Source organism: Microchirus variegatus, assembly GCF_963457635.1.
Source record: "Microchirus variegatus genome assembly, chromosome: 11".
In the NCBI taxonomy this organism is placed as follows: domain Eukaryota; kingdom Metazoa; phylum Chordata; class Actinopteri; order Pleuronectiformes; family Soleidae; genus Microchirus; species Microchirus variegatus.
The window spans coordinates 21,082,409-21,141,318 of NC_139812.1; the positions used below are offsets into that span (position 1 = coordinate 21,082,409).

At 41.3% G+C, this 58,910-nt stretch overlaps 2 protein-coding genes across 2 annotated transcripts; both read left to right on the forward strand.

Moving 5' to 3' along the window:
• Positions 1–4,474: 4,474 nt before the first annotated feature.
• Positions 4,475–54,857, forward strand: LOC310933666 (C-terminal-binding protein 2-like; the record flags this gene model as incomplete). Its single annotated transcript, XM_083897206.1, has 9 exons — positions 4,475–4,532; positions 44,334–44,488; positions 48,256–48,400; positions 49,545–49,751; positions 50,234–50,448; positions 51,679–51,809; positions 51,910–52,037; positions 52,139–52,262; positions 54,674–54,857. 9 exons carry the CDS (start codon positions 4,475–4,477, stop codon positions 54,855–54,857), a joined length of 1,347 nt encoding a protein of 448 aa, XP_083753332.1.
• On the forward strand, positions 15,479–18,654 carry LOC310934270 (uncharacterized protein; the record flags this gene model as incomplete). Its single annotated transcript, XM_083897964.1, has 3 exons — positions 15,479–16,304; positions 16,629–17,726; positions 18,545–18,654. The coding sequence occupies 3 exons, from the start codon at positions 15,479–15,481 to the stop codon at positions 18,652–18,654; spliced, it is 2,034 nt and encodes a 677-aa protein (XP_083754090.1).
• Positions 54,858–58,910: the final 4,053 nt, after the last annotated feature.

Sequence of the window (58,910 nt, forward strand, 5' to 3'; positions counted from 1 at the left end):
GCTCCATTTAGACTGTAGGTGCGCAAAGTGTGCTAAAGGAGCTAACGGAGCTAACTGGTAAACGGTGCCTGGATTCTGGTGCCGCGTCAACATGCCCAGCACTAGTTTTAAACCAAGCAGGTTAGCGGTTCTCAGTCTTCACGCTAAGCTGTGCTAACTGGCTGCAGCTTTCTCCATCCACTTTAAATACTCAGCCATTTTGCACCACTTTTGCATACATTTCTTTGCCAGTTCTGATTTGCGTGCCAATTTTTGTCTGTTTTCACCAATGTTTAGTACCCGTACCTTGAAAATGTCACCCTTTGAAGAGAAGGAAAATAATACAGTAATTCCAATATGAATTCTAATCTGATCAAATATTGTATTATTCCCATTTACTGATGACAAGGAGAAGAAGCTCAGATGTTGATTTAACAAATAAAAACATTGCTTATTAAACATCAGCACCTGATATGTCAATGAAATGTGTTATGTGAAAGTCACAGCTGTAACTTCGCGTCACTGTGTGCCTTTTAGGGGCAGCTGTGGCTCAGCAGATTGATCGTTTTCTAACCAAAAGGTTGGCAGTTTTATCCCCGGCTCCTTTAGTTTGATGAGTCCAGTGTGTCCTTGAAGACACTTCACCCCAGATTGCTCCCGGTGTCTGTGCTTGGCAGTGTGTGATTGATATACAGTTGGAAATAGATGCGTGAATGTGCATGTGAATGGGTGATTGACAAAACCGAAGAAGGTGCTTTTAGTGGTCATGAAAACGTCACTCGGAGCCAAACCCACAGGTTTGTTAATCTGGTGAGAGGACTCATCGGACACATGACCTCAGTATAGGAAAAAGATTTTTCTCTTTAAGTGGCTTGTGCCTCTTTTTGTCTCTGGAAGAAGCTCTCCAGGGCTGCCCAGTGTTTTATGTACTTATCTCCACAAAAGGAATAGAAAGTAATGAGTGCAAGTGAAAGGAAAGCAATATATATAGCGCTACGATAGAGAGCCTCTTTCTGTTTGTGAAATGTCTGGATGTACAGGGTGTTGGATGGAGGAGCAGTGTGTGAATTCATAACTCTTGTGATGTGAGTGATGCAATGGTTGCAGCAATGCGGTTATTCCTTTCTTTGTTGCATTTTCATACTGTTTTTTTTTTTTACTTCCACATGTGTCTGTATGAGACACAATAAAGAAGCTTTGGTTGTACATCCAACACCATTTTTAGCTTGATATAAATGCTGCGACAATTGATTGTTCTGTGGATTATTATTTTTCAAACTGATATTGATTGCTGTTTCATAAACCTCGAAATGACAATGTTCTCAAATATCTTTTTTTGTCCACAAAACAAAACAATTCAATGTTAATGATTTGTGTGTGTGTGTGTGTGTGGGACTTTCTCCTTGTTTCTCGCCTCTAGCCTTGAGCACATGCTGTATATTTTTCTCTCAGGTCAGTCCCCTTATTGTCAAGTTATATAACAGCACAGCAGTTAAGTAACAGTCCAGCAGCGTTGGTGCTCAGAGCCGCAGGGCAAGCGCACTTCCTCTCCGACACTCCTTTGGCAGAGAGAGATCAAAGTTGTTGTTGTTGTTAAGCAGCCTTTTCTGACTTGACACTGAAGCTTTTGTCCTTATCTAAACTGCTCTGTCCTCACACTGAAGTCCATAGAGAATAATCTGCATTTTGACAGAACAGCACACAGGAGTGTGGATCCATTGCTGCCTCCAATAGTCAGTTTAAATGTGTTATTTTGTGACTTTGGTGTATGAAAATCTTTGTTTTGGATTTACCTTTGTTCCACATACTTACCAAACAAGGCACCAGTAGACTAGCAGCTATTGTGTCCCTGTGAGCTAAAAAAAATCCAGATTTTCTCTATGGAGTTTGGTGTTGCAGGATGAGAATTTCACAAGAATCGTTTAACGCCTCGTGCAATGCGCTAGAGCAAATACTAATATTTTAATGAAGGCACTCTAAAGTAAACACACCCTGCCAGTTTCACTTTTCAATTTGTCTGAGTTTACAGTGGGATAATGGTGGAGAAATGTACGTTAAGAGATGCCCCGTCCACTTTCAATACATAGACTTTATAGACTTGTTTTCTAGATTGTGATAAAATGGAGAAATCCTGCACTTTTAACTTTTCACGTTAACGTTTTGTTTTCTCCAGTTAGACAGATATCGTGATGTATCGCTATATACATTGAATATCACATAATCGTTGTATAGTGATATTATTGTTATTGTGGACCGTGTATCCTGTATTGTGAGGTAACTTGTGATTTTCATATGTTGTTCAAAGCACCTGTGCCTGCGCTGTTGTTTTTCCAGTGAGGCAGATGTCAATGAAGTGAGATCAATATCGCGCAACTTCATAATGACTAAACGGCCAGATGCACTCATGACCCATGCTGTTGCCGCTTGGCAGCACAGAGTCACAGCATGGCTCCTCCCGTCTATTCATAGCCAAGGTGGTGTGACTCTGTCTCCCCCGCCTCTGACCGACTTGTTTCCTGGACCCACTCTTGCTCAATTACTTCTCCTCTGACTCCCACATGTGGATCTTCAGCTCCTTGGCAAGAGAGCAAACCTTGTGGAGGAGGAATTCAGGCTGCAGTGAGGCAATCCACAAAAAAAAAACTCATAGTGTTCAAAGCAAAGTGTGTTAAATGCAGGAATGTAGCACCTGCAATGTTTCTTTGTAAATCCACTTAGCCGCGCTGCCCCTCCCACACCCACAGCTGGGAACAGCTGTCAAATTACAGATGCAATGCATCAATTCATCATTAAGCCACACTGCTGCTCAGCCTGCTCTCCATCCCCAGCAGAACATAATGGTTATAATTGCAGTTGCAGGGCAAATATCAATATATCATCATATAAATAGTCAAGCGAGAGCCATTCTCAAAGTGCAGCACTCCAGGATTGAGCCCAGAGGGCGATATATGGACAGAAAGAAACATCGGTCGGGTTATAAATGTGCGAGTGCAGCCGAGAAAGATGTAGGCAGAGGACGGCTGTCACACTGGACTCATCCTGTTATATGACATTCTGGTACTTTCCTCTCCCTCTCTCCCATTAACAAGCGCCTTCCCTCCCTCATGTCTTCATTCTGCTGATACAACACAGCCTCACCTCTGCTGACAAACTGACCCACATTCCTCTGAGTGACTCGCTGCCCTGAGACTGTGACCGTGCTCAGGTCCACATCGCTGCTTGTCATCATGTGTGTCGCTGTGTGTGTCAGTGTGTAAGTGTGTGTGTGTGTGTGTCTGTGTAACCTCCCGTTCCCCCCCAAAAAATGATCTGCCACATCCGTTCAGGCTTCAGCAGGAACCAGTTTGATGATCGTTCTTTAGAGGACGATCAGTGACTGAACATAAATGACAGCATTTACTCACTCTCTCATTACATGTCTCTCTTTCAAACGAGGCTCCCTCTAGTGGAGAATGGCCTCTACATGTTTGACTTCAAACTGAATTTTCGTGTTATCATTATTGCTTTTTGTCCTGATGCTGTCTGATTGTGTCACTGGTTTAAATTTCATAATTTGTACTTTCACATTGACATATTTTATGCCAGATTTGTCTAAACACTTCAAGTTTCTGTGAAGTAATCTGGCTCAAATAAATAAACAAACCTATCTTTTTAATCAGAGGTTGACCTGAACATATTTAATAATTATAAATAATAGAAAAATAAATATGCTTACCTTCAACTAGCAGTTATTTAACAGTGCTAATGGTCTTTCAAGTCAAATGTACATTTTATATTTGCACTGCAATGCTCAAAAAGTAAAGATAATATAATGCGTAGCAACATTTATTAAGTTTCTAAGTTTCTCTTTTTTAAGCGTAATTTGTAATAGTTAATTACAATTAATGACTGGCCAATAATAATTGAATATACAGCTACTTTATACCATTACACAGAAATGAATAGTGATCTATTTGTGTATTGCACAAACATACTTTCTGCCTTCTAATGTTTAATTTCGCATAGTTTTTGTCATTGTGTGGAAGTTTTAACCACAATTATCTGGCGTCTCTTTGTTCTCTTTATTTGTTTCAGTATATCAAACAAACCACACGCTTTAAACAAGTTACCCAATTGAATGTGTGTATAATACACATCTGTATATGTACTATATCCATGTCACTAATTACAAATGAAGTAGTGAGTGTGAACTTTGTTTTGCAGTGTTTGCTGTTATGTCTAATTTTTCTGCCTGACTCCTCATCAATTATTGAAAACTTAATATTTAAATAAATAGTTATAATTGGTAACATTAATCCAAGAAATGGTGATGTAAAGTGTGGTATAGTTGTGGAATTTTCACTGAAAATGCATGAAAAACCAGCCTGACTTTATCCCTACTTTCTTGAATTTTAGGTATAAAACATCTGCTACCAACCGTCCACAGGACTGGACACTGAGAAGCAGAGGTGGATAGAAAACCAAGAGAGGAGAGAGCATTTCAGGCTGTGACAGGATGGCTCTGGTCGACAAACATAAAGTCAAACGCCAGCGGCTGGACAAGATCTGTGAGGGTGAGACACTCTCTTTATTTCTTCTCTCTTTTTTTTTTTTAGCTTTTTATGTCCATTTGGAAGTGATGGTGTAGTCATAAAAAGAAAAGAGTCTCTCCAAGTGTGTTTGAGTTTGTCAGGAGGGACCAACTGAGGCTCCAAACTTCTGCTGCGAAGGTTTGTCGAGGAGAGAAAAAGTGTGTGTTTAGCTGAAATGTCTGGAACAATCAGGTGAGGGAGAGCACCTGGTCGAGCACTTAGAAGGCAGGATGCCCGTCCACTCTATTGTTTGAATTTTTCCAGAGATCTTCCTGCTGGATTCTCATTATTCTCTCGCGGATGCTTTCAGAAACTGTGGAGCTGCAGGGTTTGGTCGGAAAAGTTCTTGAAAATGTCAGTTGTGGCATTTCATGCAAGACCTGTTAGGATCATTTTTCCGTACAATTTTACAGATTTGTCAGGACCTAAACTTGGGCCTAATGAGGCAGAACCTCATTTCTGAGGAAGTTTGGTGCTGTGATATCACTTGATGATTAGGTTAAGTTTAGGGTTAGACATCAACTGGTTATGGTTATAGTTAGGATACTGCTTTATTCAGGTCGTCCAAATGAATAGGTGTTAATGCAGAGTCCTTTCAATGAGTCCATTGAAATCCCAGTAGATCAGCAGTTTCTGACCAGCCTGTCTGGAATCAACCTCCATGGTTTGGTTCGGTACATTAAGGCGTGTATTTTTTGTGTGTGTTTCCATTAGGAATAGTACCAAAATAACTGGCCCCAAACGTTCCATTTTTACCCACCCTTCCCTTCAGGTACCAGAGTAAAATGGTACGGTACAGTTAGACCCATGGCGGACAGCTGATTGGGTGACAGAAAAACAGCCATAAACCGAACAGAAAACAAAGAGCTGCTGGATGTTCTCCTTTGTTGTCTGTTGTGTTGCATTCAATTACACCAACAGGGACTGTAAAGACGTATTCAAATACATATACAGTACTTTAATATGGAGTTAGTTTTGCTGCTACAATAGTTTCCACTCTTCTTTTGAGATTTTGAAGTGTTTCTATGGGAATTTGTGTCCATTCATTCTATAGAGCATTTATGAGATCAGGCACTGATGTTGAACGAGAACGCCTGGCTCACAATGTTCCAGTCCTTCCCCAAATGTGCTCGATGGGGGCGAGGTCAGGGCTCTGTGCGGGGGCCAGTCAAGTTCTTCCACACTAAACTCAAAGTCAAACCATGTCTTTGTAGTCCAGTGGGACACAGTAATGTTGGAATAGAAAAGGTCCTTCCACAAAGATGGAAGCATAGCATTGTCCAAAATGTCTTGGTAGATTGTCCTTCATTGGAGGTAAGGTTTTCTAGCCCAAAGCCTGATTGTAACCTGATTGTCATCAGTTGTCAGCATAAAGTGTACAAGTGTTTAAGCAGGAGATGCTGCTGCACCAACGTCCCGATAGAATAATGTCTGAAATGGCTGGTAATGTGTTCGTACCTCTGCCCCTGAGAAAGCAAACATAATAGATTCCTCAGTGAAGCAGCGATTTGTCCAATTCTACCCTCAGAATGAGAGCCACATGTGGCATCTCAAGCCCCTCCAAACCGCCAACCCCGCTCACATGGAAACTCTCTCTTCTTTGGTATTCTCTAAGGAGGCAACATCATAAAACAATATTTTCTGATTAGCACCATTTTGTTCCACAGGCATTCGAAAAGCCATGTGTCCATGTCTCCTCTGCTTATTAACAATAAAGTCATTCGAGCAAAGAGATTTTTCCCCCACCCCTCTTGTTCAGTTAGTCACCACGGCTGTTCTTAAAACATGTGTCGAGGAGGGTGATTCACATTGAAGTTAAAAGATCAGAGGTCGGTGAATCACGCCGTTTTCACGGCAGTGTTAAATCTGTTCAACCATAAAAAAAAAAAAGGGTATTTCAAAAACAGAGGCAATAGTGTGTTCGGCACCATTGTGACAAAGCCACGCACTATTATCTATAAACGGAGAGCAGGGACCGAGGCGTGAAATAGAAATCAAAGTTGGAATTATTTGTATTGACAAAAACAAGAGCGTTATGGAGTGATTGTGATTTGTGTTGCCAGCGCTGGGGTTGCACTCTGCGAGACAGCGAGTCAAGTCTCTCTAATCTCCATTTATCCTCCGAGGATAACTGTATCAATCCAATAATTGTTTCGCAGCGGCGTGCATTGATTACGTCTTTACTCGTTGTGATGAATGGCAAACAGAGCCACCGCCTGTGGCCAAAACCCACTTCAGGACGGGTCAGTTAAGCTCCTGATAGGAACAGTCACAGTGCTGGAATGCAGATTTTTACCGGAACGGTGGGTGTGTTTCACTGCTCAGGATATCTGATGTGATTCAGTGTCCTCTGCTTTCATTTCGGTGATTTTTTTTTTTTTTTTCCTAATTAGACACACAAGGTCAAAACTGGGGCTTTGAATCTTGTCCATTTGTTGTTTCACAACCATGTTTCACAACAATTTGTCGGAAACATGCTGATCCCAGTTAGAGCTGAAGGTGACACCCTGTTTTCATTTGAGGAGGTGGAAGAACGGATTTATTTTCACTTTAACTTGACATTACTTTTACTTGACATTTTACTTTTGACTTTTAAAAGATAATCTATTAAGGATTTTTCTTTGAGGTGAGGTGACGATGTTAGCGGAGAACACAAAATCTGCTCTTATGGAATATATTTCTTGTGTGAAATTTCACTGATGTAAAATGAATATCCAATAGTTTGATAGCCATTTAATGATTGAAAACTAGTGATTGTTTATCAATGAATGTATTGTTTTCTTAATTGATTGATTTATTGATTATTTTATTAATTGATTAGTTGTTTGGTTCATAAAATGTAAAAAAATCTGTCCCAAACCTTGAAATAAATTATGTTCTCAAATTTCTTTTTTGTCCACGAACCAAAATGATTCAGTTTTGTTGGTTTCTTTGTTTTTTGGAGCTAATAAACCAGAAAATGTTCATGTTTTAAGAAGCTGAAAAATCTGAGGAAAATAAAAACTCAAACTCAAATAACCAATCATCCAAAATAGTTAATACTAGTACCCTATTAGTTACATAGTGTTACTTGAGACTAGCAAGAAAAACCAAGCTTAATTGATCTAGTAGTCACTTTTTCCAAAAATCAAGTTAGTGCTGCAAGGATTAGTCAATTAATCGATTATTATTCGCTTAATTGATCCATTTTTTTTTTTCAGCTTCTTAAATGTGAAGATTTTTTGGTTTCTTTGCTCAATATTACAGAAAGAAAGAAAACATTACATCTGATTGATTTTGGTTTGTGGACAAGAACATCATCATTTCCAGCTTTAATAAATGATGAATTGAGAAAAGAATCGTTAGATGCAGCCTTAGATAAATGAATGCATTACATCCGAACTTTGGATGAAAAGTGATAGCCCAGGCATATTTTTTATTGTGTTATGTAAAAAAGTATTTCGTAAAAACAGAACCTTTCACAATCAGTAAATCCACTCATTCATCAAAAAAATTGTTCCCCCAAGGATTTCTATTTTTTGACATAATGATTATTAGAAACAACCCCTTTTTATTTCTCTATTAAGCCGAACAGAATAGTTTCATGTGCATATCATCTTTGAAATCTATATCTTGCAACTGTTATTTCTGTTGTGGTTTTTGATGAAGTGCCAAGTGGAGTGTAACTGCAATAAGGGAGCGGTGGAAAACATCTGCTGCGAGCATCAGTTGCCACACTCCTCCTTGCCGTTCACCCTCTTTCTCTCACCCTCTCACTCTCTCACTCTCTGTCTCCTTCTGTCCGCTCCATCTGTGTACCCAGCATGCATTGGCTCGGGCAGCAGCGCAAGTCGGTGCCATCGCCGTTTAGTCAGAGTGAGCTGACTGATCCGGGCAGAGATAGAAGATGCGAGCGGAGCTGCGGCGTGAACTAGGTCGCGGTGACGGCGTGTCCCTGACTGTTGATTCTTACAAGTTTTGATCTGTGCTTGGACGCAAACACCACAAGGTGGGGGTAGTGGAATTTCGTCACGGCGTCGGTTTCCAAAGTTGACGATTTAAACAAACATGTTTATAGTGCCTGGTAATGCATGTCGTGGCTAAAAACTGAGATTTAGGAATACCAGAATGCTTTAGATTCAATGGAGAGGAGAAGCAGCGGGAAGCTGAGGAGGGGAAAGGAAAGGGGGGATGTTCTGATGTCATCCTCCCCCTGAGGGGTGATGATGGGGGGTGGGGCACCCACCTCTCAGCTCTCAAACCACCACCACCACTGGCATCTAGCTCTGGTATTAGGTCATCAGATACAACATCCCCCCGCCCCCCCCCCAGGCTTGTTCCAGGCTCCTCACCAAAACCCACCACCCTTTTTATAGGCTTTGTGTAACAGCAGGGAGAGGCCACAGAGATCTGGAGAGAAGAGCGGGGGAAAGAGCAGATAGTTCTGTCTTCGAGGGAGATTACTAATCATCATCATGTGATCATCAGAATTACGGCGTGTGTGTTTACGGTATTATTAAACGGAGTGAGACTGTTGAATAAAATTCTCTGATAGAGTTTTTTCCCCTCTCCTCTTAAGTCCTAGTGTCTGCATTCGCTCAATTGTTTGAGCTGGCATGTGGCTTAGCGGTTGTTGAATGTCGGAAAATGAGTTCCTGGAAAATATCTCCTTTCAAAATGAACTCTGCAGCTACAACGCTAAGTATTTTAATGACCTGTGGCTTTTTCTCTGGATGGAGCCTGGAGACTGCAGAAAAAGATGGGTCTGGGAGGGAGGTGGGTTTGAAGAAGGGCATCCAGAGGAGATGGATTATAGGTAAAGGGATCTCATCATAACAGAGCTGACCTGAAGGAAATTGGGGAGAAATTTGGGGCTTTGTGGTACATGCGTATTAGCACAAAAAGGGAAGTATAGTTACGAGTGGCAGGCCTTGCACACATGTTGTGTCAATGGCTTATGGGATCTTCTCCTGATAATCGATAACAAAAATAACTGTTAAGAATTGACTGCCGCTGGATCTGCACAAATGGCACTTTTCCATTATACAGTTCTAGCACTTACTCGGCTCTACTTGACTCTACCATCTAGAGCAGTAGTCTCAGACACGCGGCCCGCGGGCTTTTGGTAGTGTTTACGCGAAAAATACACTTCTCTATTAAATATTGAGATTTTTGAAAATTCTAATCTATTTGAATGTTGAAGAATAACGCATGTTAATGCATTTGCTTTTTAACTGATTTACAGTTCGACAATGTTGAGTTTGATTCTTGTGTTGGACATTGTGCTCATGACTCTTCCAGTGTCCACTCTGTTGACCTCACATTTTAGTATCTGGGTTACTAGGTCAGATAAAGGAAAAATAACACATCATTTAATTAACAATCTATCGTACATCTAAAACTTTGGAATGCCTGCTAAAGATGCATTCAAGGAAACTGGTAAATTCCTTTACATGTAGGCAACACTAAACACACATTTGCTGCTTCTGCCATCTTGTGGTAATAGATGCAATGGAAATTTTAATGGAAATTCACTTTTTTTGTCTGCACTATCATTTGTAGAACTTCATTCAATGTTATATCATTTTAATGTTGTAATGAATATTGTTATTACACATTTTCTTAGATTTTATTTTGACTGGAGACTGTAGGTTTAGTGAAAACTTAAACACTTTCTTAACATTATTTGATCAGCCTTTACTGCTCCACCTGTAATGCGTTACAATTGTCTTAAAAGATGTGTCATTTCATTGTTCGCCGACCTCCATTTTACAGTATATTTAGTCGCTCTGTGGAGGAGGAAGTAGAGACAAATAATTCCTCATGAATCTCATACACGGCAGGCGTGTAAATAATGTCTTGTCAGTTTTGCATTGCAATTCATCCAGCAGCATTATCCGCTACAGCGGCACTGGCAGTGTAATCCCATTTTCAGTTACTGCCTCCTGCCCCACGCTCATGCATAAGTCAATGTGTGTTTAACATTCAAATCATGCAGTGGGTACGTGACATGTCACACTATAGACGACGGTTGTTTTTATTTCTGTTGCGGTGCAGTGTATTCACTTAGAGTTGGCGTGCGATTCTGTATTCATGTATGCATGCACGGCAGACCAAGGCCAAGGCTTTAGCGGTGGTTTGTACGCATCTGAATGAAAGGCGACATCAACAAAGCGCCATGGTTGCTGCTGTCTCTCCCGCACGTCAGAAGTCAGACGAGCAGAACGGGTTCGGGAGTCCGAGTGGAGATCCGGGATCTGGGATCCTTTAAGCCTAATGTGTGTGTGTGTGTGTGCGTGTGCATGTGTGTGTTTGTGTAATTACATGACTGGTTGGGTGGACAGATAGAGGGATGAGTGTTGAGTGACAACAAAATTCCAAATGGGTGTGTTCCATGAGAACCTTCTGATTCCAATACGCAAACATATTGTTTTTGGCACCTTGAACATGCACGCACGCAGACACACACAACTATTGTATCATTAACGTGGAACCAGGGAGTGTTTAGTAGACACTTGTGTGACATTTGAACTGTAAACTATTGCCACTTGCATCTTGATTCAGGTTATTTAACACTGCAAGGAGTTGTCTGTGCTGTAAAAACACATTAGAGGGATAGTTCAGTCTGTGTCAAGTGTCCTTGTATGAGGTGTTGACAACATGATTTAGTACTTGCACGATAAAGGATGATATATTTGAGTCTTGTTTTGTCCACAAACCACAATTATTCAGTATTAATGATTTCTTTTTTTATATGGAGCTAAGAAACACCAAAGTTCATTGAGAAAACTGTTGATTCAAATTTTAAGGCACACAGGAGTTGTTGATCAGCTGCTGCCTCCATTACTTAGTTCTAATATGTAAACTCGTGAGTTTGTGTGTTTGTAATCCTCTCGTCAAATGAGTCGACTGTAGACCAGCAGCGTGGTTTACAAACTTTTAATTTTTCAGTCAGAAAAGCAACATAAAGCAGTGAACTTCTTCTTGAGAAACTGTGGACTTACGCAGACTTTGATTTCATTGTTTACCCCTAAAGGCAGCCATGTTGTCAGTGAGTGTGAGTGTCTGGTTGCCAGGTTGGCAACAGTGGCACCTGGCAGTGCTCAGAAAAGTCAGTATTGATCAGTCAGTACCTGATAGTGTTGAAACACAGGCTTTAGTAAAGTGAAAACAGTTAGCAGCGAAAGAAATCTACATAATTGAATCCTCACGAATGGTCGAGGTTTCTGTTTGTTTGGAGTCGTTTGAAAATTCTACTCAGTCGCGTCTTATTCAAAGTCTTTTCTGCTGGTGGCGGTATTGTATTTGTTCATAAATCCTGCAGCGTAATTCCTAAATCCCTCCGTTAAAGTGAGTCTGGGGAGATGTGTGCACAAGTCTGGCAAGAATGACGAATTTAGAAACGTTAGAATTTCAGAAGTCAAACATTGTTTAGTTTGAGACAAACAGAACTCTACCATGTAGTTTCCTGTCAGGATTATATCCACAAAACCCTGAATACACACCTCTGCCCTCATCTTTCTGTTTGAGGTTTGACTCTGTGGGGATGCTCTGCTCTGCTCTGCTCTTCTCTGCTATACTAAGACACAGCGTCTCATGAGAGACAGGCGCGAGGAAGTAATGAGAGGGGTGGATAAGGTTGGTGAAAGAAGCCAGGAGATCACGTTGTATACTGTACTGGCTGACATGGATGGTGTTGACATTTTCTTCCAAATCTGAGCAGCTATTGTGAAGCCTTTTAAGCTGCAGTGTGTAACTTTGAGCGCCGAATATAGCACTTATCTCCACAGATGTACACAAACGCTGTTCCTTTATTTATTTCATCGTCTTTGTGAATAGATCAGTGTGAGGTAGCAGTCGTACAAATCTTTTTTTTTTTTCCAAGTAGATGTTGTGCCTCTAGGAGATTAAAGACACTTGAAAGTGTGACTGATATTATAAACAAAGAAGAAGAAGAAAAAAAGCTAAACCTTGACTGTTAAATAAAAACATAATAGCTTTAAATAATTCATCTTTATAATCTGTTCGGGATCTCCATGACAGCCCGCTCTTGCCTCTTCTCCTAACCATTTTAATTTCCTTTTTTAACATCGGGCTGAGTAATATTCCTCTAACCTTACCATCTACAGCAGTGGCTCTCGTTTTATACCAAGTACCACCTGAGAAAATATTGAGCTCTCAAAGTAACACCATTATCACTAACGTTAAAGTACAGTGGTGTAAAAAGGCCTCTCATCCCTCTGGTATAGTGGAATTAGATTAAGATAGAGCAAGAGATAATTATTATTATTTAATTCCTCAGCTCCACTCTGATTACACACCCTGGTATATAGAGTAGAAAGGTACATAAGTACACATACCACAGTTTGAGATCCATGGATCTAAAGTGTCAGACTGTGCTCCCTCCCTGACCTCTAATCACACAGCAGTAATTAAACAACACATTAGTGTTGACGACAGATGCGTTTTCCACATTCTCTCTTCAGGAGTTTTCTGCTCAACGCTGTTAACAGAGACTGTTGTCCCACACTCTAAATTCTGTACCACTGCCCCCCCCCCCCCCCCGTAGGATTAGATTTGAGATTAAATTTTGGACGGAAATGGACACTTCCTCACCTTGCCCTCTGTTTTTCATGCATTAATAAACAGATGCTCTGCAGAAGGGATCAATGTTCAGCCACAGTGAACACAAAAGTGCAGGAAGTTCACTCGGCGAGGTATTCCCTCTCTGCCTCACAGACACAAATGTATACCTTTCATTATGTTTTAATGTACTGTACATGCACATTGACCAAGGCTTAATATGCAATTTTAATCTCACAGTGATCGTAGTTGTTGTCTTTGACCCTCTTTAAAGGTCCAGTGTGTACAATTCAGGAGGATTTATTCTCTAGAAATGGAATGTACTTCCCTAAAGTATATTAGTGTATGATTGCTTTAAGATAAAAAAGAATATGTTTTTTGTAGACAAAGAATAAGTCATTTATATGTGCTTTCCATAGGCTTCCATCTTACACCACCATCTTTCAGAAGCGAAAGTGTACTTTTAAGTGGAGAGAGCTGTGAAAAGAGTGTTTTCATCCTTTCTGGAATGGAAAGGCCACCAGAGTTCCTTGAGCGAAAGAGTCCTTTGTTTGTCTCACAATTAAATGTCACTGTTTTTTTTACACACTGGGCCTTTAAAGGATTTTAAAGGTACAACAAAGAAAGTGGTTACTGTTTGCTGCAGTTCCTTTTAATTATTTGATAAACGTACACATAATTATTGCAGCCTTTGCTCTTTGTACCATTTGTGGCTGTTGTTTGCAAATTTAATTAGTTGTTTTTGCAGTCGTCCAATTGATTGTGGCTTTATAGTGGGGAGAAAAAGGTTAAATAAAGGCATATATGGATGCAGTGGAATGAGGCGTCCCGCTGTGCTGCAGTTCAAGCATAGTGTTTGTTGCGAGGCAAAGGTTGTAGGTGCATTGGATTAACTTTGGTTACAGAAAAGAACACCTTCCCCCCTCTCTCACACACACACACACACACACAAATGCACAGATGCACAAACCACACCCCCACAGTGTTTTACTTTTTTCCGCAAACTGGCAAATCCAGATTACAGAGTCTCTTAAGTGGAGGAGATCAGAGGAGCTTTAGGAAAAAGAGGGGGAAGGTGCTGTGTTTTGTTCACGGCAACATGCATATGGTTTGTGTTTTATGCTGTTCTATGGACGGCCAAACACAGCAATGTTGAAAATGTATCTTAATACTCAACCAGAGGCAGAAAAAAATTAGATTTATATCCAATATGAAGTCACTGGGAGATTGAATTTGACAAACACGGCAGGTTAATTTTGTTATAAATAAAAAGGAATCGACAGTAAACATACAGAATTCATGCTGTGTGTGTGTGTGTGTGTGTGTGTGATCTCAAATGGAGGCAGTAACAGTGAGCACCACAGAGACATCAAGGACATTTCAGAGTGTGTTGGGCAGCAGTTGTGTTGTGGCTCTGCTGCAAGCATGGGGGCCTGAAGGATTAGTGTCCAATCAGAATGGATTTGATGTTTACTGACAGGGCATGGGACTTAGCTGAGGGAACTGTATTTCATTTGTATTCACTGCCGCTGTGCATGTTGCCTGGCCTCCCCTCCCCTGCATCTGCTGTGAAACTTGCAGACTAAAAACTTGAGACCTGTTGAAGATTGCACACCGTCCACAACCTCAGGTATGTGACACTGCAGTCCCAGGGCGAAGTCGTTTTTTTTTTTAGGGTTGGAACCTTATTGATCGGCATCACTGTTACCATCTTTGTCGTCATGCCCATCTGCAGATATGCTTGTTTCTGGTTCATATGACGTCACAGTGGGAAGTGGAATTAAAACAGGCTTTATTTAGATGTAATCCCTCAGAGCAATCGGCAGAGCAAGTAAAATGTCCAAGAGAAGAGAGAGATAAACCCCATTGGATTAGTAGTAGTCCCTGCCCATCCCGATCTATAAACCAACCTATCCCCTCTTTTCATTTTTTTCTTTTTTACAATGAACATTTGGTCATCTCCGCCATGCTTCCTGTTACATACCCATGGAGTAGCCGTTCTAACTCAGCGTTGTCCTGTGTTTGTGTGACTTAGTGTGATGTGTTTGTGTGTGGTGTCCTTTTTTCGTCGTGCACAACAAGGCGACATGACCAGAGATTAATTATTCAAGGACTGCCTGCCAGTGACACCTGATAGCACGGACTTACAATATTACAACCTGATATCAGGTGAAGCGGTTGACACTGTTTCAGCTTCTTTTCTGCTTGTTCACCTCCTACGTCTGTGTGTTCTTTTTTCTCTGCTGCTACACTACTGAATGAGAACTTTAACAAACACTACTACAAGAAGATTTTTTTCCTGTTTTTATTTTGGGCTGTTTTTCCTTTGTTAACATTTTGCAGCTTTCCTCTTTTTTTTTTTGCCAATGCTCGTCACTAACAAACAGCTGAGTCTTGGTCGCTCCCACAGTTGGGACACATTAGGGGGGAATGAGGGTCAGTGGGACAAGGCTGAAAGTGTCTACGAGCAGCAGGGGAGAGTAACAGGCCGGCGGAGCTCTCTGTCATACGGAGAGGGAGTTGGTTGGTACGAGCCTCCACCAGGGGTGCGTCCTCCTGACCTGGATTTGAAACGTGATCTGTACTCCTACCACGACTCTCCCTACGGACAGGTTTACGCAGAGCGACAAGACCAACGGCTGAGGAAGGGCTCTGTGCCGGATCTAAACCACTACGAACGAGCACCGATGGCTCACAGAGGTTCTGTTCCACATCAGGATTACTACTCCCATGAGCCAGCCATGACTCCTCGAGCACCTGAGGGCTTTTACCGGCCGGAACACCAGCCTCCGCCGCCTCACCCACATCCACTTAGTAGGTCAGGCTCTCATTTTGGGATAGCACCTGGGGCTCGTGCTGCCTGGGATCAAGGTCAGGGAGGGAGAGCAGGACCTCAGGCCCCTTTATCGCCTTTACCACCTCCTCCCCCTCCCCCAACAGCTCACGAGTTGAGTCGGGGTTATAGGGAAGCTGGTGCTGTGACTGCTGCCAAGATGATGCCAGATGGCCAACAGCATCTACCCTCCAGAGATCCATCTCCTGCTCGCTATGGTATGGAACACATGTCTCCTCGGTATGCCGCTGAACCTCCACCGATAACCGGTCAAACAGTTTATAGTGATGTTAATGGATGCACGCTGGATCCCCAGCAGCATTCTGCTACCTGTCTAGTTGTTGATCCTGCAACTCAGGGTATGATTATGAGGCAGGAGACAGCCTCACCCCACATCGTTCAACAGCAAATACAGCAGCAGCAACAGTTACAACAGCAACAGCAACAGTTGCAACAGCAGCAACTTCAACAACAACAAATACAACAAATACAACAGCAGCAGGTACAGCAACATCAACTCCAGCAACAGCAGATGCAGCAGCAGCAGCTTCAGCAACAGCAGTTACACCAGGAACAGTTGCAGCAGCATCTGCAACAACAGTCCCTGCCACCTCTGCCCACCATGCCCATGTCTGACCCTAACATGTCTATGACCACTCCACTCCCTGCTCCCCCTCTCCCAGTGCAAACTGCACCAGTTGCCTCAGCCGCACCTGTTCATGTGGAGACTGTTCTGGCTTCTGCTCCACATCCCACAGCTGCTCCACTACCTGCTCTTCTTCCTGCACCTCCCCCCACAGCCCCACAGACGCCGTTGCCCGTGGACCCCAAGAAAACAGTTGACCCAGAGTTCCTCGCCCTACTGCGAAATGAAGGCCTCTCTGAGAGCACCATATCCTCTGTTATTCAGCAGGGATTTGACTCCTCTAGCATGCTGGCTGTTATGGAAGAAAATGATGTCCGCATTGTTGCCCCCAACCTAGGGCAGGCTCGTGTACTGTCTCGCTTGGTCCAGAACTATAAGCGACCGCCTGAGGCTCCCACCCAACCTCAAACACCCATGCGAGGTCGCTCTAGTAGCTTCAGCCATCGCTCTGATCTCTACCACCACCAGCACCATCAACATCCATCACACCCACCACACTCTTTGACCATGGATCCTCAAATGCTGCCTCCACTAACCCCAGGGGCCATGCAAACCATCTCCCCCAGACTGGGTGAAGTAATGGGTAGGAGGCCCAGCAGTGCCCCCTCTCAGCACCTCTTGGAAGCATCTGGAGGCTACCCAGGCCAGCCTCCTCGCTCGCCAGGTCCATATTTGGGAGCCCTCATGCCTGCTCAGTCCAGACCCATGTCGGCATATTCTTCTGGGATGGCAATGCCAGGGATGCCTGTGCAGAGCATATCAATCATGCCACAGCATATGTCTGGGTCAATGCCTGCCATGTCAGGGTCTTTTCACTCCATGCCACAGCAGATGCCTGTGTCCATGCCAGCTTTACCACAACCTCCACAGCAGGCACCTAAAGCATATTCTACCAATTACACAGTTCCCATGGAGCTGATGAAGAGGGACAGGAACTTACTGCCACTATCACCAATGCACAGCCCTCACCACAGTCCTCAACTGATGCGTAAGGGTGGGGGACCTGTATCAGACAATGCCCTCATCCCGGTGGGAGTACAAGTTCAAGGCCAAGGTGTTCTGGTTGCTAACCAGAAGTTAAGTCGACGCACAGGTCCACCAGTCATCGTGTCTACTATGGCGTCTCCAGATATAAGTAAAAAATTCCTTCTTCCTCTCTTTACCACCCTCATCAACTGCTGTTTGTTTCCATTTCTGGATCATTTTAGTCTTGCTTTATTTTGGCTCTGTCATGTGTTTTTGATAGATAATGAAATCTATTTGTGTAAGAGCTCTATCTTTTTGGATGGCATTAGCCTTTCCTCATTGTTTTTAATAGCTCCACAAGGCAGAGTTGCTGCTTTGTTTAAGACCTTATCATGATGGATATTTCGAAGAGCCATTCAGTATATTGACAGCAGCAGCCTGTGAACTGGCACTTGCAGGCATTTCTCTGAAAAGAAAAACAGGGAAGTGATTCATCACAATGATTTCAACCTTCATCGAGGTGAATCATCAATAGTCATTCCAATATTGTAGTAAAACAGTAATGTGAGAGATACGGTGTTTAGCTGAGGGTGTTGAGTAATGTGCGATGGTGTTTGACCTCAAGAAAGTCCAAACACGATGATGTGTTTCTGGAGCATTTTATCTCTCTGGGCAGTTCTGTCATTTGTTTTCTCAGTCGTGTTTATTCAGATTACATCAAGATAAGATCATTAATGCACTTTCTTATCTAAATCAGCAGAGCAAAAATCTCAATGCTGTTGCCTTCCTTTTCCCTGAAACTGCTGTCAGCATTGTGTATAACGTTTACGATTCTGGCAACCCCTCCCTTGTCCTAAAAGTCCTAAAATGATACTTTCAACTCCTTTTCCTATCTGGTTATCTTTGTGAGACCCAGATTTGTCGGAATGTCAGAATTCCTTTTACTGTATATGAAGTCATTTTGTTATTTCCATTAATCTCGTGCAGTCCTTTTTGTCAGAATCACACATCACCCCATTAAATACAACACTACAAGTTCAGCGATGAGACACGATACAGAGGATTTGGGAGAAACAGCTGCCAGCACCCTCTTCTGATACCTTTTTTTTTTTTTTTAATCTGAACATCTGTGCACAGTCTTAATGTGACATGTCTTATCAGTCACTACATTTATGTGTGAACAGTTCATTTAGTAAGAATTCCATAATGGGTAAAGCCAGAAATCGCATGCAGTCATGTAAGCCATCTTGATAACACGGTGACCTGGAGTTTAACTCAATAAGCAAGTTGTGTAACGTTGATGGCAGCTCTTCATCTGTGATATCCATTCAACTGTAGTTGGTTATAAATAGATCTCATTTGCTGTGCCACAAACTGAATTCTGTACACTTCCCAAACGTGCTGGTCTTGTACATACGGGTTGTCTTCGGGCAGTTTGATAATGAGGGAACATTAGTAAAGCCACATGAACTACACAGAGTTCCTTCAGCCCTGCTGCTGCCAACGTTGACCACTGATCTCCATGGAATAGCAGTTTTCTGGAACAGGTTTCCTCACATATGTCGACTATCTATCCTACTACTGCACATTTTCATTAGGGATGGAAACAAAAATCATAATTTTTTTCTCTGCCGGAACCACAATATCACTTATTTTACTATGCATAGTGACAGTTTTTTGTGGTTTGTATCGGATTTTATGTTTGTATCTGTCAGATATCCGATCCAGTGATTCTGATCGGGCCGTTTTTCAACATTAATCCTGGACATCATTGATAGAAAGTATGGGTAAAGATTTTAGCTTTTTACTCACAGCTGAGTTAGGGCTCACAAGGGCTGAGTTGTGGCTACTAATAACGACCAATCAGGAGGCGAAAGCGGGTTTTCCATAGCCAGCAGCATTTTCACACTTATGTATTTTTAACAGAAAATGGAGTCATGTGGACGTAGCCTTAGTCTTTACATGTCAACTGGTGCATGGAAGCGTTTAGATGTGTGCCAAAGGTGTTGTTTATGGTTCGTTTTAAACGCTGAATAGATTGATTGTTTTGATTTGTTAATTAAAGATATTTGCCTTTTTGCTAATTAATTAACATTATTTACATTGATTGAATCATCTCCACTATCTTTCTCACCCATTTCTTGGCATGTATGAGCTGTTTTCCTCCCATTAGGACTTGTTAACCGGAGGCTGACTAGCAGCATCACTGCACAGATAAAAGTGAATTATTGTGCTGATGTGTGATTGTTGTCATTTTCTATCTAAAGATTGTAATGACATGATAGAGAGAGACAGGGGTGTTTAATCCTCCATCTCTACTCTCTCTGCACTAATCCACAGATAGTTGGAGGCTGCCTCCTGTTTCACTGTGAGACTAACTTACTTTAATAGAGCCAGCAGGTTGAAATGGACCTAAATGGAAACCGGTGCGTCCTGGGAACAAATATTATAACTGGTTTTTAAGCCCAAGGGAAGCCACATCAATCAATTCACATTGGTTAGCTGTCAGAAATGGCTGTTCGTAGCACAGTCGGGACACACACACATGCTTAGGATTTCTTCATGTCTGCCGTTTCTCACTGAGAAATGGGAATGCATCAGTCTTTTGGACCCCACCGTTCATCACATTGCTAGTATACACACAGACACAGTCAGCAGAGTGGACCTCATTTGCATGTAGCTGACATTTGTGGCTTTTGTAATTTCATCTGTTAATGGACACTGCCACAAAGCTGCTCTGAAAGCATATTCCTAAATTGTATGTTGCTAGGCAACATGAGTTTTTTTTTGTGTTAATCGTAGGCAGATTTGCCTCCGGTTAAGGGGTCCGTCCATTGTTGGAAAACACGGCAAATTTATACATTAGGTTTTTTTTAGTTTTTTTTACACTCTCTCCCCCCACTCTTTTACAAAATGGCTGAGCTCATGCATCAAGAAAAAAAACTATTAATAAATCATGTTAATACACTTCTTTTCATGGCGGATAAATTAGGAGGCTTTGCTTGGGAGGCTTTATTAGACCCAAGAAAATGTGATTCAGCCGCACAGTTAAAAATTAATTTTCATATTTGGTCAGGTCAGCAATTTATACTTCTAACACTGGCAGTGAAGCATTTTGCATTTCTTAAAAATCTCACTATAGTCATCAGTTTATAATACTCCTGTTACACTGACTACCTGGCTTAGACAATTGATTAATTGCAGCGGTGAGTTGCAGTTAAGTTATTTCCCCAAATATGCCCCAGCCTACCGTTTTTGTGTTTAACTAGTACCCACTCGCTCTCCATCTGCCTGCACTAATGCACTCACCGTGTATATGTGACACTGCGGGAGAGTGTACTGGCTCTCGTCCGTGGACTCTGACCCAAGACCGGATGTCTGCTCAGGTCATTTTTGTTCTGCGTGACACACAAGCTGTGATTTTCTTCCATGCTCGGGAACTTAGTGAGATGACGGGATGGATGGGGGGTGGGGCCGGGTTACAGGATATTAGTTGTGGAGATGGCAGATTATGTATTAACGTGGCTGCAGGACGGTCATAGTTGCAGGCTGTTGTTACACTGAGTGAGGGATTAAAAGAGGAGACTACTACAATTGCATGTTGCTGCAGGGTGGGGGGAAGATGGGGGGGGAGGGGGGGAGGTGAGTGGGCGTTGACATCTGTCAGTCAACTTCGGACCCGATGTTGCATCTCGACGTTATGAGGGTCAAACTTTGGCCTCAATCTGGGCTGACTGGAGAATATTGTGTTTCTATGCTGCTGGTCACTGTGTGTGTGTCCCACATAACCTGACCAGATATGACCAAACACTGGGTTTAATGCAGATTTCTTCATAGCGATTGGGGGCATATATATATGTTGACACATATTAGTATAAATATATGCTTAAGACATCGTTTCTACACTTACACTCTGCAAAATTCTGACTTGTGTTCACATTAGAACCAAACAATCATATGTACAAGCCTGTGTACACAAAATGCTAATGTTGAAGACGTATTTTTTGAGGAAACATCTACTCAAGCTGAAGTGTAACCTCAGAACTTTAAATCAACCAGTTTTCACATTCTGAAATTGGGTGAATTCAGCAGCTATGCAGCAGCAATTCTGTTCCTCAGAACATTGCTAGTTTTTCCTGTCACACTGATGTGGTAAGAAAATATATGGTTTATCAAAAAGAAAAGTTTCAATAGTTAAGGATAATTGCCATAACAGAACCCTATATTTTTGTAAAAATGTGTCATCTCGCCACTCTATAGGCTACTGTTATAAAATGATATTTCTATGGATGTGAGCATTTCTGCTCGGTGACAGTATAATGACTTCTGTGGAGGCAGAAAGCAGAGCTGCTCCTTACTCTTTTGTGAATTTTCTTTCCCACTTTTTGTCTTCCACTGTCTCTTTTTTCTTCTTCTTCTTCTCGCTCTATCCCTTTTCTTTACTCTCTGTGTATAGAAACGTCTTTGTAGGGGATGATCTGCCTGTGATGCTCTTGGATCACATCGGGCTGAGTTTGGGAGGAAAATAAATTAGCGGTAATGGGAGAAATATGCTTCTAAACAAACGTCATGTACCCAGCTCAGCAGATTCATTCACGACTGTGGTCGGGTATTACAGAGTCCATCAGCTGGGAAAATGAAGGGAATGAGAAAAGCAAGAGATGGGAGGTTTTGATCCCTGCCAGAGACGGTAGAACAGAGGAGATGAGGCAGGAAAAGCCCAGGAATTGGAGTTAAATAGAGAACTGCTTTAGATTAGATAGTGGAAGACTGAGGGAGCCAGTCTCAAAAAAATGGGTGGAGGAGTATAGAAAAGAGATTATCTAAATTGAAACCCTGTCATGCCATCTTGGAGCAAGTGTAGGAGGGAAGTAGAGCAGTGGGAGGATGACTCCAGTCCAAGAGCTTGTGGCTTTTTACTCACAAATGTAGCAACAATGGGGGATTAATACTGTACATATTTGGAAATTGCAAATGGAATTTTGTTTTTTTTAGGTTTTTTTTAATTTTTAAAACAAACTTCTATACCATGTCTAGTGCATCTGTTTGCATGTTAGCAGATGTAGTAGTGTGTATGGATGGGTGTCAAGAATTGGTATTGAATTAGGTGATTGTAGCTCGGTGGTAGAGCGAGTTGTCTCAACTTGAAGGTTGAATGTTCTATTCCCGCATCTGCTAATCTACCTACTGATGTGTCCTTGGGCAAGACACCTCCCCCCCCCACATAGCGCCTGAAGGCCGTGTGTATATAGGTATGAAACTGTAGTGTAAAGCAGCTTTGAGTAGTCATCAAGGCTATATAAATACAGACCATAGTGGACATTCACTCTCCAGTCGCCCCCCACTAATGATGACGAAACTGCCAATGTCAGGCAATTAATTGTGATGTTGCTCCGTGTTGTTTCCTCCATCCATCACGAACGATGGACCAGCGCTGGAAGGTTTGGCCTCTCCTGACTTTTGTCATGGGTAGAAATGTAGTTTCCAGTGAACAGGTAACACTTACCTTAGAATACTCTTTAATACTCTATAGAAGCATCAGAGAGTCCATTAGTTTAAACAGAAAAGTAGGTATGGGGGCAAAAAATTTAAATATTGAATATTTTGAGACACCAAGTATCACGTTTTTTTGTAGCATATCATTTTTTAACTGATGTTGTAAAATAAACACACTTTTTTTGTGCATTAGCATTAAAAAATATATAAATAAATTGACATTTCAGTCCACTAGATGGTGCTCTCACTATAACTGTTGTGAGAGTATATTGCAATATACAATTTAGTAAATAATCGTAGTATCGCAAGTAGTATCGCACCTGTCCCTGGTGGTGAATTAAGAACCCGGTGAATTTTCAAAATTTGAAACATACCATGTTGTATTAACTGGACATTTTCAAAAATGCCATGTTGTGATCTTAAAAATAGTTGGTACAATACGTTTTATTTTGGCAAAAACAATCACATTTGATGCAAATACAGTTAAATATCAATGATATTCCTCAATTACAGGCACATAGCACTCTAGGGAGCCCAAATATGACATAAAGTCAAGTACTTTTTCATGATATTATGAGGTAATTCTATCATTAATTCCCACTGAAAGTTTCTGGGAAGTTTCCGTCTTCCTTTGTTGTAAACAGTTAACAATACTGTGTATTGCACCAGTGCTGTTTAAAGAAGCTGGACCTTGAAAAGCAAACTTTACCCTGTGAGGCAAAAAAAAGGCTCTTTCTGGCCTGTTTGCTGCATCCTTTCTGGGAGACTTGAAGTGATTAACTGCTGGTTGTTGGAGCAGAGGCGAGGGAAGGACAGAGGAGGTCACACGCTCAAATATTTGCTGCTCAAAAGAGGAAAAAAAAAAGAAGAAAAGGAAGAAAGAAAAGCCTCCTATTTTCCTCATCAGAAAGTTCTCTCCTCTCCTTTCCTTTGTGCCAAAAGGGGAGTCACCCTGAATTATTCATTTAGAGAAAATGAAATCTTCACAGGTGTTAAAGAGGAGGCAGCGCTGACTACATTCTCTGTATATGTCGCGGATGTGTGCGTGTGTTTATGTGTATGTGTGGTCTAGGTGTTACTCCTATTGTGGGGACTTTAAACTGTTTACACAGTCAGATTATGGGAACTTGTAACTGCTAATGAAAAATCACTGCAGTTCAAGGTGAAGGTGTTTAGGGTGTGGTTAGGTTAAAGGTTCAGGGTGTGGGTTAGGATTAGGATTAGGGAGGTAGTTGTTTAATGTCGTTTCAGTTTGGGTGCCACGACTTTAAAGTGCTCTTTAGAGGTCAAAACCTGGTTTAAGTTTATGTTTAGGGCTTTGATTTGAATTGTGGTTAGGTTATGGTTAACGTTAGGTATTAACTGGTAATGGATAAAGTTAGGGATAATGCTTTGTTGAGGCTGCCTAGATGAACAAGTGAAGTAAAGTTGTGCTTAAAAGTGTGTGTGTGTTGTGTGTGCGTGTGCGTGTGTGTGTGAGGGAGTAGATATTTGTGGAGGTGCTGATGAATTTCATTTACACCCAGGGAACATATACATTTCTCTGTGGGCATGTCAGTCGTGTTCACAGACGCCTGTTCCCACTCGGGTCTATAACTGAGGTGTTTTACTGTATATGGAAGGTATGATTAGACGAGATAGTCCTTTATTAGTCGCGCAGCGGGTGAAATATACATTGTCACAGCAGCAGATAAAGATAGATAAAGATAATAATTAATAAACCACATATGTTATAGTACAATATAGAAAGATATTAACACTACGACGATAAAACGTCGCAATAAAATAATGGCTGTTGACTTTATTTTGACAGAGTTCTTTGAGCTTTCAATCCAGCTACAGTCTGTTAGAGACTGTGGAATGTTATCGAGTGTATTAAAATCAATTATTCAACCAACGCCGCCACCGTTTTCTTCCTCGTCTTCACCTCCCTTTTTTCTCTCTCTAACCAGGTTATTTGACACAGAGAGAAAGAAAAAGGTGGTGGTGGTGGTGGAGGAGGAGAGTGACGGTGCGATGCACAGACGGGATATGAATTGTAAAAAAAAAAAAAGAACTCAAGTGCTCATATCGCCCACGAAAAAAAAAAAATACCCTCAAACATCTGTTGTCCACCTGCAGCTGTGCCATGTCTCATTCTCTCTGGTTGTTTTTTTTTCACCTCCTCCTTTTCTCTCACCCTTTCCCCCCCCCCTCCAGAATCTCATTTGTGCTTTAATCATTTGGCATCAGCGCACCGTGTAGATCACAGGAGGCAGATGGGATGGTGAGGGATGGTGAATTTTAGAGGTCAAATTATACAGTAGGCACTTCTCCCTCCTGCGCCTTCTTTTCATGAATGAGGCTTTTTTTTTTTTTGGTTAGTGGACTCTGGTTACGCACTGTAACCAAACCTCATCAATGGAACGGTTTAAACTCACGACTCACTACATGTGTTGCATAAAACACGCAATTAAAACCTACTACAAAACACTGCATGTGTTTTTTTCTTCTTCTTATTGTTGCAGGGTTCAGATGTTTCCGAACTGTGCTCATTAGCTGGCACGTTAACAGATGCTCATACAGCGGAATATAATCAGCAAGTGTATGAATCTAATTTGTGTGTCTGCCCACAACCAAGATTCATTGTCTTCTTTAATATATTGTAGCCATAACTCTGAGTTATCAAAGAAGCAAAGAAAGCAAAATAAATAAATCACAACAACAACTGGTCTGGTAACCATTTAACATCAGTCGTGTGAAAGCGGTGTGAGCCTGCACAGTTGTATAATAACAAAAATATGTAATTTGACTTACAACACTGTTAAATTGTGCTGTACACTCTTTAAATGTTTGATTTTTACAATTTTATGTGTGTAGGTTAAAGTTAAGAAATACACTCAGAAGACCCAAAAAACCCCGGTTACTGGAGTTATTCTAAATATTTTTGGTACTCACAGATCCAGTAGGTATGAGTTAATGACCTGTAGTGGCGAAAATGGAAATTGTAACTAAACCCAGAACTACGGTGGCCCTCACATGCCAAAAAGGAAGCTGTTTCGCTTATTTCGTAAATCATCTGCTTAAAAATGCAAAACACAGGCTGGTTTGTTCAATCTTGCGGCAACATGGCGGCCTCCGGATGTGCGATTATTTTTACATGGAGAGGTGCGTTAAAAGGTCTGGAAACCAGCAGTAAATATTCCATCATATCCTGTTAGTTTTACGTGGATTTTCAGTCATGGAGGTGCACTCAGTTTCACAGGTCTGTGACAAACCTTGGGTGCTTTTTTTGTGCATAATTATGCTCTGACGTTCTCCCCCCCTAAACCGGGATTAAACACAGCGTTTCTTCCCTTGTTCCAGATTTCTTATCCCATGTAAAAGTGGCTATTAATATTACAGATGTGGTCAAATATAGGGAGGGCACGATACCACTTGGTTAATGTCCAACACCGATATCTGAAACTCAAGTATCTGCCGATACCAGTATCTGTCCGATACAGTAATTTGAAGGTGCATTATGTAATAAATCTAAAGCAACTGGCCGTAAATTCCTTCTAATATGTCACGGCGACTCAGGAATAATGTTCCTATAACAAACTGAACTCAACAACAACAACAGTACAGACAAAATATTTGCATTAAAACAAACATTTTCCAGACTGCAAATCATGTTTATGTTTTGAAATCATGTTTTGGCATGTGGCGCCACCTACCACCGTCTACCAATCATTGCAGTCAGTAGAGTCTCAGCTGCCGAGCAACCACAGGTTGCCAGTTACGTCAGAAAACGAAACCTAAAAGACCTCGGTATTTTTAATTTGAATGTAGTAACCGTTTTTGGCCACATTCTTACATATGGCACCTTTAAAGACCTTTCAAAAACATAATTCTTCATAAAGTTCTCATATAAAGCAAAAAACAGCCTACATTATGACTCGGCTAAAATGCGCTCGCCTATTTTTATTTACCATATTTATCGGTCCGATATCCGATTCACAGATTTTAAGTATCATATCGGCTCATCCCCGAGTAAAATTACCCATAAATCTAATCCCTAATCCTCTTTTTTAATAACAATTACACTCCTATACAAACACACTTGTGGGTAGTGTATTTAACTTCTGCCAATAAATCCTTCTAAATGTGACACAGTGGACCTTTTAGATGATTAAATATTTGTGCGTTTTGCAAAGGATGGGACTTTGTAGATGTAAGTCACACACACACACACACACACGAGAACAAAGCGGGACAGAAAGGGGTCAAATCTGTATTAACGATGTCACCTCTAACTTTAATATCTTTACTTTTACCGTCAGTGCACGTACCAATGAAAAAAGGAGCTGCTATTAGCTGATGTGTTGTCATTGTGATGAATCGTGTGTTCTGTGGAATCTGAAAACTTGTGAAAAATGCCCTTTGTGTGTCTGTGTGTGTGTGTGTGCTCTTAAAGGGCCGTGAAGGCCAGAACGCAAAATATAAAACTGAAAGACCATGGAGGGATGGAGGGAGTGAGTGGAGGAAGAGGAGGAGGGATGGAGGGAGAGGGAGGGAGAGGGAGGGGGGTAATAAAGCAAGCAAAGGAAAATATGTTGAGCGAAGGCGAGAATGGACGAGGGAGTCGTGCGTGTGCCAGGAGCGCTGCTGCACCTCTCGCTGTGACCGGTGCTCCTCCAGGAATTTTCTTTTCTTTTTTTTTCTTTATTATTCTCTCTCTTTCGTCTCTTTCATTCACCTCCCTCTTTTATTTCCTCCTGCATAGCTGTGGAACCGGCTTGTTTTCTCAGTCTTTTTTTTTTTTTTTTTTTTTTTTTTCATCTTTTCCATTTTATCCCCCCTCCCCTTCCACACTCTCTCTCTCTCTCTCCCTCTCCCTCTCTCTCAGTGTGTGTCTTTCTGTGACTTGCAACAAAAGGCTAACAGAGTGAGCCTGACGTCTAAATGAATAGCCCAAACCTGCCGTGAAGGGAGAGGAGGAGGAGGAGGAGGAGAAGAAGAGGGTGACGGAGCAGTGAAGAGGAGGCAGAGGAGAAAAAGAGACAAGTGAGCTGAAGAGACACAGACCAGAGCGTGGACAAGTCCTGATTGCCGGCTGAAGACGTAAAGAGATCCTGATTTCCTTTTTTTTCACTCTATTTTTTTGAGATTAAAGGAGTTACGGCTTGAATCACTCAGACGGGTGACCGTCTCAGTTCCCACTCCCACGTACTCTCCTCCTCAGCCTCGGCTCTCTCGTGCCGCCTTTTTTCCTTTTCTTTATTTTTTGTACTCTCCCTTCTTTAGCCTCCTCTCAAGAGTACCAGTCGTTTTTTTTTGTTGGGTTTTTTTTTTGGAGAAGGGAGAAATGGAGCTTCTGGGAGTGAGGTGACGAACGAGGAGGACGGACTTGGAAGCGAGCGGAGCGAAGACAGCGGAGGAAGATAAGAGAGGGAGGGTGGGCAGCTGGAGGAGGAGGAGGAGGTAGAGAGGAAACAAGAGGATAACCCCGGGGCACACTGTGTGAGAATCCCCCCACCACCCCACCCCTTTGCCCCCCCCCCCCCACCCCAACGACGCCCACTTCTCCTTTTTTTTTTCCTGCGTGTGTCCCTCGCTCTCTCTCTCTCTCTCTACATTTCCTCTGCCATGTGCAGCCCTTAAATTGAAGAATGTGGAGACAACATTTCCCAGGCAAGGAGCATGTTTCACATCGTTTACTACATACCGAGTGTGTGCGTGTGTGCTAGGGTGTGTGCTTGTATTCATTAGGGGTAATAATAAAAAGCTGCAGTGTGTGTGTGTGTGTGTGTGTGTGTGTGTGTGTGTGTGTGTGTGTGTGTGTGTGTGTGTGTGTGTGTGTGTGTGTTAAGGCGAGAGGTGATGAGGGGGTTGGGGGGTGGGAGGGGTTTAAATTTGGCTTTAAGGGTAATGAGCCTCTTATGTTTTTGCAATGAAGTGTGTCATGAAACTGTGTGCGCGCGCTTGTGTGTGTGTGTGTGTGTGCAGCAAGAGGAAGGTGAGATTAGATGGTTGTCAGTGGAAGGGTCAAATGTCACAGGAGAGTGGACGTACAACTTGTGTTAACGGTCAATCTCGCGAGTGAGTGCTGTTTGGTTTCACGGTGGCCATTTTTTAACCTTATGGTTAATTTATTTTATAGTGTTTTTTTTAGTAGCAGTAGTAGTAGTAGTTATAGTTATAGTTATAGTTATAGTTATAGTTATAGTTATAGTAGTTGCTGTTATTCAGTCACACAGAACGCAGACATCATCGAGGAAAAAAAAAAATCGCTCAAATTCCACACAGCAGCAGCGGTGACTGAACATAGGGCCCAGACAGAAGCAAAGTGCTCGTACGTGTCCGTCCTCGAGGGCTGAGCAATTAATAATTTTCACATCTCAATTTGAAACAACGCAATTAGTAAATCCCACAGGCTGCAAATTAAACAGAAAATACAATACACCGACGTTAGAGGCAGGTCATCTCATGCTTGAGAGCAGGGCTCGATGTGAATCCTCAGCATGTTTCACATGTTTTTTCCTGCTCCATAACACCTGATTTCAAATATTCAGCTCTGGTCATCATCAAGCTCTGGTTCATTAGAGTCAGCAGGTGTGAATCAGGTGTTGATTTCTGACACTGGGATTGAGAAACCCTGCGTTATTAGAGCACAGTAGTGGATAGTTTGATGTGGCAATGCTCCATTTTGTGGGCCTGACTTGCAAATCAAATATCAATGCATGCTATAATGAAATTGTTATATTAAATATTACCCAAATCATTCTATTCTACCTTTACGAAGATACTTTTAAGTTGCTTATATCCTGCAGAAATAGCACCATCAAGCATTATGTTTGAAAATGAATGTCCAACAGTGGATTACTTTCAATAATCAGGGATTACATTTTAATAAACAGCTTATTATATGATGTGTCAAAACAGCGACATTGTTCCTGAGTGTATGAGGCAAAATTCTCATGTAATTGACATGAAACTTTGCATTAATTGTGTTTTATAGACAGTGAATGTGTTAAAAACCCTGCAGCGGACTGTATTTTTTAACACATTTGATCACGTCATCGCTTGTGTTTTAACCTTTGAGGCTGTGACACGGTTGAGTTTTAACTCTTTTTTTTTTTATTGCAAGGCTTTTGCAGCTATGAGAGGGGGGAAAAAAAAACATGAGCCAGATGCTTTTTGTGCCCAAACCTAACCACAGTTTACTTCCCTGTGCCGAAACCCAACCATATCCATAACCAGAAAATGCCTCTCATCACCCCTCGTTTCCCTTCGAAGCACCACAAGGAACTAGAACCCCATCATGTTGATACGCTCACTTGTAGACATGTAAATAATGACGGGAATTTGTTTAAAAATGAGCGTTCCTCGCTAAAATGTTAATCCAGTCAAGTTGTGTGGGAACATAATTTCCTGTAGACAAATGTTGGAAGAGCGCAAAGATGCCTTGTTTACTGTAAACCAAGTGTGATGAGTGTTCATGCAGCGGTAAACACAACTTCTACGGCATGATCCTGACCTGCACAGTCTCACTTGTGTGTGTGTGTGTGTGTGTGTGTGTGTGCATGCCAAGAAAAGCTGGAGTGTTCATTTGCTCTGACAGCTGCTTTTGTCTCAGGACCCCGCTTGTTTTTAGGCCTCGCTAGTGAAGCACAAAGGACAACTTTTAAAGGGTGAGCTAGTGACGGGATGGACACCCGTCTTCTCTCTCTCCCACACGCTGCGTTTGTCACCGCGGTAATCTTCGCGGCGGCGGCGGCAGCGTCCTCTGCCCGCCTCCGCGCCGCTTGTCGTACATTTTCACATGTAGATTCCACTTCCTCTCATCCTGTCTATCTGCTCGCGCACTCGGCCCTCTTGGCCGGGTGTTTGGGTGGTGATAAGTTTGAAGGAGGGCAGGCAGAGGGAGGACAAACAAGGTCTTTGTGTGTCCACATAGTGGAACAAGAGACAGGCTGGGGTGGCGGCAGTGCAGCCGGGCGCTGATAGGGTCTGGTGCGGGAGACTGGAGGAGGCAAAAAAAAAAAAAAAAAAAGGATTACACCTCCCCTCTTTTCTAGCAATGCCAACGAATCGTAAACACACTCAAGAAAGCAGAAACTCTTCAGAATACAGATGCCCAATTCTTGTTGATGTGTACCCACACTTTGTGTAACCGCATTGCTGTTTTATTAAATAGCATGAGGGTGGACATACACGCCCTGCGTTAAAGTGCCATGTATATACGATATATTCCTGCTCAAGAATACAATTATACTGCCTTATCTGATTGGAAACTTAAGTGGCTCTCTCCCCAGCACCAAAGTCCATTAAGAAAGTCAGCGTTTTTAGCTCACAGAAACACAGGAGCTGCTGGTCTGCTGCTGCCGCCCTTGGTAAATGTGTGTCACTTAGGTTAATCTGAATGAAAGGTTCCAAACATACGTAAAAAAATAAGACATTTAAACTCACTGGTGGAGGCAGCTGTGGATCTACGACTCATGTGTGCCGTTATGTAAAAGTGATGATTTTCTGAATGTGCTTTGGTGTGGGGAGAACAGAAACAGTCAATTTCCAGGCAGAAAAGGCAGCTAATGACGAGATAACGAGGTAAAAGTATTGATATGTGGTTATCAAAAGCTTGTCTGAAGCACACAGTGCCGTAAACACTGAACTACCCCCTTTAAGAAAACGGCAGTGGAGTTTGTTGGCATCAAAAGCTGCGAACACGTTATGAAACAAAATCTGTGACTTGTCACTGATCATAAATACTGCTCTCTCAGTAATGAACCGTGTTGGATTCCAGAGGGTCTCCCCGTGAGATGCCACAGAGAATCACCAGCGCTGTGTGTGTGTGTGCGTGTGTGTTCATGCCACACACGCTACGGATGGGTTGCCAGGTTGGATGGGTGGCCTGCACATTTCCTGGTGGGGGCAAGATTTCATGAAATCAAGCTTTTCCTTTCCCATTGCTGCACTTGCCACAAAGAAAGCCTGCTGGGGTATCGTCTCAGCCCCCCCCCCTTTCCTCTTGGACTATCCCATCACTGAAGCCCCCCCAGCTAGGGAGTTGCTAGGTAACCAGAACCAGCTGTTGGTCTTAAGCCCGTTGAGCCCGTTTTTGGCTGAGCGTCAACTGTGGAGTAGTTTTCTGTGAACTCGCTGACCGCCGATGTGGCCCTGAAATCAGCGTGCCATGGAAAATCTTCCTCACTTCCTTTTGTTTTCCCAGTTTTATTGTTCCGCTGATGCGGTGGCCGGTGTGGGAGCGACCGTTGCATGTACCACACCAGTCTGAGTAATTTAGGAGCATTTCATCACCTTCCACACACACACAGCGCCAGGGGAAAAGGATGGGAAAGCAAAGGCCAGAGGAGAGCGAGAAGAATGAGCTAGTGCCTGGCAAGGGTTTACTAGAAACACCCACATGTAATTTAGCGAGTAGAAAATGACATCAGGATATAATGGAGTCTCTAAAAATGTGTCAGTCCTTTGTAGGTGAGGATACTTAACTGTCTCGGAATGCTATTGATAGAGATCTGAGATTGCAGAGTGCACAGGGAAATTATTCAGGAAACCACAATAGCACGGGTAAGTCAATATCGTGCTGCAGTCCCAAAGTGGACCATTTACCTCTCAAATACCCCATTGGCACTGGTAAAAAACAGACAGGTTCTTGACCAGTGGGAATGTGTTTAATCAGCATTCACTCTCGGGTCAAATGTCTCTCCAATGCACATGGGTTTTAAACGGCACCTTTTTTCCTCGTCTGCTTCATTTTTGGCAGCAGTTTCCAGTGCCGCACTAAGAACCAAATGGTTTGTAGTAAACCTTATTTTTGAATATTCGGACAGTGCTCAGTATCTTTAATTTCATCAAAATATGGTTTCGTCCTTTCTCAATGGATACCAGGCAAATATCAATATTTAATCGGCAAATTAAGGCGTTCTAAAGTAAATAGTCTCTGCCAATTGCACTCACCGGACATTGGTACATTAGTAGAATTTGTAGAGTTTACAGCAGGATAATGGTGGAGAAAGCTACGTAAAGAGATGCTCCATCCACGCTCAATACAAATGGCCCTTTTCCGCTATGGTCCCAGCTCGCCTCGCCACGCCACAGCATGGTTGGATGTGGGTGGAGTCACTGCACGGCTGCATACAACTGTGGAGACTTTGTTACTGATTAGGATCAGTTAATTATTTATTACTATTTGTTCAGTACTTCCTCCATGACCTCACGCAGTCACTGGACTGAAATTACAGCGGCAGGGTTTGTGATGCCGCTCGCTACTCGCGGTCAGCAGTGCTATCGCTAAATAAACCAGACTCCTCTGCTAAATATTGAGATTTTAGACTAATTAACCCATGCTTTTAGGATAGTTAAGTGCTTTTAACTGATCTACCGTTCGGCATTGTTCGGCTTGTTTTTGTGTCGGATGTCTCTTCAGTGGCTGGCAGTCTGATGACATCACACATAGTACCTACTTAGCGTGCTTGGAACCTCGCCAGAGCAGGTACTAAAAAAATTACCTGGTCCCAGATACTATGCTAGTGGAAACGCAACTTAACCGTGCCGAGGCGAGTCGAGCTGGTGGAAAAACGTCTTGCGATATACTGATTTTCACAGAATTGTGATATTATTGGTATCGTGTATTGTTTATCGCGTATTGTATGCTGTGATTTCCACCCTGATTCACTCGCCATTGACTTGAAGAAGGTTATGAAGAAAGAAAATGTGAAATGGTAACCACTGTAACGTTAGCTTGTATTGTTTTCATCTTTCTCTGACGTGTTTTGTTTCCAGTAGAACTGTGACGTCACATTTCAACCCCGCACATTAAAGTACGAATCAAATCATCTTTTGAAAAACCCATGCTGAGGCAAAATCGGAGCCCACGATCTGTCAGAAAACGAAGCCTGAGATTGAACGATAACTGACTTTGTGCAATTTTATTAAATACCAATTTGAACACTGGTTACCAACCCCCAAAGGAGGGGAGTAAAGGTTTAAGCAAGGGTTTATTTTCTTTCATTGATTGTTTGCACTCCACTTAGGAAATGATCCTTCTCCCTCTGAAAGTTCTGACTCACAGCATCTGGCAGCAGAGCTTTCAGAGCTGCTTTTCCAAAGATCAGCCCCCTTTCAAGAAAGAGAATTAGACACCACATTTTATTCACCAAGGAGAGACATATTTTTTACGAGCCCTCTGTATTTTTTTTTTTGGTATTAAAAAAAATACTTCTATTTCTGTTGTCAGAATCCAAAAAGGCTTTTTTAGCGTGGAACATCTGCAATCCATTTGTGGTCGAGCGTACGTTCTTGCCAGCTCTGCCAGAAGTTTTCATGCTGCCTGGAGAATCATGCAGTTTGTGATTAGCATTGGTGAAAGAGGATGATATCAACCTCGGTGCATTCAAGCTTCCCTTGAGGGATGTAACAATACACAACCTCCATTGAATTAGACCGCTGTCACATCGAACACGGTTTAGATTTAGTTAGTCAAAGCTGTAGGCTTTGTTTCTTTATTACCCGCTGGCCTTGAGACAATGTTGGCTGTTGTGCTATGATAAATACTTTGGGTACAATAACAGGAAATTGGCGCATGCGATTTGCATTTTTATCTAGCCAAGCTATCCTACCACTTAATGTAAACCATCTTTAGTCGTGTTGTTTCCACTGCTCACAGAAGTGTATGTGTAAGCGTAATTTTGTGTGTGTGTCCTGCTCAGTGAGTGAGTTTTGCTTTGGGTGGGGACTCAGTGTTGGTGTTTGGATATGGGAGGAGTTCTGGCTTTGATTGTGTTTCCTGGAGTCCAGGTTCCACGCCTGGCTGCCAGGGCGAGGTGGAGCTGCTGGTCAGCTGCTGTCAAACCCACCAGGCTGATGTCGACCCAAGAAAGAAAGAAAGAAAGAAAGAGAGAGGGGTGGGGAGAGAGAGAGAAAGAAGTAGGGAAAGTAGAAAAACACAAGTCGTGAAGAATAAGCTTAATGAGGTCTCTGGCCCACATGTAAAATCCATATGTGTCAGTTTTTATCTGAAATTCAGACATCCGTTGGAGCTTGGGGGAGAAATTTCTAACTTGGATTCATTTCAGTTTAAAACTTGCAGCGTAGAAGAGCATCAGACCATCTGAATTGATTATCGAAAAGTCCTTAATAGGTCGAATTGAGCACAGCTTGATCTTAGATCAGGGGCCTAAAACTCAAATGACATGGAGGCCACATGGGAGCTTCAACTCTGGTCAGGAAGCAGCTGATCAAGTGAAACACATCTAACTGTGTGGGGAAAACCAACTGTTTAGTAGGGGTGGGCTCAACATTAGATCAAAATATGCCATCGTAGTTTAGCAAAAACGACATTTGAGCTGATATTAACCCGATATAACCATCACCCTTTCAGGCAAAAGGGGGGAATTGTACGGCTTCCTAAGGGAGAAATTATTGTTTCTTCTTGTATTTATTTATGAATTCCAAGCTGCTTAAGCCGTCTGACTGTCTATTTACCGCAATTTTGGTATTTCTTGGAGTCATTGTGCATTTTCTAGCAAACGGTAATATTGTTTACTGGCATCAATTTCATATTTCTATGGGAAAACGATCGAACTAAATTGGCATTGTGGTAAGAGGACGCCCCTGTTAATCAGTTTAGAAAAAACCCTGAGCAAAACCAGACTAGCCTCGCTGATACGTGTCTCCCTTTTAAGCTGCTTTGCCTCTTTAAACATCTGAAGGCTGTCATATACACCCACTGGCTGCTTTATTAGACACAAGACACCTAATAAAATGTCAAAAACTAGCACCTGATGTGGTTTTCTGCTGCTATACTCCATCTACTCCATCATTATGTGCAGTCACAAGGTGGTTATTTGACTTACTGTTGCTTTCCTATCATCTCAAACCTGGGCATTGTCCTTTGAATGCTGGCATCAACAGGGCATTTTCTCCCAGAGAAGTGCTGCTCGCTGGATATTTTCTCTTTTTTGGCCCATTCTCTGTAAAACCCTAGAGATTGTTTTTGTGTGAAAATCCCAGTAGATCAGCAGTTTCTGAAATACCCACAGCAGCAAGTATTACACGGAGAACCTCACCATGTTCAAAGTCAATTTTCCTCTACATTCTAATGCTTAGTGTGATCTCCAGGAGGTCGCTTTAACCACTTCTGATGGTGGCGATTGCTCTCAGACAGCAAGGGAAGCTCATCTTCCTCTAAAATGTTGTCAAATATGTACGGTGTTGTTTGTGCTAAAACATGAATAGAACGTGTCCCGGTTCAGTCAGAATCAGCCGTTTGTCACAGATGACGGATCATCTTACGTTCTTTTCGTATTCCCGTAGTAGCCCCCGCTTTAAAACCACCTGAAGCTCAGCTTCAACTGTTCTCTATGGGATGGCACAGAATAGGTTCTTTTTCGCTGCAGCGCGGCGCAAATACAGCAGAAACGTCACTTCCACGGAAGCTCAGCTTCTCTGGGAGTCAATGGAGCGGTGGGCGGGGCACGGATGCCGGGCTTCTGCTTGATGATTGGAGGAACTGTCTGAAAAGGCGGAGCCGGTTTTTGATTGACAGCGTTGCAGAAACATGCACAACAGTCCTGTCTGTAAACAAATAGCCGTTTTCGTTTGCACATATACACAGTAAATAAAAACACTGTGATAGCATTTCAGTTTTACATAATTGTATTGCTTTCCTTGTTCTAGTTGTTTGCCTGCAGAGTTTATGTAAGAATTTATGTGTAAATAACTGGGGCCTGAAATTAGTTTCCTCGAACCCGCCACTGACGTCCGTCTGAATGTATAGATCCACTGATTTGATATTTACATTAACAAACAAACAGTGGAGCCATAAACTAGCCAGTGAGCGTATTTTCGTAATTAGCATATGATTATTTCAGGATCTCTGTTTAACCAGATTTGTTTTGACATCGTGTGAAATCTAACTCTCGTTTTCCCGTGTATTCATTACATAAACGTGTTTGATTCTCATACATAAATCATCCTCAAATCAACAGACGTATAACCGGTGACCGCCGCCGCCGCCGCGTTCGCTACGGCTCATGCTCGACATCCTTGGATGACTGTTATTATTACAGCCACTTGCAGCCGCAGCCTAATTCTGAGTCTCTGTAATATTCAGCAAGGATCAATCACTGCGCCCTATGGTAATGAACATTTAGTTTACAGGAGCCCGTAGTGACAAAAACAAGTCGTAGATTAAAGCTGGATATTATTCCTCTTATTTTACAATCACTACGTTTTTACGGCACACAGAAACTCCCAAGGCCTTAATAAGGTATTAAAGTTGTGTTGTAGCCTGTGACTGGTTATCTTGGGATTTTCCATGCAAGAAAAATGAATAAAACACTTTTTATAGACTTTCAATAGTTTGCTAACCCTAACACATTTATGTCAAACGTAGAAGAAAAACAATCTTTACTGCATTTTATTGTAAGTGCACTAAAAAAAACACATTTATTTTCAAATGTTACAAGCCTAGGATATATTAGATTTTCACTTTTTCTGAGCTGCACCTGCGTATGTATTTAATTATACACAAGACGAGTGTTTTTAATAAATACAGTATAACCTACAAAGAATTATACACAAACTAATTCCCTTATCAGTTTCAAATGCCTCACCTCATAACATTTCTTATTAGATCCGGTCACAGTGCAGTAAAATGTGTGTTTGTTTTAGCTGCAGCTCACATGTAGTTCATTTCTGTGCATTCACTCTTTAGTCTGAGCTCAAACTAAGTCGACCTCTTTTCCGCCTCAAATCTGCTGCATTACAGACGTTTAACTTCCTTTTAGTTTGACCTCAAAACGATAAAACTGTGGACGGATTCTGCTTGTCTTGTGTCGTCAGGAGGGAAAACGCAGTGTAGTTTACTTTTGACATTGAGAGACCAGAGACTAAACCCCCCCCCCAACTCATTATCTTTAATGTGACAGAGACGATCTCTGGAGGGATGTTTGACAAGAGTCCAATTCCACAGTCACTCAAGTCAACTGCAGCTTTTCATTTACTGGAGAGAGAGAGAGAGAGAGAGAGCACACACTGTGCTTGTTCAAGCAGCATTTTTTTTGCTTCATATAATCTCACTTCACAGTGTGCTGTGGGCCAAAAGTAAACACCTATTGTATTGTATTGTAATAAAATGGAATCTCAGATTCCTTAATTAAATACTCATTAGCTTTAACGTAGATAAACAACAGCCACAAAACTGTATTTTTTATAAGATTCCTTCATTGCATTACACATCAGAGCCTGAAGTACACAGTTTAACATACCAATAAGTAAACTCACTCCACTTCTATTCCACAGAAATTGAACCATTATTATTGACCTCCGCCAGGAGGTATATGTTTGTCTATCTGTTGTCAAGATAAATCGAAAAGTTGCAGACGGATTTGGCTGAAATTTTCATTGAAAGTCCGCAATGGGACCAGGAATAAGTGATTAAATTTTGGGCGTGACAGCGAGTCGCTGTCTGACCATAATGTTATCACTGGTTACAACTCCCGCTGTCTGACCCAGGTGCGCCGGTAGGGTGTATTTTTGTAGGTACTGAGCTGCCTTGGCGGAGGTCTGCGCTCTCCGAGTGCTTCTAGTCAGATTTATTATTGGTAGTACTAGTAGTATTAAGAGTATTATTGGGCTGCAACAAACTATTCCGTAAAACGTCAGAAAATGTTGGAAAAACTTGACAAAACCTAGAAAATGATGATATGTCTTGTTTTGTCCAAAAAACAAAAATTGCAATTTTTGAGAAACAAGAGAATATTTACATTTAAGAAGTCTGTAAAAACTTGTTTTAATTGTCGAAAAAAACACTCAAATTGTCAAAATAGTTGACCATTGTTACTTTTACATTTTTCTTTTTTAGATATAAGTTTGGCGGGTCAAAGAGAACCCATTGGTGGACCAATTTTGGCCCACAAGCCCATGTGACTGAGTGACAAAGAGAATATTTCTTTCTTTCTTCCTGTCAAACCCCGCCCCCCCCCCCCCCCTCCCTGCAGAGCGCTCCTCTAAATCACCGGTCAGGTATCCGAGTCATTAGGACTCTCATTAGACATTAATTATCCAGGGATTCATCATGAGCTGGATGCAGTGCCACGTTCTGCCTTATTAGGCTGAAGAAAAGCCATTAGCCACCAGGAAATAATTAATCAACAGCATTTTGACCCACTTCCTACAAGTGATGCTGCTTTTTTAGGGCTCTCTCTCTCTCTCTCTACTGCGACCAGCTGCTTTTCATTTCTGTAAGTGACCAATGCTGCGTTTGCTGTTTTTCTGTCCATTCATCCCTCTGTCTGTGTGTCTGTCTCTCTGTGTGTGTGTGTGTAGCTGCTGGATGATAGAGGTATTTTATTTCTCACTCCGTCTGAGCTGTGATAATGAACACTGCAGGAGTGTGATTGGGAGGTGCAGAGAGAGCCGCGGAGCCACAGGTGCGTTTGGTGAACGCTCTCTTCTCCCCAGAGCCGCCTCACTGACACTCGTCGTGACGCACGCACACACACACACACACACACAAAGACACACACACACAGAAACAATATGTTCCTCCGGTGAGATAATTCATGTTTTGTCACTGTTTACAGCAACAAAGAGCTTGTGAGGTCACGTCTTCTCAGCTTTCTGCTCCTTTTGATTTGCGTCCGAGGCTTTTACTGCATATAATTAATGGCTGTGATATCATTAACTACATATTTCCTCATCCTTTCTATAATTTTTGTGAGACAGCGTAGTTAAATGACTGGCGTAGCAGTTGTTAATATTCTTCAGCTCATAAAATAAATACACAAAACACTGGAAAATGATTGAGGGGACACGATAAAACAGCTCAACATTTGTTTTAATATCGATAAACCTGTCTATGTTCCATAAAAGTGTGTTAAAATGTTTCCTAAATCTTCAAATGTCTTGGTTTGCAGAAGAAATAGAAGCTAAAATCATGACAAAAAAACCCATATAATCAAAGTTATAAAATGCAGAACAAGGTTAGAAATAATCTGGAGGATATAGTTCAAGTTAAAGTGAGGAAAAAAAAGGGAAAAATATCTGCATCACGCATGAAGAAATAAATTAAACATCGGCATAAAAGTGTGATCAAAAGCTGAATCGGCAGAGGCGGAAATGTTCTGTCGAGAATCCGCTTTTGAACTTAACAAATGATTCATCGAGACCCAAAAATAAATAAATTAATCAGCGAATGAATCGCAGATGAAAAGATTATTAGATTAATTTGTCTCAGACTGTGTGGGATTAGTTATTATTGACAGCGGTCTGCAACCAAAGCAAATCTGAATTAGATTCAGTTGCTGCTAAAAATCAGATTTATATAGTTGGGAGTGCCATTGTTAATAATATTTTCTTTGAAAAAAACAGCACAAATTACTACAGAGGTCGGGTTGATTGAGAAAATAGTTTTTTGTTAAAAGAAAATATTGTCTTAAAAGGTGGATTAATAATCGCAGAAACACGTGTGAGGCGTTCATTGTATATAATGCAATATTTTAAATATTATTCGTTTTTTATTTTCTTTCACTATTTTTTATGTATTTTTTCTGCTTATTCTGTTTCTATTTTTGTATTTTTTATCGTTTATTTGCATCATTTCATTGCTTATTTTATATTCTGTTTACTTTTCGTGTATTTGTCACTTTCCTCCTATGTGGGATCAATAGAGTCAAATTAATCAATCACTAAATTAATCGCCCAACTATTTTGATAATTGATTAATGGGTTTGAGTGGGTTTTCCACTTCTTAAATGTGAATATTTTCTGCTTGCTTTGCTCCATAAAACAAATAAATAATTTCAATTGAATCATTGTGGATTCAGGACAAAACAAGACATTTCAGAACATCGTCATTTCCAGGCTTGGGACACACACATCAACATTTTCTATGATTTTTCTGACATTTTACAGACCAAACAAGTACTCGATTAATCAAGAAAATAATCAGTATTACACAGTACTGCGGTTGTGTCGTTCACAAACATCCATCCTTTATTCCCCCGCGAAAACTCAAGGAGTTCTAGAGAGACAGAGACAGAGAGTGAAGCAGGCTTGATGTCCTCTCCAGCAGCGCAGATGCCACTAAATAAAATATTTCATAATCCTGCCCAAATCCTCTAATCACCATGACAACAGGCAGCAGGGAGCCCGAGAGTGGTGGTGGTGGTGCATGGACCCCACCCCTCCTCTCCTTCTGCCTCTTTTTTTAGTGGAATTCTGAGTCCGCACTGTCAGATTTCTTCCTCTTCTTCCTCCTCCTCCTCCTCTTCCTTCAGCAGCAGCAGCAGCGTCCCACTGGTTTCTTATCACACGAGAACATGTCGCATTGATTGTTAATTGGTGCTCAGCGAGTCAGTCAGATAAGACGCTCGCTTTTCCTCTCCGTTTTTTTTTTGCCACTTTTTCCTCCCTGAAGGATCGTCACGTCGCGTCTCAAGAAGGCGACGGCGACAGATGAAGGAAAAGTCACAAACTCACTCTCAACGCGTTATGCAGCTCTCCTGTAGACAAACTTGGAGACGATCTTTTAGGATACAGCTTTCATTTGAATAATAACGTAGATTATGTGATTTGAGGGACTTGTGCGCCTCATTTTTGGCTCTGTCATCGCAGCCATAACTACTACCACTAGTGCTGCAACGAACTAATACACTTGATTAATTGAGTTTGGTCCATAAAATGTCAGAAAATGTTGATTTGTGTGCATCAAAACCTGGAAGTGATGACTTTCTCAAATGTCTTTATTCAGTTTTAATGATTTCTTTGTCATATGGAGCAAAGAAACAAGGAAATATTCACATTTAAAGGTGCATTATGTAATAAATCTAAAGCAACTGGCCATCAAATCCTCCTCATATGTCACAGAGACTCAGGAATAATGTTCATATAACAAACTGAACTCACCAACAACAACAGTACAGACAAAATATTTACATTGAAAAAAACGTTTTGCAGACTGCAAATCATGTTTACGTTTTGAAATCATGTTTTGGCATGTGGCGCCACCTACCGCCGTCTACCAATCATTGCACATTTTGCCACATTCTTACATATGGCACCTTTAAGATGCTGAAAAAAATCAGGGAACTCAAACCGATTAATCATAGGCTTGATAATCACAGGATATGCTGATTTAAGACTTGAATTCTTATTTGTTCTCCCCTCTTTAACATGATTTTGAGACATGTTTTATATCATTTGATTTACTTATTGTTTATTGGTTTGGTCATTTATGACTTTTTTGTTATATTCATTTTAATTTTAGTGTTTTCTCAGCGTCCTTTTGATGGAATCTTTTCTTTGTGTGTCTGTGTAGGTGTTTGGATGTGTGTGTGTGTTTGTGTGTGTGTGTATGTGTGTGTGTGGTGCTCTTTTATCCACGAAGCACCTTGTGTTCCATTTTATCTGCATGAAAAGCTCTACATAAAAAAAAAGAGAAAGATGAATTGATAGAGTGATTTCACTGGTGCAGAAATTGCCTCAGATCATCTGCCGTGCATCTGTCTGCGCTCGTGTGTGTGATGAGAGGACCTCGGAACACAGACACTGTGATCACAATATGTCAGTGATGTTTTTATTCAACCTGTGGATAAAACTCCACTGCAGCTTTAAGTTCATAAAAACTGCTGTGGGTATTTTTTTCTTTTCAGTGCTGGAAAAGAAACGAGTTCTGTTGAGTGCTTACACATTCATTTACACACAGGGGCACACATTTAAGACGAGCCAGCTTCTGTACGACGATAGGATAATGGAGGTGATGACCTCATGGGGTAAAAGGACCTGTTGCCTGGTAACAGTGTGGCTAACAGCGAAAGAGAGGGGTAGTCATATCTCTGGCGTTGTGGTATGTGTGTGTGTGTGTATGTGTGTGCGCTTGTATTTGTTGCCTTTTTGGGACGTTTTCTGGCATAAACACTGACTTTGTTAGGACCAGTATTACATGGAGACCAAAACCTGGTCCTAATGAGGCGGAACCTCATTTCTGAGGAGCTGGTTTGAGTTGTGGTTAGGGTTAGGCGTTAACTAGTTATAGTTAGGTTTAATGTTTTGTTAAGACAGATGAATGGACATCAATGCAGAAATCCTTATAGCTGCATAAACCTGTGTTTGTGTGTGTTTTCTTGTATTTGTAGCTTTGTGGGGACCAGCAATTGTATAAACATAGAGACTGAGGACATTTTGGCTGTTCCTCGCATCTTTAAAGGTGCATTATGTAATAAATCTAAAGCAACTGGCCATAAAATCCTCCTAATATGTCACAGAGACTCAGGAATAATGTTCAAAACATACTGAACAACAACAGTACAGCCAAAATATTTGCATTGAAAAAAGTATTTTGCAGACTGCAAATCATGTTTATGTTTTGGCATGTGGCGCCACCTACCGCCGTCTACCAATCATTGCAGTCAGTAGAGTCTCAGCTGCCGAGCAACCACGTGTTGCCAGTTACGTCAGAAAATGAATCCTAAAAGATCTCGGTATTTTGAATTTGAATGTAGTAACTGTTTTTGGCCACATTCTTACATATGGCACCTTTAACCCTCCTACAGGCGTCATAATCCGGCCACCTGGATTTATTTTGATTTGATGGCTGTGGAATTGTCTAAAAATATTCAATGATTGAGTCTTCTTCTGCCCCCTTTTTCCCAAGATAACTTTAGATATCTGGCAGTTGAGGAATTATGGTGCTGAGAAGCTGACGTCACAAACGTCAAAATGACAAGTATACGAGCGCAAATCTCTATTTCTCTGCTTTCCAGTATCCATCCATCCATATTCTATCGCTTCAGCCTCCACATGAGGGTCGCGGGGTGGTGCTGCGCCAATCACTGTTGACATAAGGCGAAAGGCGACGTCACCAGTCCATAGTTTTTGCATTTTCAAACACAAACGGTCTCGGAGTTAAGAGGCTGGGGAATGCATTATGTCTATGAGGGCCCTTACTTAGAATGCTGCACAAAAGTGTGTGTGTGTGTGTGTGTGTGTGTGTGTGTGTGTGTGTGTGTGTGTGTGTGTGTGTGTGTGTGTGTGTGTGTGTGTGTGTGTGTGTGTGTGTGTGTGTGTGTGTGTGTGTGTGTGTGTGTGTGTGTGTGTGTGTGTGTGTGTGTCACTGATTTAGCCTATCACACAGGCAGTACACACAGTTCCAGTCTGGGTAAACACTTCCTGCTCTGGGAAGCATTTTCTACATTATAGCCATCTCTTTGCAGCACACTTGACTCTGTGTGTGTGTGTGCCAAACATAAATAATTAACTCTCTCTCTCCTTCTCCTTCTCTCTGTCTCTGCAGGTATCCGGCCCCAGATTATGAATGGGCCTATGCACCCGCGCCCCCTGGTGGCGCTGCTGGATGGGCGCGACTGCACTGTGGAGATGCCCATCCTCAAAGATCTGGCCACCGTCGCCTTCTGTGATGCCCAGTCGACACAGGAGATACATGAAAAGGTGAGTATTTTTCCCCATCAGACGTTCTTGGTGCAAAATCGAGTTAAATGTTATTTAAAAGATTTGATTACGGTTGATAAATGATAAAGAGAGCCGATCACATAATAGCCCCACCTCCCTGAGGGTCTACCTGCTTATTTAAGGTTTTGTTTATTTAGTTTTTTTAAACTTTAATTACTTCTTGTTGATGTGTTGTCGATTTCCTGTTTTGCTGCTTTAAGCACCCTGGAGCTTGTTCATATTCATTTTACAGTGGATAATAACACAGTGTGTCACGCCGTGTGTGCATCTGTACAAGGCTAATCCTCACACTGGGCCGTGTCTTTTTTTATTAATTGTAATTAATAGTGAGGTTTGATTCCTTCTGGGCCTCGTGTTGTCTGTGAGGAAAAAGTAATAAAAGTGTGGTTTATTTCCAAGCATGTTTCTTCAGCTTTAAAGACAGCATGTTTAAAAATATACACTATAGAATGCATATCTGAACATTTTTGAATTAAGTCAGAACAGCCAAATTTTCACAAAATGTTTCTGCTTCCTGTGGTTTATGAATGTTTTTTTCCTCACAAAGATGTATTTACAAGTTCACACACACACATCAATCTCTGGCCATCTCCTTATGAATACATTATAGACTCACAGAGGACTTTTCAGCGAGTGTAGTTGTTGGCAGACTTCCCTTAACTATATCTTTACTGTGAGGGTACAGATGGGGGAGTCTACACAAACACACACTAATAACATCAGTGCAAGTCTCAGTTGTGAAGTTTCTGCTGTCTTTATGCACTTTTTTTTATGGTTTATGCACAGATGGACTGATTAAAGGAAACTGTCACTTTAATAATCGGTGGGAAATGTAAACCAGTGGCGACCTGAAAAGAGTTCCAATGAAGTGGAAAGCACTCCTGGTCCTTAAACCATTGTAACGCAGTGCTGTCCTTGAAACGACAAAAAAAAGGGGGGGCCTTTTGAAAGACAGAGTGGTGTGTTTTACAAGAGTCCCTGACATCACTGTATCTGTTACCGCAGCTGAAGTGATGAAGTGCTGCTGTTTTAGTGCAAAGTGAAACTGGTTCAAAGGACAGGCGTTGAGAGTGTAATTCCTTTATTTTGACATTTCTTTCTGAGGAAACGGTGTATTGATTGATTTCTAGTCACCATCCTGTGTTTGGAATAATCTTACATATAAAAGTAAATATATATATAATATGGTTTGACAAACGCAGCTTCAGATATTTCCTCTGAAACTTGGTAGCTTTTGATCATATAACACAGTGGTTCTCATACCTTTTATACCAAATACCACCTGAGAAAATATTCAGTTCTGTTTGTTTTTTTAAGCACTCCGGACAAAATTCCTCAGCTCCACTCCGATCACATATCCTGGTATATACAGTTGAACAGTATTTCTGATTTTTCTCCACGTACCTCCAGAGGAAGCTTGCGTTACACAGTTTGAGAACTTTATCTCCATCACGACCCTACATAACCCTACTTTGAGCTATTTCTGCCATCTTCTCTACCACAACTTACCTGTGTACCAGGCAGGCAACGCTCCTTGCTACCTGTGTTTACTGACTGCGTTTAAGCAGTAAATCGTGACATACACGTCGCCGTTAAACAACCTCATTTAAAAGCAGCATATTTATATACAAGGTTTAGCATTATGGTTCAGGTTCTGTATGTAAATGCTAACCAGCTAGCACAACAAAAGTGCCATGTTACACTCTGCTCAAGATAATATCTGCATGGTAATAGTTAAGCTTATTATAACGAGGTAGAGGCTATTTTAGCATGAATGAGGCAAAGCGGGAAAACAGCTAGCTATGCTAATTTTAAAGCTAAAAAAAAAAAAAATCCTTCCAGCTCTAAAATTCACTAAATATTAATTGTAGATGAGTGTGTGATTAGCTTAGCTTAGCTTGGAGACAGTCGAGTGAATAAAGCCAGGCTAAACCAATGCACCAACTTTAACATGTAAAGCTAATTATAGTCAAACAGTATATTCACACCTACTTAAACCACACAGGAATGCTGGAGTGTGACTTAACAGCTCTGTAAATGTGCCAGTACACTAGTGTACCATTAGCAGCAGAGCGTTGTTTTTGTTAACGGCTTTATGTGCTTTCTTTGCAATTTCCATGATTCCTCGCTGTACCGTAGGTAATTACGCTGTGCTTGATAAACAATGTGAACTTACACATGCGCCGCGGCGCGCCAGCTCAAACTGCAGCACACGACTTCGACCAATTAGCGGCATACAAATTCCATTAGCTCATTTTTTCCACTCTCGGCTTATGTTCCTGTTGCTTAACAATGTGTCATTTTTCCAGCATTGTCTCCTGTAAAGCCTGTTCTGTACTGACCTGCTCTGCTCAAGCAATAATGAGATTAATGCCCGAGGAGAGCTTCAACCTTGATTCTAGCATCCACCTTCCACGACACAGCAATAAAACCGCATGAAAATTCATGGCTATGCTAATCCGGCTTGGTTAGGTTAATTCAGTTATCAGGCTGTGAATTTAAACCTGTTACGTTTAAATGGTCGTTGCCCGCAGAAGCTGCTTGCTTATGCTTTGTGGTTCCTCAGCAGCTGTCAGTTTACTTTATGGTGCTGCCCCGCATCCACTCCGGGGCTTGTTTGCATACAGTCTGAATGGATTGTGACAAAAACAAGCTTTGGCAAGCACTCATAATAAACAGGCAGCCACTTGTATTTTAGAGCACATATAAACAGGCCATTTGCATTTAGATGGAGAATTCCAGGCAAACTTGGGTCCAGGAAAATGAGAGGTTAGGAACAAACTCTTGACTTACGTTGGTCGCGGCAAATCGCTAATACGTACTGTTGAGGAAAAATCATGGGAGCGATGACATTGTGATTATAGTAAAATAAAAAATGCACATAAAAATATGATAAACCATCCCTAACACAGCATGAACACTGAGGAAATACTTCTACTACGTTTAATAATAATATTAATAATAATAATTAGAGCTGCAACCAGCGATTCTTTTCATATTTGTCTGTCGGGTTTCTCAATTATTAAGCATTTATTTGGTGTGTAAAGTGTCAGAAAATGTTGATGTGTTTCTCAAGCCTGGAAATAATGATGTTCTCTAATATCTTGTTTTGTCCTCTCACCAACATTTATCAGTTTAATGATTTATTTGTCAAACGGACAAAGAAACTAGAAAATATTCACGTTTAAGAAGCTAAAAAAAATCTTGTTTCAATCCAAATCTATTAACAATTGATTAAATGCTGCAGCCCTTATAATAATTTAAATTAATGAAAAATATAATAACATCAGATCACATTTTTTTAAAGTATGGTACCAATGTAGTTAACCTAAAAAAAAAAAGGCTATGTCATTTTTTTAATTGTCTTTATTTTAATTCCGACTGGCACTGGAGATCTGATTCTTGTTGGAAAAAGAGAGACGGTCACTAATGAATGCGGGTGCTTTATTATTTGTGGTTTATATATGAATAAAATAATAGAAATCGGTTTTAAAGATGGACTTAGTAGAAGTTACAGTCTGAACTGCAAGATGTGATCTCTTTTTCTGTGTATTGTTTAAAGGATCTTTCTGCAGCATTTTTAGAATGAACTGTAATTTTCTCACGGCTGTCTCCTGCAGACCAGTAAAAGGTGAATTGCAGTAATCTAGTAATCTAGTAATCTGTGATAAAAACACGTAGCATTTCCACCACATCGTTATGAGTTTAAATGGTCTGATTTCGCTAATGTTTCCGTGTCCTCTCAGGTGCTGAATGAGGCCGTAGGAGCCATGATGTACCACACCATCACTCTGACCAGAGAAGACCTGGAGAAGTTCAAGGCGCTGCGCATCATCATCCGCATCGGCAGCGGCTACGACAACATCGACATCAAGGCTGCCGGCGAGCTTGGTGAGGCACAGACAGATGGCGACAAAAGAGGAGGAGGAGGGGGGGGACGGATATAATAATAAAAAGCAGTGATGGTGGTTCAGGGGAGGACAGTTATCATGTGGAGAGGATAATGAAGGAGGAGGGTCATGTGTGCACATATGGCTTAGTCATGAGAAGAAATGAAGAATTAATCATTAAAAAAAAAGGGGGAACTATGCATCATGGATAAGGGAAAGTGTACGTTTGGATTGTGGCCAATCCCAATGCTGCTTGACATATTAACTTCACATAAATAACACATGTAACAAGCAGTATGATATACTGTAAACAGAATATGTAATGTAAGCGTTTGCACGTGCAGAGCAGATGCTGCGACTGATATGAAATCGTATATAATATTGTCTTTTGCATTGGTATGGATGTTTATACAATGTCTCTTTTGAGAGTATAAATGGACCTTTAGTGTGAGAATACTGATGGCTTTCATTTGTGGGTGTGAAAAATGCTTTACAATTACCCTCTTACCTTTTACTGTTCAGTTAACTAGTCAACATTTTTTTATTTGTACACGTTCTTAACGTAGGAATGTGCATTCAAGCAGACTCTGACAGTCGCTGGGGATGAGGCGACGAATACTTGTAGCGCATTAGGGCTCGTGAGGGGTGATACGATAATTACAGCGTTTGGAGCAAAGAGGAGCAGCTAACGAGATGCGTTTAATGACATTTCATCCAATTTCAGTGTGTTGAGGTTAGAGAACGGCTTCAAGATACATTCAAGAAACCTCGTAAATATGAAGTCCACTAACTGGGAAAGGACACAATTGGCTTTCATTGAACAGTTTGTGTTCTACAACTTTATTTTGGCTCCAGAGTCAGCACCTTTTTCATTGTGTAGTTTTGATCCGCACCATTGAAGCAGCGGCAGTATAAAAAATTCCAGTTTGAAAGACTGAATAGAAAGATATAAAAGTGTAACCACTGCAACATTGCCAGTGCTCTCTGTGGTGTTTTTTATTATTATTATTATTATTTCTGTGCAACCTTGGTTGTTTGTAGCGTATTTGTGACTTGGCACACTGGAGGAAAAACCACAGACAAAGCAATCTCTGATTTTGCTTTAAAAGAGGGCACATCTGTCATTGTCATCGTGTGTTTTCCAGGCATCGCGGTGTGTAATATTCCCTCAGCGGCTGTAGAAGAAACGGCAGACTCAACACTTTGTCACATCCTCAACCTGTATCGACGGAACACCTGGCTGTACCAGGCCCTCCGGGAGGGCACGCGGGTCCAGAGCGTGGAGCAGATCCGGGAGGTGGCGTCAGGGGCAGCGAGGATCCGAGGAGAGACGCTGGGCCTCATCGGCTTTGGTGAGCCTCCTTCTTGTGATGAAGTTTTGGAAGGTCCGTGCAGAGGCGTTCAGAGTTTGTGAGAGCGTATGGCAACATACCATACGTGGGTGTGTTTGGACTCCAGGAACGAAAGCTGAGAATGTCCCAACCTGACCTGCTCATTGTGTCTCATCCTGAGAGGAGAGTGGGCAGGTTTGTTTTGACGACACCCGTCGGCGACTGTGTGACGGCGACGATCAGCAGAAACAGGAACAGCTTCTGTATCTTTTGGGTCTTATCTAGAAATTCCACTCACACATGGTTTTTGTTTGCAGTGGGAATGTATACAATAGGCAGACACTCAGTCAAAATGACTCTGCAAGAGAAGCATGTTTTTATAGCTTCTGGCCATTAGCACAGGAAGGCGTGGGGGTGCTTCCCGGGTTCTTATCATAGCATCAGTTTATCACCAGCAAGACGAGTTAGATTTGACTCGTCTCATGCGTGTCTCTGCGTCTCAGGTCGCTCAGGCCAGGCGGTGGCGATGCGGGCCAAGGCGTTCGGCTTCAGCGTGATCTTCTACGACCCCTACCTCCAGGACGGGTTGGAGCGCTCGCTGGGCGTTCAGCGCGTCTACACACTCCAGGACCTGCTCTACCAGAGCGACTGCGTCTCCCTGCACTGCAACCTGAACGAGCACAACCACCACCTCATCAACGACTTCACCATCAAACAGGTCGGTCACCGAAAGAGCGGACGAACCCCGCTTCCCTTTTTCTCTGAGACTGAGGCGATGGAAGGTAGAGGAAACGGATTTTTCTGCTTCCCATTAAAAATCCGACTTTGTCCGAGAGGCTGTCAGAGCGGGCGAATTATCAAGAGCTGATAAGCTTTGATTTGGCACTAGTTCCCTCTCATTATCGTCTGAAGCCCGTCTGCACATTCTTTTTACAGAGTTAATGTTTCTCTGAGGTTGGTAGAACAGCTTTATGCCAGCGAACCGTTAGCTGACTTGGCCGGCCAGTGGCATTCTCCGGCTGCCAGCGCTGCTTTGTTGGCAACTTTCAATCACTGGCTCTTTAACATGGAGTGGTAAGGTACTTGGAACAAACACTCGCAAAAGAAACACAGGGGTTTAGAAAATCTCTGTGGAATTAGAATGAAAAGCTGGTGCGGGTGGTGGCAGAACAAAAAGTAAATGTGTGCTTTATTTATTTATATATTTATTTTAATCTTCCCGGCAGAACTTTGTTTTGAAAGTCTGTGATTAGTCTGTGCAGCAACTGCTCTCTGTTAGCGACAAAGCCATCAGTGACAAAATTAAGGAATTCTACTGACCGACCAAGTCACAGTTGCCAGTCTCTGCAGCTCAGTGCCGCTCAGCTAATCCTGGTGTGCACTCTAACCATCAAGTGTAAAGGCTTATGATTTAGACTTTTTTTTAGTCTCCAAATTGGACGTTAATTTATTAATTTTGAGAACAGGTCACCAATCCATCGCAGAGACAAACATTCACGCTCACACTCATAACTCCTGTCAATTTAGATTGTCCAAAATGACCTCTGCATGTTGGGAGGAAACTGGGATCCACTGCACCACCGTGTGTCCCAAAATTGGACGTGAGCCCCCCCCCCCTCCCCAAAAAAACAATTTCTGCAGCTCTATGACAAATTCAAGGACCTGCACAAGTAGATGCCCTTTTCTCCTGGTCACTGCTGCCACCTGGAGGACATAAACAGAAGTGCAGATTGTGCTGAAAGGTTTTGTATTGTTTGAGCGAAAGTCATCTACTGAAATTCATACGTGTTACATCTGATTGCATCAAACTGAATTCTTCTACACTACTAAGGTTTTGGCATAGTCCAAAAAATGTGACAAATTATGAATATACAGTCCAAAAAAAATTCCTCTCAACACAGGACTGCGAGAATAAAAATGAATGTTATTTCTCTCTTTGTGTGTGTAGATGCGTCAAGGTGCTTTCCTGGTCAACGTGGCTCGGGGAGGTCTGGTTGATGAGAAAGCTCTGGCTCAGGCTCTGAAAGAAGGCAGAATACGCGGCGCCGCCCTGGACGTCCACGAGTCAGAGCCTTTCAGGTGTCAGATTCACGACCAATAGACTGAGTATAATTCCAATAATGTTGAAAAAATCAGCGTAAAGACGCTGATGTAGTGTTTTGTTTTTTTGTTATTGCAGTTTTTCCCAAGGTCCCTTGAAAGACGCCCCCAACTTGATCTGCACTCCACACACTGCCTGGTACAGCGAGCAGGCGTCTCTGGAGATGAGAGAGGCCGCCGCCACAGAAATACGCAGAGCCATCACCGGTACGGAGACGTCTCTACGTGCACTGGTTACCTTAAAAATCTTTATTTTTTCGTTTGTGTGGTTCAGCCGCTCACCACTGTTCACTCCCTCCACAACACAGGCCGCATCCCGGACAGCCTCCGAAACTGCGTCAACAAAGAGTTCTTTGTCACCTCGGCACCCTGGGGAGTGATGGAGCAGCAGCAGCCTCAAATTCACCCTGAGATCAATGGCGCCGCCTACAGGTAGGAGCTGTATTTAGGCGAACTGCACTGCACAGAGATCACCTGTGTCATCTCAGCACCTGCAGTGGTGGAGGTGTGGCCCAAATATTCATGTTTACTTGTTTCTTCAGGGGGTTTAGTTCAGGTATTTTGAAGTGTGGTTTTATGAGGTACTTGCAGTATATCTTACAAACAGCTGACTGAGCGAGGACTGGCAGACGCAAGCTCAATAAAAACATCTTTAAAAAGCCATTAAAAGAATTGCTCACCTGATAAAGTAGTGTTCACTACTTTAACTTCTTTATCCTTCCATTTTACTCAAGTTTGTGTTGATTTGTAAACAAATAATTTGCCCACACCAAAGTCCATAGAGAAAAATTATAATTTTAGCGAGTTGAACAATGTATTTCCTGGTCTCCTCCTGCTTCATTTTAAAACTTTATGTTGCTTGGTTAAATTCACACAGACAATTTGAAACCCCAAAGTCACAAAATGACATGTTTGAACTTGGTAATGGAGTCAGAAGTGGATCAGCAACTTCTCTGTGCTGTGATGTAAAAATGCTGGTTTTCTCTATGGACTTTGGTGCAGGAAGTGAATAGTAATAATCCTCAATTTCCAGAGGACAGAGACTGTACAGATTAATGACAGTATTATGTAGATTATTGTAGATGAGCCTTTTGTGTAGTGGCTAAAATTCTCGATGCAGGGAGCGGGCGGGGCATATTTACGTACGTATAGTACCTCATACGACCACATTTTAAAGAACCCAAACTGTCCCTTTAATTGATCATTAGGCTGGGTCCTAGTTATTCTTTTTGTGTGGCACATTTCTACGTAGAATTTGGCCCAAGTGAAGTTATCCACTGGTTTCTCAGTCTCTATATTGTCTCAACCAGACTGAACTGCTTCTCTCACACAGCCGAGTGAACCAAACCATGGTACAGGCCATAGCAACGGGGGGAATGCAGGACAAATTATATACGTAATTCTCAACCAGGTAAATGAAAACTACCACTGCTGACCCCACAGGTCAGAGAAAATGAAAAAAATATATATATATCATGAATAAAACCAGATCCCATTGAAATCTCTCTCTCTCTATATATAGCACTTTTTTTCCTTCTTCACTCTCCTCATGTCCTTGAACTGTTCCCTACATCACTCAGCATCTCATCAAACTCCCCCAGAAACACAACCACATCATCGCCGTAGTGATAGTTTCACTTCTATGAAGACAATATTTGTACGTTTAAAGTTTACCTGACACATTGGAAATAAAAGGATGCATTGGGTCACAGGTAAAAAATGGGGCGAGGCTCTCACATCATAGTTCACAAATAAACTGTCAACAAACCTGGGATGTTCCTCCACACTTACCCCCCCCTCCCCCCTTTAACTCCTGGTAGTAAAGGAATGGTTCACCCAAATGATAAAAAAAAATCTATTTTTCTCACTCATTTGGATATATTTTATGAAGTGGAAGGTAAAAAAAAAGTTGGAAATTATGAGATAAAAAGTTGTAATTTCAAGATAAAAAATTATTAGACCATAATGAAATTAAGAGAAAGTCATAGTTATGAGGTTAGAAAAGTCAAAGTTTATGCAATAAGATGAAAAAGATTTGGCTATTTCTATTGTAATTTTGACAGCTTATCACAAAAACATCATCATTTACATTTATCTCATAATTCTGACTTTTCATAGCACCAAATTAAATCGATGCTGATTAATTGGGTTATTTCGAAAACAAATGAAGCATCGAATAAAACCCAGATTGGCTAAAATCCCTAATTCTAATGTCGTAATCCAGTGAGAAAGGACATGTTTTCTGTAATCTGGGTGAATTTCGTCCTCTACGCCAGATTAGGTCCCTAACATTGTCTCGTGTTTTGCCCTCATGCCGTTTTAACTTTGCACCATTTCTGTTTTTGTTTCACAGAGGTGATGATGGTTAGTAAGTCCACACGTTGATAACGTTTAATTGTATCCTCAATAGAGCACCATAAAATAAAACTATTTTTTTGGTGCTGGGCACGCTAACGGCGTCAACGGCGCATTAGCGCATGGTGCGTTTCCGTGACGACTGACCGGAAATGTTTCATAAAATGAGTCTCTAAAGTAACGCTAAACTTTAAAAGCACACATACGCAGTACACAGGTACGCTAACTGCGCTAAAGGAGCTAACAGAGCTAACCAGTAAACGGTGCCTGGACTACGGTCTCACGGCACGTAAACATGGCGTTACTCGCGTCTTTTTCCAGTCAGTCGTTATGGAAACGCATCGTGTGTTAACGTGCCCAGCACTACTTTTTTTCCGTCAGATTCTGTGCTTTTATTGTGTAAATCTAGATCCTCGTGACAGGAAAAAGCAAAAATGTAAACGTTTCCTGTTTCTCTTTCGCTAACCCGCCTGTTTTCCCACCTCCAGATTCCCTCCCGGCGTGGTGGGCATCGCCCCCGGCGGGATTCCTGGACCTATGGAGGGTTTGTTGCCCGGGGGCATCCCCATCACCCACACCCTGCCGCCTGGCACCCACCCGTCACAGGCCACCTCCCCGAACCAACCCTCCAAACACGGCGACCCCATGAGAGAGCACATGACTGAGCCGTAGCTGTAACAGAGCGCTGGGGCTAAAAAAAAAACAACAACAACAACAAAAAAACAACGTATACGTTTAAAAACCCAGCGGAACCTACCGACTCAACCATCTCACCGTATGCTTGACTTCAGCTCCACCTGAACCTACCAGCACACACACACACACACACACACACACACACACACACCTTTTCTTTTTCTATGAAACCACTAAAGCCCAAGTGAGGACAGTCGACGTTCAGGATCTGCCGCACTGAGATGGGACTGAAACCAAAACCTTTCCCCCTCCTCCTCCATCACCTCCTCTCCATCGATTTACACCCAAACTTTTTCCTTTTTAGTCTATTTTTCGAGTATATTTTAGGGAGATTGCTCCTGACGTCTGGGACACGTTTGACACGACCACGTGCAGGAAGGACATCTAACCCACCCCCCTCCCCGTTTGTCGCTCCTTCCTCCACAGTTTGTCCTTTTTTTTTTTTCTACTTTTGTCCGTTAATCCTCTAATCTGTGTTTCTTTTGCAAGTGAATATCTATTTAGTTTCTGTTTCTTCAGTGTGTGTGAAAATGAAAGGATTTAAAGTTAAATGTATCGACGAGAGAAGGAAAGTCAACGGACTCCTCCTCCGCCGCCACTCATCTGGACTCCATGTTTGGTGTTTTGTGACGTGTGATGGCCCCTGAATGTGAGGCGGTAAATGTGGTTTACACTTCAACAGGTTTCACAACAAAAGATCATCGTAAAAGAAAAACAAAAAGTGAAAGGACTACAGAAGAGGATTAGGGTCAAATGTGAAAATGTTTTGGAAACAAGATACAAAACATTTACAAAAAAAAAATCTGAATTCTGACTTTACTTTAATCGAAGTCGGAATTCTTCAATCTCAGAATCCTGACTTTTTTCTATCTCAGAATTCTGACTTAAATCTCAGAATTGTACTTTCAAATCAGAATTTTGATTTTTTTTTTCTTCTCAAAATTGTAAATACCAGAATTTTTACTTTTTTGTCAGAATACTGAGATAAAAGTCAGAATTCTTCAATCTCAGAATTCAGATTTTTTTCATAGAATTCTGACTTTAATTTGAGAATTTAGATTTTTTTTTCTCAGAAATCTGAAATCGAGAAGCGAGAATTTTTACTTTAATCTTAGAATTTTTACTTTAATCTTAGAATTTTTACTTTTTTCGCAGAATTTTAAGGAAAAAGTCAGAATTCTGAATTTAATTAAACATTCTGAGAATTCTGAAATACTGAGAATTCTGAAATTCTGAGAATTCTGAAATTCTGAGAATTTTGAAATTCTGAGAATTCTGAAATTCTGAGAATTCAGAATTTAATTCAAAATTCTGAGAATTCAGAATTTAATTCAAAATTCTGAGAATTCAGAATTTAATTCAAAATTCTGAGAATTCAGAATTTAATTCAAAATTCTGAGAATTCAGAATTTAATTCAAAATTCTGAGAATTCTGAATTTAATTCAGAATTCTGAGAATTCAGACATTTTTGCTCAAAATTCAGGCAGTTTTATATATTTTATTTTTTCCCTTCTTTTTTTGAACATGTGCCTCTAATCCTCTTCCTAAGAAGGACAAAGGTAATTTGTGGTAATTTAACGACATTAAATGTGACACCTCAATGAGTCCTTTGCTCAGCAGCCGTTTAATATAAACAATAATAAACATGTTTTAGCAGGAAAAGCACTGGTGTTACCCGTCACATTAACACGGCTCGGTTCAGTTCACACAAATCAGAAAAATGCCACAGTGAACCAGCGTGCACCATGAATCTGACAAAGCTAAATGGATCGCAGCCGTCAGAAGCCGTCAGATCAGCTGCTGTGCAGAGGACTCATTCCATTTGTGTTGTGTAACTTTATTTCTCCTCTGCTGGGACTGACTTACCTTCAACATTAAACTGCTATTTGTCATGAAAAGTGTCCCAGATCAGCTCTGTTTGGACGTCGCAGTGCTGACGAGCGAGTTAAACAAACAACAAACAAATCAGTTCATTTCTTTGTGACTCAGGAAAACAATGATTAACCTTTGAATCTGATAAGGAAAAGGAAAAAAGTAAGTCTCCATTTTCTGGCTTTTCATGTCTCCACTTCCTTCTCCATTGTGGTATATATATTTTTTTATATATCAAATGTATGTTTTTTTTTTTCAATGTTGGAGGTTTTCCTGTTAGATTTGTATTGCCTTGATAAATGTTCTTATAATCATAGTCTTATGTGACCGACCCCACCCACTCTTCCCTTATAGTTTCTTCTTTTTTATTTCTTTTTTTTTGGGGTTGTTTGCCTGCTCTAATGAAAGCCAGCTGTGGAGGAACTGTGCCCTCTGTGAACAGCAGCAGCAGCCACATCATCCCTTTAGCTCCAAATAATAGCAAGAGACGGCTGCTAGCGGATTGTTTGGTTTTTAGTGTGAGTATTTGTATTTGTTTCTTGTAAAAGGTGAACATATAGTATACAGTGCAGCTGGAAACAATAAATAAAAAAAAAACTTGCTGTTCTGATTGATGATCGGCTTCATGGGACTTTTCTCTTCCCCAGTTCATTTTTTATTTATTTGATCTATTTATCCCTTTTTTGTTTTTCAAAATCATTTAAAATGCAGCTTTATTCTATTCCACAGAGGTTAATGTTAGTGTTGTTGCTTAATTTGCTAACTGCCATGCTAATCTTGTCCATTTGTACACTTTAGCAGGTATTGCAAACATAATAAAAACACCATAGCATCATGTCCAAGTAACCAAATTTGAGAAAAAATCACCGTAGTCGGTCTAGTGGTCACCGTAGTTACAGGCAGCTGTGCAGTGATGACATATGATATTTTTGTGCAATTTAGACGACATATTTTAGACGACATACTGAACTATGACTTTTTTGTCAAATTCTTTGGAAAAAAATGTTTTGGTCCAAGATTTGACAAAAAACATCATATATAATATGTCGTCCAAAATTTGACAAATTTTTTTGAAAGAAATGTTTCGGTCCAAAATTTGACAAAAACGTCATACTATGTCGTCCAAAATGTGTCAATTTTTGGGGAAAAAATTTGACAAAAACGTCATACTATACAATGTCGTCCAAAATCTGAAATTTTTTTGGGAAAACATTTTTTAGTCCAAAACTTGACAAAAACGTCATACTATACTATGTAGTGCATCATACTATACTATGTCGTCCAAAATGTGACCATTTTTTGAAAGAAAAATTTCTTCCAAAATTTGACAAAAACGTCATACTATACAATGTCGTCAAAAATCTGACACATTTTTTGAAAAACATTTTTTTGGTCCAAAACTTGACAAAAACGTCATACTATACTATGTAGTGCGTCATACTATACTATGTGCTCCAAAATATGAACATTTTTTGAAAAGATGAAATTGGTCCAAAATTTGACAAAAACGACATACTATACTATGTCGTGCAAAATCTGACGAATTTTTTGAAAAACAGTTTTTTGGTCCAAAACTTGACAAAAACGTCATACTATACTATGCAGTACGTCATACTATACTATGTGGTCCAAAATGTGACAATTTTTTGAAAAAAAAATGTTCCAAAATTTGACAAAAACGACATACTATACTATGTAGTGTGTCATACTATACCATGTCGTCGAAAATATGAACATTTTTTGAACAAATGAAATTGGTCCAAAATTTGACAAAAACGACATACTATACTATGTGGTCCAAAATCTGACGAATTTTTTGAAAAGCAGTTTTTTCGTCAAAACTTGACAAAAACGTCATGCTATATACTATTTTATATACTATATATACATACTGAACTATGACTTTTTTGTCAAATTCTTTGGAAAAAAATGTTTTGGTCCAAGATTTGACAAAAAAACATCATATATAATATGTTGTCCAAAATTTTACAATTTTTTTGAAAAGCATTTTTTGCTCCAAAATTTGACAAAAACGTCATACTATACTATGTCGTCCAAAATCTGACAAATTTTTTTGAAAGAAATGTTTTGGTCCAAAATTTGACAAAAACGTCATACTATGTCGTCCAAAATGTGTAAATTTTTGGGGAAAAAAT